The following is a 63,078-nucleotide window of genomic DNA, read 5'->3' as shown; positions in this document are numbered from 1 at the left end:
GGAGTCGGGATTTGAACCCGCGACCTGGCGCTTAGCAACGTAACACCATTGCCACTAAGCCACAGTGCTTTAATATGTCGCCCGTGTATGACTGTGCCATTTGAAACCTCGCCCGCATGGAACGCTTTCGAGCATGCGTATTGGCAGGAATTTGTCTTTTGAACGCCAGTAAATAGCCAACCAATTATTTTACTTAACCAGAACACTGTCCATAGTGTTTTTCCTCCTCATCCTCGCCCCTCCGTCCACACACACGCATTTTCGCTTTCTTTGAACTCGGTTGCTTTCACAGTTGTCCTAGAGCAGCGGAATGAATTATTTGTTCGTAAAACACATTGATAAAGTTCTGAACCGCTTGCATGCGTAAATTGCTGCAAATTACGTAATTTGTTCCCTCACTTTGATCATTACCTGCACATTACCTATAAAGCGCCTCTCATATTCGGGACATGTAAGCGGGACGCCTGGTTCAGTTCACCGACAACGTTGAAGAAACCAACCACGAACGTCTTATAAAGCATGGAAATAAGAAAAAAAAACGATCGAGAGCTCTTAACTGTAGACCACTAACGTTAAAATCTTGTCACATAATGCCCCCTCCCCTTTCCACGAAATATAAACATGCAGTAACCTTCAGCAACGTCGGGAAATCGGGAAAACAGTGGCCATGTCACACGCGTTCTTTTAATTTCGCACCGAGATATTCCATAGCGTTACACCAATTATCGCTAAATTCGACCTCGGAGGCATTCATAGACGCATTCATAACGCTTAGGGCTTTTCTTACATCGTAAGCTATTGCCAAAGCTCTACTTACACATCCAATTTGAACTTTATCTACACATCACCGATTACCTTGTCTGTACTGTCACCAAACATAAAGCAGCGGCCTCGTTTAGTTAATTGAGGACGCCAGATTAACCCTCTATATCACGCTTAAAAGGAGGGTTCAATAAGTGCTCGTTACTCTTCTTCTAAAGAAACCAGAAACGTTGAAATTCCGCGACAGATTGCGCTTAGGATAGAGCTCCTTCCCCTTCTAAGTAGATATAGTTTCTGAAACGCAGAGTTATCTTGGGACATTGGGATACGAAGCTGATAACGGTAGCATGACACTTAGGAAAACTTGCTTAATATATATATATATATATATATATATATATATATATATATATATATATATATATATATATATATTAAGCAATATTTTTTTCACAGATACTGTATTTGATCAACACGCATTCAAAAGCTCACAACATTTGGCGTAGAACTCCCTTCAAGTTCGCACAATTTGACCTCGGTTGTAGTTGTTGTGACAGAGCAGCGGTCTACGTTTTACGCCGCTACTAAACTCCGTTTCATACGTCAGGTGCAACGCTGTGGAAGCTACGCAACAAGTCCGGTCACCGAAATGTATCACTCCGCGCGTTTCCCTGTATGCTTCGCTATAGGCGCTAGCGGTGTTTGCTCGCGCGAGCATGCACGTGAGGCTGCCGTGACGGGCGGCAACAAAAAAATAACGAAAAGCAAATTGATTTAAAACAACGTGTTAGCCGCCGTATGGGTACATGAATTGTTTCTAAGGGTAAATTCCTTTTTCTTTACTCAGAACGGAGCTTATATAAAAAATGTTTCACTAAGATCGGGTGAAGAAACACCGAACTATTTCTAAGTGCGAACGCAGCCGCTGAAAAAAACTATCTCTAGCCTCCACGGCGTTGCACCTGATGTATCAAACGGAGTGTAAGACACACTGAGACGCACCGGTACTTGCGTAGGGTGATGTATCGCTAAAGGTGCATTTAACCCACGCATTTGAAACGTTGCCTAGACGTTAATCTTAACGTGCCCCTTATTTTCTCCAAATATAAACAAGGTGCCCTGTTTAATTATTCACCGAGAACACTGACAAAACAATCTACGAGGCTCGTATGACGCTCGAAAACGGGGAAAGAAACAAGAGTTCATTAGTTATTTGCAACGGTTATGTCGAAAGCAGTAATATGGAAGTTTCGTAATCGATAACATCTATGCTCTTACCTGTTTTAGCAGAACTTGATGCTCGCATCTTGTGCACTTGCTTTACTAGTCTGGGAAACATTTCATAACCGCGCCAGTATGACACTCTGAAACTCTCGAAGTTTTTACAAAGCCTGTAATTAACCTACAACGGTTCAAGCGCATACGGCTCGTCCCTCAGAACATGCTTGCTACTTCAACGAAATGTAAACACCGCGTCTCCCGCTTATATTACCAAGGAAACTGGGGGTAAAGCAAGTGAACGCCTCGTGTGACGCGAAAAAATTGCACGGGAGAAGGTTATAGGGTTCGGTAATTACTTCCAAAGCACAGAAGCAACCTACACCGTTCAAATTTTTCTTTGCAAGTCAGCCGATAAGTGTCCCCATTTCGTAAAAACATGAAATTTCTTATGTGCTCGCTCCTTCCAGGGAACATGTACTGCAGCGTAATTAACGCTCCTGCACAAACAGCCTAAACTTTAAACGGACAGACACCGCCGGAACTCTAAGAGGCTTCATTCGATTTTTGACGGTCATAAGACACTGAGACTACAACACGACGTCGACTATCTCTGAACACTGATTCAAAAGTTTTGTTATTTCATAATACAATGACGACCCGCCGTGGTTGCTCAGTGGCTATGGTGTTAGGCTGCTGAGCACGAGGTCGCGGGATCGTATCCCGGCCACGGCGGCCGCATTTCGATGGGGGCGAAATGCGAAAACACCCGTGTACTTAGATTTAGGTGCACGTTAAAGAACCCCAGGTGGTCGAAATTTCCGGAGTCCCCCCCTACGGCGTGCCTCATAATCAGAAAGTGGTTTTGGCACGTAAAACCCCATAATTTAGTTTTTTTTTTTTCATAATACAATGACGTCATGGCGCAATGCGTGCAATTGCTGTGCGCGGCTGATTATAATACCTTATCCGGACCCCTTCCCTCGGCCTTACGCAAAATATAGCAAAATGATTTTGTGTTTCGAAATATGGTTAGGTGGTGTCAGAAAGAAAAACTGGGCACGATGCAAGCAGCGCAAGCTAAAGCGTCTTATGGCGAGAACTGCCATGCGGCAGGCTTCTCCACAGTGCGAGCGAGTATGGCGCATCCCGCGCTTCGTCCGCTACAGCGCGTCGCAGGGAATCACCGTAGGACAATCCTCGCTGTACAAGCAGGGGATACGTTATAAAGAAAAGCGCTATACTTACGTGGCCACTGTAACTAAGGAAAACTTGGTCTCAGTTGCTGGTTGTTTTGTTGAATTTTACAGTGTTCAGGTGAAAATGGCCGCATTCCAAAGTGGGAGGGCAGGAGGGGGACAAATGGCACAGTTTGCCCCTCAACTTCTGACAGTGGGGGCAAAGGACCTCACCGCCCCCCCCCCACACATACACCGTAAGTATGCCTATGGCTGTGTGTGGCTCAAGAGTGCAGCCATATGGCGCAACTGAGTGCCTCGAACTTCCGCCATTACCCAATTTGGCAACATGTTAGAATTCGACGATATCTACAATGGCCTCCCAGGGCAGCACTTTTGTAGTGATGCCATTCCACTCGATTCCGTTCAGTGGAGATACCAAGTGTCTCTCTGTGTGTGCCTGTGGGGGGGGGGGGGGATGCACCGACGGAGAATAATTAGATCCTCCCCCTCTTTTCTTTTTTTCAGGAGGACAAACCAGAAAAGAACGTTTTCTTTTGGATCATGTCACCCTACGGACGCAAGGAGCAGCCATAGATTAGCACGGAGGGCACAGATTAGCGTGCGATCAGCCCGGTTACTGTTGCTCAACGCTACGCTGTCTCGTCCCTCGGCCAAACGTTCTAAGAAACCGAGGAGGAATTGCCTGCGCGTAGCAGCATACCGTTGTGGTCGAACACAAGACCCAACTTTCCCGCATCGGGGTGGCCCTTAACTATAACTAGCGAGGGGAATAACCGGTAAAAATTGCGCGCGCACAATAAGATGTGGTCCGACAAAAGCGTTTTACCAGGCGCCCCATCACGAGACAGCGTGTCGACGGAACTCTGTCGAGCGAATATTTTGGGGCATTGTTACCCATCGAACCGTCGTCGCTACATATATGGCTATCTAAGTCAGTAAGTTAGGCGGAAAGTTAGGTGGGCGGATGAGATTAAGAAGTTTGCAGGCACGGCATGGCCGCAATTAGTACATGACCGGGGTTGTTGGAGAAGTATGGCAGAGGCCTTTGCCGTGCAGTGGGCGTAACCAGGCTGATCATGATGATTATGATGATGATGAAGTCAGTAATACTGAACACATTCAAGTGCAAGGACGAAGCTGAATGAAAACACATGTACGGCACAAATCGTAATTGTTTCGATAAATGTGCAAGTTTATTTCGCATATCTTACGCGAATCGTTTGAATGCCGATTCAAGGTCGTCAACATGTACTTAACAGGGTTCAAGTTTCGAGATGCGGTTGTCTGGTTCCCAAATGTAAAAAAAAAGAGCGTCATCAATCTTGTGAAGCCATAGCTTTCCTGTCACGACTTGAGAAAGCAAAAGGATTTTCAGACAGCCTAGTTGGTCCCTGTGTGACGAGATGTAAGGGTGCAAGAATTTTAGCATACATCGTTTTTTTTTTTTTTAGAGCGCGGCTCTTAGGCGGCCATTGCTTGATTGAGCGTCGACGTCCGTCGGCGTAACCGCGGGAACGCGCTCGTGCCACTGTCCGCGCGTTCTTCTTCGTCGTCTCCCACAGCTGGCTCCAATGCGCCGCTCATTATGCTAGCGTTCCCATACTGCTCCTCCCTCTGCGAAGACACTGACGGCAATGGCCCACCGCCTGTCGGGGTGGCTATTCGGTCTCAAATTATTTGTTTCATAATTAATTACTTAATTATTAATTACTGCCCTCCACCTTGCGGGTTTCCGCAGAACTATTACGTCAAACACCTGCCTTTGCTTCCAGTTGTTGACAGATTCGACTTCGCCCTGCCATCTCCTAGCTGCCTGGTTAGCTCAGATGCTAGAACGGCTGCCCCGGAAAGGCGGTGGCCCCGGGTTCGAGTCCCGGACCAGCACGAAATTTTCGTCAACTGCTAGGCTTTTCTTTCGAGGAAGCCGTATGGGTTTCCTTTGTAGCAACTGCTACAAACGGGTGGATGTCTGATTATGCCTTTAGTATTTGCTTCAATATATCCCGAAATGAACACACGTATTCAGCTGCGCTCAAATTTTGCATTAGGGAGTATCGTAATCTTCGGACGTGTTTTTCCCCCCACCGTCACCACTAGGGAGAAAGCGCGAGTACGAACGTTTTCCGTGAATTGCTCTGCAAATTTCACATGGTCAAACTTGCCGCACACCCCTAACCTGGCCACCGCAAGGTAACTCGAGGCTGCCGTTCAATAACCTTCACCACCCTATAACACTAGCGCAGTATAGGGGGATGGAGGGCAGATATGGTAAAGGCAAAGCTGTTGAATTGTAACAGTGCTTCTGTCTGCTAGGCCGTTGTAAATTGTGATTTGGCTGGAGAAGCAAATTTTTCGGTAATATGCACATCAACATTATTGCGTATTGAGTGCGGTACAAATTGAAGCCTGTCGTCATCTTATTCCGGGTTGACAACTGCAGCGAAAAAAAACTTTATAAAGAAAGAAACAGACAAGCTCGAGAAGGATAGCGGCACGGATTTGCGCTTCCCCGTGTCACACAACCTCGTCTGCGCGTGTTTTTTTTTTTGCGCATTGTCGTTTTACGAAGCATTACGCACCAACTATAGCACAACGACGAGTTTTGTTAAGCCACAAAAGCTATTTTCGCTCTGCGAATGACGAATCCTTTACTTTTGAAGCCCTAATATTTCAATCTCTCTCGACCTAATCTTTTTTCCTCTTTAGTTTTGCAGCCAAGTTGACTGTGCGTAGCTTGCGCCTGTGGGGGACGCACTTACAAAAAATGTGAGATTGGTGCAGTTCTTCGCAGGGCCTGGGCACCTGAGATGTGAGTGGACGCCGAGATACGAATGTTGATTAACTACTTCTAACAAAACTAATTTTGAAAGCACTGCTTTTATTTGTTCGCCATCCACACGTTCCGCCAAACAGCAGAAAAATGCTTGGTGAGGGAAGCTAGCATTCATAAAAAAAAAAAATGTTCGAAGCCCGGTGTTGCCGAGGACGATGTATACGACGCAGAATGTTCTTCAGCGCTAGTGCTGTGTGAAAATTCGAGTTCATTTAGCGTTGCTGTAAAATAACGCAATGTATTCCGTGAGCTGGAAGTGCTGAAAAAAAAGTATTCACTGCAGTAAGTCTCAGGACATCCAGTTTACTTCCTTGTGCCCAGGCGCCACCAGTTTGACGCAGCAGGCAGTCCAGAGTTTTCTTGCCTTGACTGTGAGACAGTGAGGCTGACAGCCCAGCTGAAGGTGTTTTTATGCGACAATAGGTGAAACATTCATTTTGTGCTGACGCTCGCGAGGCCCGGCGGACGCCAACTGTCGGCTCACACGTCTGTCGAGGCAGCAGGGATGATGGCGGAAGGTGGTCGAGCTGCAAAGTACAAGGGAGAAAAATGAGCGGCATTTCTCACGATGCGAGTCCTAAAAAAAAGGATTACCACTGTTTGTGAAATGGTACTACGCAATCAAAGCTATAGGCTGCACCGCAAGTCATGATAAGATCGGAAACGCGTTAGAAAACATTTCAAAGATATTGCCTGAAGAAAAGGCAAAGGAAAATCACGTGCTTAGAAGACTAATATTCGCGGCCAAATTGGAGCAAGGTCGTTACTGTAATAAAAGCGGTTGGTACTCATTGTCCGAACCGAGCATTTTCCATTTTGCCTTCCTTAACTCTGTGAAAATGCCTCACGATGACTGTAAGCGGCTCGCTTTGCCTTCGGCAGCGGTTTCCAAACTCCCTCGCTTGCAGCTTTCCGAATTTAGAGAAATCGCTCTCTCATGAGCGCAAGTTGACGACCAATTCATGACTCATAGCTTACGGCCATTTCATATATCTCTTAGTACGACGTCCTCGTATCGTATCTATGCATCTTAGCTGGCGCAGCGCTGTAGCTTCGCATCTACGGCCCGTGTGACGTGACCGATATGTGTATCGCACATGACACATGGTGGTGAGGGTACACACCCTCTCCCACTTAATGTATATATACACGGCGGTTGAATAAACGGGGACGCTTTGCGCTCCCCTTGGTTGGAGCCTCTGGTCATGTCTCGACTGCGGCACCGCACGATACTGTCATCTCAAGTCTGTTATGTAGCGTACACCTTCTCTAATCTCCACTGCGTTAATTTTATCAGTTTGTGTTGTACATGAGGGAACTACGTACTTAACTAACAAAACTATCGTTTTGTCCTGTTCACGAGATATTTTTTTTTTCTCATTATGCTCGCTGCGCAATCAAATATTGTTTTCAACTGACTACCAAACGCTAGAGTGCCGTGCGTCTCCTTGTACACCGGGGAACCTTCCTTATGCCCATCATATAGGCCGTGCGGACAGCCCGAACTGTGAGCGATGTCAGGTGTGTCAAACTCTGCGACAATCATGTCAACTTGACCAGAGCTGAGGCGAAGTGCAAAGGGTGACACGCGCATTGAGCTGTGTGTCTCGCACACCGCCATCTGTGTGCCGCCCTGCGTATTGAGCCTGAGCGCTGGTCTTCCAGAATTTGAACTTTGCCTGACCAAGCGGCCCAGGTTTCTACGCCATAGCGAAACGTGCAACATCGTTTTTGCGACTGCCGTGTCAGAGCGGAACACGCTGGCGGAAATTGGAAGGCAAACATCGTCGGAAATTGCAATCTTGGCCGCTACGTGTGGCCACAGGGCGTCAACGTCTCCTGCAATGGCTGGTATACGGGATACTCGATGAACACAGGGCTAGACTAAGTAAATTACTGTGTCACATGGTCAGTGTGTACAGTGTGGTAATTTTTAGGCTTTACACAATTAAAGAAATATGATCGCCCGTTGCAGATAGCCTAATTCTAGTCCTCGAGCTGGGTTATTCAGAGAGGCTGACATCGCTTAGACGAGAAATAAATCGAAATTAGCTAATTACCTTTTTAATAACCTTCCCTGCTGTCCTCGGCGTCAATTTTTTATTATTCTTGTTTTTCTTCTTTTTTCCCTATTTTCCCGGCGCAATGCAGCGGGCCACACCGCACTCTCTCAGACCAACTTTTTTGCATTTACTCTAATAAATTATCCTCTCTGTCTCTCCCTCCCTCTCATTTTAGCACCCTTTCCCCTCACTTCCGTTTCTTTCCCTCTTCCTCCAATGTGCAGGGTAGCCAAACGGTGTCAGCCTCGTCAATTTTTCTGTCTTTTTCGCATAAGTTCTGTCATTTCCGGCTCTTGCTTTGCGCGGAGTGCTGCTGAAACAGTGTACGAAAGTGCAGAGATATAACTGTGAGGCACCTGCGCGTTTAGCGTTGCTTCGATTGTTCGTGAAAAACCAATCGAATGGAATTCAGTTTACGCGCACGGTGCAGAACTTACTTTCACAGTTCCCCTCGTACATGGTAATGTCGTCCAAAGCGAAGCCTCCGTCCGTGGCCTCCCCTTCGAAGTGTATCTGAAACAACGTAAAACGGCGCCCTGTGAATGTATTTTGCTGACCACGCGCAACAAAAGTAACTAAGTGACAGGCTAGAAAAAGGCTAATATAGATTCAATAAGACACGGCTGCGTGCCATTATTCGACATGGTGTTCGAAATTTATTCAAGACGCTTAGAAATGTCGAGAAGATTCTAATATATTGTTCAACATGGTGCCAACAAAGAGCCCCACCTAACCGTTTCCCTTCTCCTTAAACCCATGTCGAAAAAGTACCTCACTGACAGCACCCTTGCAACAACTACGACAAGACATTTATGTGTAAGCTGAAACCAGAAGTCGAAGTTAGCTTTTGACTATAAGACCCATCTAAACAATTTTGATAGTCTTGTAGAGAATAATGTACCGATGACGTCGATTGACGCTAATACTACTAAACTTGAAATGTGTAGGGGCTTGCGAGCCTGCGTAATTAGTCTTGAGAATTCTTTTATCAAAGGAAAATGCCTGCAATTAGGCAAATATGTTGAAATACGTGACGTTTCACTGATGTAACGATGGTGCGGTTTGTGCTTCAAGTAAGAAAAAATGTGTGGGAAACCACAATGCTCTTCATGTTCTACGCTAATATGCAGCCTTTTCCCGCCAAATAAATGGAAATCGATTGACAAAAATACATTCCCATGTGCTTAGTAATAAGGTTGCTTTTAAGGGTTGCTCCTATTTTAATACATGAAAACGTCGAAATCATTCTGTTGGGTATGTACTGCAGTCATATTCACTTTGTTTGTTGCACCTAAAAGAAAAAAGACGTATATAAATGCACTTCCCAGAAGTTGATGTTTGATATAGCTCATTTTTCTATCCGAAAGATGCCCAAAATCAGAAGAAAAAAAATTAAGGCATGAAGTTTGAAGCTCCGAAACTCGCCTGTAAGAAATGATATCAGTATTCTGTGGAGTAACTCAGGGGAAGCATTCGAATATATTGGTAGCCCTAAAGTGCATGGAATTCACACGTTAAACACCTTTCTATAATGCACTTCTAATTTTTCTTTATTATTCTCCAGTTTTGCTTTCGTAATTCATTTGCTTTCTTCTCACAAATGAATAGATTAGTAAATAAATAAATTAATGAAAAGTACTTCATTAAACTTCGTAAACTATGCAACAATTTTCTGTCAGTTCAGGTCAAATACGACGCACTTAATTGACTGCTTCAGGCGCTCTAACAGATAAAGCTTAAAGATTTGCGCATTGCATCTTTCATGCAGAATCACGAAGCCTTAAATATTACACCTCCTTTAGAAGTGAATAATTTCCGACAACTCACGTGAAAACATGAGGCCACACATTTAAATACTGCCTTCTATACTTTGAAGAATTCAGCTATACTTTCTTTAAATGCGACGATTTATCTATGAAGACATTTACAGAAAAAAATCTAATAGAAAGCTATGATAAATTGGAAATTGGATGAATGCGCCACCTTACAATATTAGTGACCGATCGATCTCCTTGTTGCCACAGACCTTTGTTCAAGAAAGTTGATGCCATTTGGGGAGAGATCTAACTATGTCCTCACAGACCACGCTTGCGGCGAAGTACGTTTTTAATGTCACAAGATTAGACTGCTATCTAGGACTAATAATGAGAGGAGCGGAACACGACGCGGTCAATTTTCTTTCATGGAGTAACGTAAACAAAATTTTCTTTCTTTTTTTTCTTTTCTTTCTTTTTTTTTTTTTTTTTGTCTGAACAACCTTGAGAGGTCACTTTCTACACGTACTGTCAGGATGCCACAGTGCACGTGCCCCCTTGTCATTCGATCAAACAATTTGCTTTGCGTTTTTTTTATTATTGAAATGAAAATAAAAGAAAGATATGTAGTCACCCTATATTGGTGACGGCTACTCCTTTTCTCATAGCAAACATATAAAAAATATGTGCGATTCTAAGAGCCGTCTTGGCAATGAGAACTGGTCGTAAAAGATTGCTGCTGGGTTCTTTCCTGCAAATCCGGAGGATAAGGTACTCCACGGAGGTTGAAAAATAAATTCTTTTTTAAACGTATTCGGGGTAACTATTCCGAAGAGTTCCGAGCAGGTAGGGAGGAGAGTGCTAATCGTAATACGCGTTGCACACGAAAAGCCCAAAAGTGCCGCCTGTCACGTGACTGCCCTTCATGCGACGATGAAAGACTCGCTCTTAGCCCCCCAGTTTGAGGCAATTACGGAGACGTTCCTTTTCGTAAGATAAGTTTTCTGGGAATGGTGGCCTCGCACATCCGCGACGCACACAATGCCACAAAAGCGCCGCACATGTGGCCGCTTGAGGCTGAGGGGACAACTAACGCTTCAGCGTGTGCGCGCAGGCGTGATGTGAACTTTCCTTTTCTCCGTCTACTGATCGTTTAGTTCCCTTTTCGCCCTTACCCATTGCAGGGTGGCCAAGTATGCTCAGCCTGATTAACTTCTCCGCGTTTCTTTTATTACTCAGTTCTCTCCTGCTATCTCTCTCTCTCTCTCTATCTCTCTCTCTCTTTCTCTCTCTGTAGGTTAGGGAATAGGGTAAAGCTAACACGCATCCTCTAAACTTGGATTGGCGTTCTATAGAGTATAGAGCTTCTGAGAAAAAAAAATACTAGAAGAAACTGGCGCTAGTAGTCTACCGGAGCTGCAACTTGCATGTACAGTGGGTTCAACCAGCGTCGTAATGGTGGATAGCACACGTGCATCGGTCTCAATTCGGTCCCTCTGGTTTCCAGCCCGGATGTGGGACTGCAAATTTATCATTTTCAACGAAATATCGCCCTATTAAAGCAACAATTCGGAATGACTGCGCCAGCGCACATGAGCCTCTTGCCTTCCTGCGCTTAAATATATTTTTTAAGTGAAATTTAAACACACTAAGCGTAAAAAAAAAGAATTCAGTGACAATTTAGTGTTAGATGCGAGAGAAACGCGTTACCATCACGTGGAAACTCTTTAAGGTCATGGGTCCACGATTTAGACCACGTTTGTCACATTGCAAAGCGTTGTTGACGAGTTCATTCAGCAGATACACTTTCTTCCCATTTGACGCTCCTAATGCATTGATACGCAACAGGAACGTCGGAAGCAACGAGTAGGAAAGTTATGCGAATACATGTGCCAAATGTCACTTTCGTGGTAGCTGACAGGTCTCAAGGCCACATATCCCGTTAGTAATTAATTTTTAAAGCGGAGCTGCATATGTCTGCCCTCCCATACATTTTTCAATGTCCGTGCCTCAAAACTCGCCTACCCTCTATGAGGAGGCAAAGCAAACCAGTAAGGCATGTGCTGACACCTGGCGTAAAGTGAGGAAAGCTAAGAAAACACCCAATACCACGTAACACCGCCCTCTATGAGAAGGCGAAGCAAACCAGTAAGTCATGTGCTGACACCCGGCGTAGCAAGAGGAGAGGTAGTAAACGGGCGGCGAGTAGCAGCGAAGCGCAGCAGCCCGTAAGCGGCGGAGACGATGCGGCGAAGCGACGCAGGTATCCCGCCACTAAACTGGATGAGTACAAGAGTGCGTATGCGAAATTTAAGAGGAACTTTCTGGACAGAAATTTCGGATTCCGTTGTGCTGTGTGCGACAGACTGTGCTTCGATAACGATTCGATGGTGATCGGTAACGTTCCAGATGTCGCGAAGCGTGAACGTGATACGGCTTTGACAACTACCCCAGCTCCTTACTTAGCCAGCTGCTCGGTTTGGCTGCGCCGAGGGAGTGATAATGATTGTAGCGCGCATCGATCATTTCAGTGTGACAGGTGGATTGCTAACAAGCCATCTGCTGCGTTTCCGCGCCTGCTCAAAGAACCGAATAGGCCGTTAGTATGCTGCGTGTGCTGGTATAGGGAGGTCGCGCGTAGTGCGTACTGCCGAAGAGCAAGCTGCTCACGAGGCCCACCTTCGGGACAGCAGACGTGAGAAAGCGTGAGCGAGAGCCGCGGGCTTCACGAAACAGCGAGGAGTGTGCCGAGGAGGCTGCCCGTAAGCGGCAGGCTTGAACGGAAAGTCCCTCCACATCGCTAAGCTATAGAATGCGTTCGTGCATCGATTTGACGTTGTCAAAGAATGAGTTTGCATTTGCGAGTATGCCGATCTGCGTATATCACGGCGGCCACAGAGCCATTGTGACCGTCACTGCTAGTGACAAGGAGTGATGCCAATAAAGTATTCACCACAAGTTTTCTTACCACGATGTTTACAGCCCCGCTGGTCATCCACGGGGCAAAATGGCATTGACTTTCTTTAAAAAACATTTATTGCTCCAGCCGAGGTTGAACTGACCTTGAACGGCGCCTCGGCGGCCACCTTGACCTGGCCGTATCGCCAGTCCGGCCGGCTGGTGTCCATGCGTCGCGTGGACAAGCGCCACAGCAGAGTCCGCGGGGCGGCCGCCGCGTTGCCGTTGGCGGCGCCGGCGTCGTCTCCGCCCGGTGGCGCCTCGGGCGCGTGAAATACGCTCAGCGTGGACGACTCCCCGCGGCCGAAAGGCGCGAACCAGAAGCTGAGGCAGCGCTCGCTCTGGCCCTCGAGCGCCGGGATCGGGGCGCTGCGGAGCACCGGGTTCTGCACCGAGTTCTGGTTGAAGATGTCGAAGAAGATGTAGCCGGCTGTGAAGGTGATGGAAGGAAAGCACAGTGAGAGCTGAAAGATCGAAAGATGTCACGTGTCTTCTTTTCTTTCTTTTTGATAGACAGGTGAAGAAAACACGGGCAAATGAGGACCGGCGAGAAGAACACGAACGCCTCAGGCTTCAAGCTTTTATGTTGCGTCCTTCGATTTACGCGTTGTTATAATATTTACCAAAAATAACACGAATGACCCCAATATCCGCTCTAGCTATAGAAAGTGGCCTTGTTACACGCTCTATGGTGACTCAGTACCTATAATATGGCTTTCTGCTGCGGTGCCCGTGGCCACTGGTTCGGTTTCTGACCGCGGTGCCCGCATTCTGATGGGGGCGAAATGTCAGGACGCTTCTGGTAACATTAAGAAACACCAGGTGGCCAAAATTAATTAGAAGCTCCCTCTACGGCGTCCCTCGTAGCCACGAGTGTTAGTTCGCAACATGACAAAAATATTTAATTTGTTTTGACTTAGTTTTATACTCGTTACATACACGCGTATTAGCTATAGCGTAAAACATCGCTATAGTATGCACTTCGTAGTGTTTGATTTCATTCTATATGCATTCGAGATTCTCGTCCCAGGAAGTGTAAGCAGAGCAAAAAATTACAGTGACGTTTTACTTCGTGAACGCGAGTAGCGCGCAAACGTATGGGTGTCATTCCTGTATAATTGCGATTACAATAAGATGGACACTCCAGGCGCATTTCTGGCGTTGACGTCACCATGAGGTTCCGTATAAATTTAAAGGGTCATCAAATCGTCTCCGCTCGCCGTATGGTCTACGTGCGAGGATGTGCCAGCGATCACAGCTCAATCTCGCTCACGCAAGCAACTGGGGAAAGCAGGGGGGAGGCACGCCGTCTTCCATCGCGCGCAAAGCTTTGGTGGGAGGGTAGGAAGGGGGGGGCACGTTCTCTCCGGGCGGCCCGGTGGGCCGCGCGCGCCCTGCCAGGCCACTCTATCTTGAAAGCCATCTGCCTTGCTTCAGTGTCCACACTCCGCTGTGTTTTCGCGGCTTAGTTCGCGTTGATGCGAGCTGCACCACGTAGTCGCTCTCTGCACCACGTAGGTTACCACGTAGGCACCACGTAGGTCAGTCGCTCTCTGCTGCTGCCGCGTTTCCTCATTGCAGCATTTTGACAGCCAGTGTCCGCGGTTTGCCTATGCGCGCTGACACCGTGGTTGTTAATTTAGTAAGCTAGCGAATGTTTGGAAGTTTATACGTCTGCTAAGACTGCTATGCTTACTTGGCATAGCTGCCTATTAATTTGCTATCGCAATCGATACATTCTGTTCGGTGTTGCGCTTCCGCTATTCACGCACGACATTGAGCTGGGCTCACAAACAGGCTTCACGCTGTTGAGGAGTTTCTGAGCTACGGTGTCAGTGCCTTGCCTGATAAATCCGCACTGTCGCAAGCTGCCTAGCCCGTTTCTCGGGAGTCTCCTTGGCACGTGAAGTCCACGCCTTTTGCCAGACTTAATCAACTTGTGCCCGGCGCTTGGTGACGACTTCGGTGTCGGTCGACTCTTGCACCTCCCCCCCCCCCCCCCCTGCCACCGCTTGCTTTGCTACTCCGTCCTTCTCACTCGGCGCTAGGCCACACGATCACGAGGCAAGCCCAGTAGCTCCATAGCGTTCACACAGCCCGTAGCAACTGTCAGAGGAGGCCAACCCAGCGCGCCTCCGCCTACCTTCCTCCTCCGCGACGCTTCGCCTCGTTTCTCCATCCCCTCCTTCGCTTAACGTTATATACACTTTCCTGTACGTGTCATTACTTTGCCGCGAGCCCCGCGCGCTGCTTCGTACTTTCCCCGGCGCACGATTCTCTTCATCTCCAGGCGCCTTCCTCCTTCACTTCCTTCGCGGCTTTCAACATCGCCGATTTCACTAGCAGGCCAGTTACGCTGGCGCGTAACATGTACACGCACTGATCTGAAACCCTCGGACATGAATAAAGTTTACTAAGGTCCTTGCTGTACTTAAAAATAAAAGATCATCAGCTTTGTGTCGAATAACGTGGACCAGTCCAGTAGATAGTGGAATAGTAAATTGGGCCGATCCAGGAGGCGCCGCGACGAAGAGCGAGCCGATCCCAAAGACAGTGTAATTTGCGTTCGCCTGGATCAAGTGCCGCGTCTTGCTGATGTGCCGGGGCAGGCAAGTCATCGCTAATTATTAGCGATGACTTGCCTGCGATTAGAAGGTTAAATAGTAGCAACTCTAGGAAACATAATTTTGATTTGGGACCTTGGTATTTCTTTAACAAAAATTTTCGAAAATCGATAAGTTAGAAGCAAAAGAAGCAAAAGAAGCTTACAAACCCTTCGCGAAAATTGCACCAAGGACAGATATCGCAGTTCTGGAAACTGCATCTGTTAGAACATCCCAAGCGAGAAAGTGTAATGCATGAATTTACAAACGAAGGGAAACTGTTAAAATCTTTGCGAGGGTTTCGCAAACGACCTGCCCACAAATCAGTGGTACATATTATAATGCATTAATATTGTTCGCTACAGATGTATTATTAGGCTTAGTTTACAGAGTTGCGACATCGTACTTTTTTTATTCTGAGTTACAAGTTGCAAACTGTTCACATGTCTAGTTTTTATAAAGTCGCACTTTCCAAGGGCATCTGCAAAGATATTGCATAGGTTAAATATACACTTGGCAGACTTACTATAAAAAAACTTATTTTTTGGTTCCTGCGTGTTAATCGCAATGAACGCAGCCTGACGGTGAATCAAGAAAGCTTGGTAGCAGCACGGCTACGACACTCCTTCTTTTAATATGACATTCTCATAAATACCGATTCATTCAGCTACGAGAACGTAAAGTGAAGCATGATCGACCTGAGAGATCTCTGAGGCCACGGGTGAAGCGGGGAACTCACTCGGTGCCCGGTAGGTGTGGTCCTGCAGGTTGGCCGGTCGGCTCACCACCGAAGCGAGCCTCCAAGTGAGTGAGTCCCTAGGCACCGATCCGACACGACCCACCAGGTTGGTCGTCGGCGCCGTTTCCGTGTAGTTCATCCAGCCACACATGTCGCGTTCGAACGAACACTCGCCTGCGTACAGCATCGGCGTTACACGATGGCCGGATGCATGCGTGACTGGCGGTTGTCATGCGAGGCTGCTAATCTATATAGCATGACCTCCGAGATTACCGTAACACGCGCTGAAACGCGCGCGGGGTTATCTCGGAGGCCGTGTCTGTAGCTTGAAGCTGGCGCGTGGTTGAAAGAGACCCCTCGCCTGTTGTACAGCCTTACAAGAAATTGAAAAAAAAAAGAAACAGGTGGCCTTTCACGGCTGAATAGGCATCGGCGGAAATCTTAGCAACTGCAGATCGCGTGTCGCAGGAGTATGCAGACACAGGTAGCTGCGGTCAGTTCGGACATACTCCACTGCGGGGGGAGGGGGGGGGCGTGTTGTCAGCGACTTTTGTTTTTGGTCATTCCAAGAGGAGAGCTTTGCTCTTTGGATGCTTGCATGGATGCTTAAAGACTAAGATACCTCATGCAAAATGTTTGACAATGTAGACACCATTAGTTTCTGCCAGGCACGTACCCAGGATTTTTTTTCGGGGGGGGGGCCACCATCACCATCATCATCATCATCATCATCATCATCATCGTCACCATCATCATCATCATCATCATCATCCTGTTTTATGTCCACTGCAGGACGAAGGCCTCTCCCTGCGATCTCCATTTAGCCCTGTCCGGCGCCAACCGATACCAACTAGCGCCCGCGAATTTCCTAATTTCATCGCTCCACTTAGTGTTTTGTCGTCCTCGATTGCGTTTTCCTTCTCTTGGTACCCATTCTGTAACCCTAATGGTCCAACGGTTATCTAACCGGCGCATTACATGACCTGCCCAGCTAAATTTTGTCCTCTTGATGTCAATTAGAATAACGTCTATACCCGTTCGCTCTCTGATCCAAACCGCTCTCTTTCTCTCTCTTAACGTTATGCCTAGCAATCTTCGTTCGATCGCTCTTTGCGCGGTCCTTAACTCATTCTCAAGTCTCTGCCCCCTATGTCAGCACTGGCAATATGCACTGATTGCACACCTTACTTTTCAATAATAATGGTAAGCTTCCAGTCAGGAGCTGGCAATGCCTGCCGTATGCGGTCCAACCTATTTTTATTCTTCTGTGAATTTCCTTCTCATGATCAGGGTTCCCTGTGAATAATTGACCTAGGTAAACGTACTCCTTCACAGTCTCTAGTGGCCGACTGGCGATCCTTGTCTTGTCTTGTCTTGTCTTGTGTCCCATGACAGTGGCACGTACCCTCTATGGGGGATTGGCCAAGAAGCAGGTGGTTTTCCGTATGGTTAGAAGTAGAGAGAAACTAGATTTGTGTAGTGAAGCGTGGGACGATAGTACTGTAATTTAGAAGTGTCATTAAATCCCGATCTCTTGTTCCTTTGCCCGGCTATTTATCATTATCGTCATCTTCTGCATAATAATATTCAACCCCACTCTTACACTCTCTCTGTTAAGGTCTCCAATCATTTGTTGTAACTCGTCTGCATTGTTGTTGAATAGAACAATGTCATCGGCAAACCGAAGGTTGCTGAGATATTTGCCGTCGATCTTTACTCCTAAGTCTTCCCAATTTAATAGCTTGAATTCTTCTAAGCACGCAGTGAATAGCTTTGGAGAAATTGTGTCTCCCTGTCTGACCCATTTCCCTATAGGTATCTCCCTGCTTTTCTTGTGTAGAATTAAGGTAGCTGTAGAATCTCTGTATATATTCTTACGCGAAGGACGAGCCAGTAAGACGAGAAACTATTTACAGATTATATTTACAACGGTTGCAGCGCTGACCGGTTAGATTCACAGCGCGAGCCCAGTTCGTTTTTCCTCCTCTTTTCTGGAGTGATGGCGCCCACGCACCTCGTTCAGACAAACAAATACCACACACATGTAGCAATATTTTTCAAGCGTTTTACGTAAGCGTTCTGTAGTCCTTGATTACGTAGTGCCTCTAGACTGCTGGTATCTCTACTGAATCAAATGCATTTTCGTAATCTATATAAGCCACATAGAGAGGCTCATTGTACTTTGCAGATTTCGCGATAACCTGATTGATGACATGGATGTGATCCATTGTAAGGTATCTCTTCCTGAAGCCAGCCTGTTCCCTTGGTTGACAAAATCCAGTGTTGCCCTTATTCTATTGGATATTATTTTGGTGAATATCTTATATAATACTGCGAGCAAGCTAATGGTCCTATAATTTTTCAATTCTTTAACATTTCCTTTTTTGTGGATTAGTATAATGTCTGCATTCTTCCAGTTTTCTGGGACCCTTGCAGCCGATATACACTTCGTATAAAGAGCCGCCAGTTTTCCAAGCATTATGTCTCCTCCATCTTTGATTAAATGGACTGTTATTCCACCTTCTCCTCCCGCTCTTCAGCGTTTCATGCCTTGCAGCGCCCTTCTGACCTCATCGCTAGTTATAGGAGAGTTTCTGTATCCTGTTGATTACTGTTTCTAAGTGAGGTATCGTGACTCCTCTGGGTGCTGTATACAGGTCAGCTAAGAATTTTTCCACTGCTTTTACTGTATCTTCGAGATTGCTTATGATATTATCCCTCTTATCTTTTAGTGCATACATCATGGTTTGTCCTATGCCAGGTTTCTTTTTTACTGATTTCAGGCTGCGTTCATTTTTTACGGCTTCTTCAGTCTTTCTTATGTTATAGTTTTGAATATCAGTTATTTTCGCCTTGTTGATCAGTTTTGACAGTTCCGCGAATTGCGTAACGCTGTGCGGCCGCCAGTCCCATACAACCGCATAGAGCGCAGGACTCTGCGATTCTAGACGTACTGCGCTCACCGAGAAAGGTTAGAAAAACACCCACATAAGCACAGCAGAGAAGTGGCTACGTGAGGCGGTTCGACCGATAACTGTAGAAGCGTCATTCAAAGCAAGTAATTATTCTCCACTTCCGGCGGTGTTTTCTCTACTTCCTTTTTAAATAAAAAGATGTTGATCCATAAATATTCTCATAAACAACGGTTAACATTTTTATCATTCGCTTTTGCTTGCAGCTTGGTTGTTGCGCTGGCTCTCTCACTTAGTGGATCGCTTAATTTCTCAACTCCTTACGATTTTTGTTTCCGGTTTCCAATTTTGCACGAAAAGTGCTATACAATTAAGGAAAAACAGACGAGGTAACTGGCGACAGTCATCTTGCTTATGGGTTTAAGGGTTATTGCAAGGTTTCATGATGGACGCTCTTTCACATCATTTTATTTCCCACCTTATCTAACCCATATCACGTGTATATAGTGCCGGGCATCTGCCAGCGTCGCGGCGAGCCGTAACTCAAGGAAATAATGAAGCAAAGGGAAAAGTTAAACGCAATTGGTGTTTTCTCCGGCCGCAACTCGTTTCATGAGAGTACAGACCAGCTGAGTAACAGCCGCATCGCTCTCCTGGGCCCAGGATCAGCCTAAACAAAGAAGGTTGAACTAACAAAAGCAACAGCTATGCGCGTGACGGTTGAATAGATGGTGACAACTGAGCGCGTCTCGAGTTAACCGCGCGGGTGCGGAATCTATGAGAAAACTGTCTTTCACATTACAAGAGATGCCGATAACTACCGCCATCTAAAAGGAGTGAAAAAGGCAGCATAAGGCTGGCCGATGAACAGCTGCCAAGTCTTAACATTAATGTGGCGGCGCTTTAGGAATGTGTGGGGAGTGGTGGCGTGGGTGGGCAGGGGGGGGGGGGGGTTATGCCACTTGATTTCGGGGGGGGCCCGGGCCCCCCCGGGCCCCCCCCCTGGGTACGTGCCTGGTTTCTGCTGCTAGGTGTGAGCAACAAACGCCAGTCAGAGATTTTAGTACAGTTCATTGTCTTTCAGTCTCAAAAATGAGGAGGCAAGCATAAAAGTCAGAAAGACTTGGGATGTATGATCAGGTGAGCGGAGGCTAAGATGCGAGAGGAACATATCATTAGGAAAAGGCAGAATATTTGCGAACAAGAGCTGCAAGAGAGATTTGACACGAAGATAACAGAATGCATAATTCATGATACTTATGGTAAGATGACGCCCGTCGGGGGAACAGATTGAATGACGAATCCTTAATGCACACACACGAGCAAAAGTATGGTATCAGCAAAATATAAATTATTAAATGAAATCTCTTCCATCAAAGCTCCGCGCAATCCTAAATTGCTTCGATATATTGCATCAATCCAAGCCGCGCACATAGGCTGTACTACTTGATTTCAGCCTGCACTACCAGGCTATTGAAAAAAAAATTAACATTTTCTTTAGGGGTCCCAGTCGGTCGGCGAACTCTTTCTTTTCTTCTTCTTTTTTTATTTTTTTGCTCGTGGCGTCTTTCTATGCAAGTGACCTATTTGGTGACTTCCTAGAGGCCCATAGAGAATTTCCCATTCTAAAGTAGGTCCAATTCAAGAAACAGTAGCATGGCTGCACGATAATATGTGCGAGCTCGCCACGAGCTGTACATATGGCCTGAAAACGTCTGCGAAAGATTTTATGCTATATCCGTAGTTTCAATGGCCGAAAGATGCATAGTGCAACGATATCTCAGGCTTGAGACAATGGAAAATGTAATCGCTTTATCCGGCGGATTAGCGAGGGCGTAATGTCATGTGTATCAATGGCCACAGCTTTTCGGGAAGACTCATTGTAAGCGGCATCACTCCGTTCAGGTGACTGAGAAAGTGACTGAGACTTCATGGGTTTTACACCAAAGCGTATCGACTCTGCAGGACCCAAGTGAGATATCGCACATGCCCGATCGCTTTCTCTTATACCAATACCAGCTGCTCTGCGAAGCGAAGAATGAAGCAGCGGTTGCAACGAGGAGGAAGCAAACATTGTAAAAGTGGCTTACCTGGAATAGCCTTGGCCTTTTCCGGAAATGCTAGACGAAAGAAACAAAGATGTTGGTTATGCAGATGGAGATGCAACGCAAATACGACAGTTAAATATATATGCAATGGAAGTCTTTCACACCCTTAGAGCAGCACACCGAGCGACTCTTACGTGGTGAACAATTCCTTGTGGTACCATCTGCGCGCCATCGAAAACGGCAAGGTCGGAGATACAATTTTTTTGAGTAAAATATTACGGCATTCCTTGCACTACGTAGCGCACTGGCGTTAGCCGGGCTAATGTGCGTTGACATTTCGTTTACTAGACCGTATCACAATTTTTCTATGTGTCACATGTGAAACAGTGAGTGACAGCCATATATGCTGGACAATATTTGTTTATTTGTCGACTAATTAGTGGTCAGGCTGCCACTCGCTGCCATCCTGGTGAGCTGATATGATAGAGTGACAGCCTCGGAAAATTGGTGAAGTGCCCAAGCCACGACGAACTTTTCTTCCTTCTAGATGACCAGTATAGATTTTCTTCGTAGCTTTGTCCTAATCTTGGGTGGATGGGAATTTTTATGTCACAAGAAACTGTAGGCCTTACGCATTTTGATGTGTGTGTGTGCTTGTGCTTGTGTGTGTGTGCTTGTATGTGTGTGTGTGTGTGTGCTTGTGCTTGTGCGTGTGCGTGTGTGTGTGCGTGTGTGTGTCAAAAATATCGTCGTTGTTCCTACATGAGAATGTTCTGCAGCTATTTAACTGCGTTTTAATTGAGAACTATCTGTAACTGTGCCATAACATGATGTCCAATTTCGCTCTTCAAGAATGCAAAACACCTAAGCACTTACGAGCTGTGAATGCGAAAGCATGAATGTCGATTTGAACGCCGCTGAGCAGCCTTTCGAGTTATGAGCTCCTCGCGGGAAAACGAGCGCATTGAGGCGCTTGGCGCGTTTTGATTTCGCCTTACCCAGGCGCATTCAGAACGTAGACGAGAGCTTGCGCGGACAAAGGAACGCGCGGATAATGCAGGCTTCGGAGAGAGAGAGGACATGACGTGGCGCCGCGGCAATGCCCTCTCCCCTCACGCAACACCTGGAGCACTACTCCAGTAGCATGGGCTCCCTTTCGCCCGCTCGGCTCCGTCGAAGCACGGTCGCGATGTGGCGTCGCGGCCAACGGGCCTGCCGTTTCACTCCTGCCGTTTCACTCCTACAGATGACAGACACCGGCTTTTTCGATCGATGAGCCATTTCACGCTTTCGCATCCAGATCGCGGCACGTGGGCTGGGGGCAAATGTCACTTTTGCGCGCAGTTGTATGTGCGCATGCGCTTACGTGTGCACGCAGCGTAACAAACATAGCAACGGTCAGTGATGGCGAGCTAAGCGACAGCAGCCGAACGCAAAACAAAAAGAGAAGCTCAGACAAAAGATAAACGTCAGTTCGCTGATGCGGCCTATTGTTCTTGCACCTCATCTGTACTCATTCATTGCTTGGTTGCACGCGGTAATATAGCCTACGTAACCGCAAGCCCATTGGCGTAAACCTTAAATTATGATGATGATGATTATGCTGCTGGTGATGATTTATTGGCAATCACCTCGAAACGAGGCGGCGACGAATAGTCCCGATAGCCTGCTTGCGCTAATGAAGTCATCTTTATATATTCATCAGTCTAGCTTCTCGTCTTTGTCTTCTCAATCTTTTCTCTATTTCCTAAAACCTCCATGCCTACCTATGTCTGAATCGGATCCTGTCCTATCAATTTCTTCTCTGCTTTTCTTTCTTCTACCAATACCACAAACGTATCTTGTTTATCTCGACTGCCGACCGGTTAATGCTTCTATGCGCTTTACCTCCCAGCGCTTCTGGAAGGTGGACGTTTCCTACGGGTCTCGCTGATCAATAAAAAAGATTGAGGCCACTGCCCGCCGCGTAGCGTAGGCACGCAGAAACCTTCTAGTCTAACGTGCCGAATGCACCAATGCGACGCGAGCGCCCGTCGACTTCGCTGCGCTAAAAGCTCTTTCGCTGTCGTATACTTCGAGCATACACTCAACTATTGCAGTCGCCGTCGAAGAAGCTGATGTCGTCCACTGCCACGTAGCCCACCCTTCCATGGCCCCAGATGCCTTCCAGCACCACCTGCGCGTCAGTAAAAGAAGACACTGGAAGTAGAAGTACGCCCTCGGAAAAAAAGAAGTTGACAGTCATTAAACTATCTTTGCGTAGCATGTGTACTTGTCTAAGTTGTCACCGTTAATTAAAATTCCACCTTAATCCACCTTGCTCTAATTGGCACCAATCTTAATCGCACCTCATTCACTTTACTGCACATTTATCCACTTTGATGCACTTTAACCCACCTAAATCTATTTTATTCCGCCTTAATCCGCCTTAATCCACTTGAATTACCCTTCATTCAATTTTGGGAGTGGGTCATGACGTCCAGCCGATGCCGTGGCGGTTCATCGTGGGATTTCGCAGTGCCAGCCGCAGCAGGTCCAGCACCGGGAACATGACGTCATCACATGGTCACGTAAGTTTTGGTACCATCGGATGATAACGCCGGAAGGACGCCTGATTTTTCGCTTCATGGGGCATATAAGGCTTTCTTTCGCCTTAACAACTCATTTATTGCATTTCCTGGGAAGTACACCAGCAGCGGATAGACGGTACACCGGCCTGTTTAATGAATGCAGTGCACGGCTGCATATATAAATGCGTCAGAAAAATCGCAACGTTCAGGTTACACACAACCCACAGATATGATAGCTTCGACGCTATCAATTCCAATTACAATTACAATGCGACGCTATCATAGATATGATAGCGTCGGATTGTAATTTCTATGTACGAGAAAACATAATTGTGTCACGCGGAAACTCAAACGCGAACCTCTTTTCCAGCGTTCCTACCATTCACAGAGCGGTGGGCCGAGCTCGGTCCATTGCAACAACACCATCCAGATGGCCCATGAAAGAGGCCGCGTTTCTACCAGAAAGCTCGCCTTCGGGGCCCATCGTTTTCCGCCAGCGTTTCCCGCTAAGCATTACGGTTGCACAAGCTGCAGTTTCCGGGAAGTGTAAGTCGGAGATCCTCGAATGCTATCCTGTTCCGCTATAAAAGGCGAAGCTTAAAACTCCTCCAAATTGTCTTCCTCATCTTTTGCAGCGCCGACCTATAGCGTCCGCGCGCAGCGGCTTCGGTGGGCGCTACAAGTTCACTTTCAGACTTACTGTTGCGAGAGGTAAAGGGATCGCGGAAGCGTAGGAAGTGCTCTCAGCAGCTCTAATGTCTAAACTTTAAGGAGTGATAAACAGTCCGGGATGCTTAAATTTGTTCCCGCAACAAGAGCCGTAAACACATCACAATCTCCGTGATTCCCCACTTTTCTTGAAGCCCAAGGTCTCAAGCAGGGTAATTACCGTCCTCGCATAGCTCTGTACGGATGCTACTTCATGTACGACGCACGCCATCTTGTGCGGATCAAGCGATTGAGGTCTGCGTAGAGACGCTGTAATTTCACCTATCGCCCATTGCGTGTGCACACCGTGCCACCTGCCTGGTAGGCCTCGTTGATGGGGTTCCCGTCGGGCAGCTTGATGGGGCACCGGGCCACCATCCACCGGTGGCCCTGGTGGTTGTTGAGCCTCCACACGGTCTGCAGCGAGAAGAGGCCCGGCGCCGCGTCTCGCAGCACGTGCACCCGGAGGGAGCCCAGGCTGGGCCCCGCCGGGTCGATGGTACGCTCGAACATGTAGTAGGCGAACGAGATGCATCGGGGCAGCACGGAGTCCGGCCCGAGCTTGGGGCTCACCAGCCACGCCTTGGAGCCGCCCCGCTGGGGGAGGTGGCTCGAGCTGGCCAGGTTCATGTAGTATCCTGCGAGGACGGGGCCGACGGTTTGGAGGATAAAGAGAGGCACCGAAGGACATGCTCCGGCGTGTAAATTGCACCATGGAAATATAACGCACGCCATGCACGTGACAGGCCAGGTTCATGTAGTATTCTGCGAGGACGGGGCCGACGGTTTGGAGGATAAAGAGAGGCACCGAAGGACACGCTCGGGCGTGTAAATTGCACCATGGAAATATAACGCACGCCATGCACGTGACAGGCCAGGTTCATGTAGTATTCTGCGAGGACGGGGCCGACGGTTTGGAGGATAAAGAAAGGCACCGAAGGACACGCTCGGGCGTGTAAATTGCACCATGGAAATATAACGCACGCCATGCACGTGACAGGCCAGGTTCATGTAGTATTCTGCGAGGACGGGGCCGACGGTTTGGAGGATAAAGAGAGGCACCGAAGGACATGCTCCGGCGTGTAAATTGCACCATGGAAATATAACGCACGCCATGCACGTGACAGGCCAGGTTCATGTAGTATTCTGCGAGGACGGGGCCGACGGTTTGGAGCATAAAGAGAGGCACCGAAGGACATGCTCCGGCGTGTAAATTGCACCATGGAAATATAACGCACGCCATGCACGTGACAGGCCAGGTTCATGTAGTATTCTGCGAGGACGGGGCCGACGGTTTGGAGGATAAAGAGAGGCACCGAAGGACATGCTCCGGCGTGTAAATTGCACCATGGAAATATAACGCACGCCATGCACGTGACAGGCCAGGTTCATGTAGTATTCTGCGAGGACGGGGCCGACGGTTTGGAGGATAAAGAAAGGCACCGAAGGACACGCTCGGGCGTGTAAATTGCACCATGGAAATATAACGCACGCCATGCACGTGACAGGCCAGGTTCATGTAGTATTCTGCGAGGACGGGGCCGACGGTTTGGAGGATAAAGAGAGGCACCGAAGGACATGCTCCGGCGTGTAAATTGCACCATGGAAATATAACGCACGCCATGCACGTGACAGGCCAGGTTCATGTAGTATTCTGCGAGGACGGGGCCGACGGTTTGGAGGATAAAGAAAGGCACCGAAGGACACGCTCGGGCGTGTAAATTGCACCATGGAAATATAACGCACGCCATGCACGTGACAGGCCAGGTTCATGTAGTATTCTGCGAGGACGGGGCCGACGGTTTGGAGGATAAAGAAAGGCACCGAAGGACACGCTCGGGCGTGTAAATTGCACCATGGAAATATAACGCACGCCATGCACGTGACAGGCCAGGTTCATGTAGTATTCTGCGAGGACGGGGCCGACGGTTTGGAGGATAAAGAGAGGCACCGAAGGACATGCTCCGGCGTGTAAATTGCACCATGGAAATATAACGCACGCCATGCACGTGACAGGCCAGGTTCATGTAGTATTCTGCGAGGACGGGGCCGACGGTTTGGAGGATAAAGAAAGGCACCGAAGGACACGCTCGGGCGTGTAAATTGCACCATGGAAATATAACGCACGCCATGCACGTGACAGGCCAGGTTCATGTAGTATTCTGCGAGGACGGGGCCGACGGTTTGGAGGATAAAGAGAGGCACCGAAGGACATGCTCCGGCGTGTAAATTGCACCATGGAAATATAACGCACGCCATGCACGTGACAGGCCAGGTTCATGTAGTATTCTGCGAGGACGGGGCCGACGGTTTGGAGGATAAAGAGAGGCACCGAAGGACATGCTCCGGCGTGTAAATTGCACCATGGAAATATAACGCACGCCATGCACGTGACAGGCCAGGTTCATGTAGTATTCTGCGAGGACGGGGCCGACGGTTTGGAGGATAAAGAAAGGCACCGAAGGACACGCTCGGGCGTGTAAATTGCACCATGGAAATATAACGCACGCCATGCACGTGACAGGCCAGGTTCATGTAGTATTCTGCGAGGACGGGGCCGACGGTTTGGAGGATAAAGAAAGGCACCGAAGGACACGCTCGGGCGTGTAAATTGCACCATGGAAATATAACGCACGCCATGCACGTGACAGGCCAGGTTCATGTAGTATTCTGCGAGGACGGGGCCGACGGTTTGGAGGATAAAGAGAGGCACCGAAGGACATGCTCCGGCGTGTAAATTGCACCATGGAAATATAACGCACGCCATGCACGTGACAGGCCAGGTTCATGTAGTATTCTGCGAGGACGGGGCCGACGGTTTGGAGGATAAAGAAAGGCACCGAAGGACACGCTCGGGCGTGTAATTTGCACCATGGAAATATAACGCACGCCATGCACGTGACAGGCCAGGTTCATGTAGTATTCTGCGAGGACGGGGCCGACGGTTTGGAGGATAAAGAGAGGCACCGAAGGACATGCTCCGGCGTGTAAATTGCACCATGGAAATATAACGCACGCCATGCACGTGACAGGCCAGGTTCATGTAGTATTCTGCGAGGACGGGGCCGACGGTTTGGAGGATAAAGAAAGGCACCGAAGGACACGCTCGGGCGTGTAAATTGCACCATGGAAATATAACGCACGCCATGCACGTGACAGGCCAGGTTCATGTAGTATCCTGCGAGGACGGGGCCGAGGGGTTTGAAGGATACAGAAAGGCACCGAAGGACATGCTCCGGCGTGTAAATTGCACCGTGGAAATATAACGCACGCCATGCACGTGACAGGCCAGGTTCATGTAGTATCCTGCGAGGACGGGGCCGAGGGGTTTGAAGGATACAGAAAGGCACCGAAGGACATGCTCCGGCGTGTAAATTGCACCGTGGAAATATAACGCACGCCATGCACGTGACAGGCCAGGTTCATGTAGTATCCTGCGAGGACGGGGCCGAGGGGTTTGAAGGATACAGAAAGGCACCGAAGGACATGCTCCGGCGTGTAAATTGCACCGTGGAAATATAACGCACGCCATGCACGTGACAGGCCAGGTTCACGTAGTATCCTGCGAGGACGGGGCCGACGGTTTGGAGGAGGGAGGAGGGATAGAGATAAGAAGAAGGTAGGGAGGTTAACCAGAATCACGTCCGGTTGGCTACCCTACACCGGGGGAACGGGAAAGGGGGAAAACGAAGATAACAGGGAGAGAGCGGAGGGAAGGAAAGAAGGAAATTGAAGTGAGTTCGCTGACGTCTGTGGCCTTACAGAAATTGCAATTAGAGTCACAAATGGTCGCACAAGCCCGTCGTCCTTGAGAAGCACAAAAGTGCCTTCACCGCTTTTTCGCATGACGGGCGATGGGGGCGGTGTTCCAGCAGCACCTGCACAGAAGGATCTGTATCCTCAGAAGGATCTGTTTCTGTATCCTCCTGCACAGGAGGATACGGAAAGGCACCGAAGGACACGCTCCGGAGTGCAAATTGCACTGCGGAAACATAACGCACGCCATGCACGTGGCATTCAACTGTTGATGCCATGTATAACAACACAGCTAAGACGTAGCGTGCGCAACAGCGTGGTCAGACAGTATGCTGTATGGCAAATGAAATCAACTTTACTCGACATAAGCATCAGATATGTCTAACATTCGACGTGATATAGCCAGTACATGGTAGGGTACGAATGCTAGTCAATACAGCTACACACAGCATATACCGAGACGTTAGACATCTTGTTTTGATATCTTTCCTTCCTCATTCATAATTTTGGGCACAAATCCGGATACGCGTTGCAGGCCACAGAGTCAGCAGTGGCTAGTTTCTGGAAGGTGTCAAACTACTGACGATGAGGGCACGCTTGTGCAGACGAAGGCGCGTGGAAATGAATCAGCGGAACATACCAATATTAGGATTCCAGAGACATCGTATAATCTGACTGGCTGGTCATGTTTGGTTTTCTCTCTTGCGCTATACCTGCCGCGCAGCATTGAGAACTCGCAGACATTTTCTTTCTTTTTTTTTGACCAGTTATCACGGTTAAAACGCTCGCGCTTGTTGCGCCGTATGCAAATATATTAGCAATTTGACTGATGAAGTGAGAAAAGTTCAGGTTCTACTATTGGAACAAGCGAGCGCGATCCATACGGATGGTCACACTGACCGTCCGGCTTTCGCTTGGTGTGATCCGCGGGCGGCCCGTTGACCCCGTAGCTGTACTGGCGGGTCCAGTCGAGATCGTCCAACCCGTCTGCCGGGTGAGGGTTGGTCCAGCCGCACGTGTCTTCCTCGAAGTTGCAGTCACCTGCGTGTTTGGGGCGTGTTCAGCCGTACAAATGTCCGTGGAGCAGCTAATTTTCTTTTCTTGCGACGACGCATTCTGTGCTTTAACGTGCAAGCATGGTCACAAAATTACGGGATCTAAGATGCAAGAAAAAGCAGAATATGTCCCGAGCCTGGGCAAATCTGCCTGTACACTTACAATGTGGAAGTGCTAGCGAGCAACGTAGTCTTGCACTATTTTTAATGGCTTCGAGCTAGAAGCTCGGCTGACATTTGGCTCTCTCGCGGGAACCGCATCCCTGTAATCTTTTGACTTTACCTATATGAAGCATACCTTGCTTACGTTTGTACGTGTGCGCTCTGCAGGCAACGATATTCCCGCGCTTTTGCTTTTAAGCACACAAATGCACTCCGCTGCCTTTCAGAACATTTGTGTGCACAAATGTTAGCTTTTATCAAAACGCCTCGCCGTACTTTTCGACTCACTCACTTACATAACTTTTTTTGTTTAATGTTCCCCTCTACAAAGGCTGGGGAAATGACGATATCGAAGATGTGCAAAGAAATATACGTTTGACTGCAAACAAACTCTAAAATAGCGGTAGAATATTTTGTATAGAAGTTCATTGAGCTTTAGTACTTTCATGTCAGATGCTTGCGCAATGAAAAAAAAAGATGATTCTGAATAGGTGTGGCAAAAGAACGTACCTGAATTTCTGGCAGCCGTCTGCGGTGAAACTGAAAATGATTAAAGCAGAAGGTAAGTGAAAACAGGACACACAGGTAGCATAACTTTCGGGGGAAACGGGGCACTTTGACAATCAAGCATAGCCAAAATATCAGTACTCACTTGGACAGGTGCCCACCCTGAAGGATATGTTGTCGATGGCGATGTTGCCCAGGGAGTTTGCGCCTACAGTGGCCTCGAGAATCAGCTGAGGGTTAGGGTTAAAAGCGGAGTCACAAAAAGAAAGGAACACGTTAAAGATCATGGTATTCAGTTGCAAAAGACGTTGGAGCATTAATAAAAACATATATGAACGGCGTGTACCATAAGGGGAATAGATTATTAGTGTCCATATTCCTACTCCTACCTGGGTTGAGCAGGGCTTAATGTTTCACAACACTATACCTATGAGAGACTTTCTGCTTGAATGGCTACATAATAAGTTTGAACACCTGTAGTTCTTCAGGCGCCCTAGGGCAGGATACAAGGGCATTTATGTTTCATTTAAGACTTAATGGTGAAGTTGTAAACAGTTCTAACTGAAACATCAATGTCTATTGCCACAAATTCGAGCTGGCGAGAAATTCGAGAAACTCGCGCCACATATACAGGATTTTAGCTCAACGGTTTTGACTTCAGTACTGTTCAGCTGCAATTCCATAATAAGGGCATGTGCTCTAAATGAACTAGGAAGTTATTTAGTGAAACTTAGTTGCTTACATCACACTGCGACTACGAACCGCCTGATAACGTAAATTAAGCCATATGTGATAATAGCGCTAGATTCCAGATAAGATATCTAATAAATCCTATTTACACTATAAAAATATACCAACTGCAATGCCTACTAAGCATTTAGGTTAGCACTATGCTAGGACCTCTATTCCTTTGCCTCCATAGCAGCGCCCCTCTCGCGTGCATTCAGCATTTTCTTGTCACTTTTGAACATTGCGTTGCTCACCCTTTTGAAGGGCAAGTTAATCGTTTCTTTCAGGTTTACTTGAAAGAAAAAGTACCATTGGTTTGAAATCATACAACCAATATTCATTAGTTCGCGTTCTGAAGCGCAAGTTTGCCATTTCCTCTAAAGGTTTACTAGAAAGGACAAATTATATTTGTTATTGGACAAGTTATATTGGTTATATTGGTAACAAAACCGCTAAGTAAGATCGGGGAGAAGATAAGAGGGGCTATTTACTGTATCCCTTCAAAAACCGCGGTGGCTCGGCGGTATCCGAACGCTTAAGTGGGGGGCAGGTTTCAGCGAGGCGTGACATGGACGTACCGTGAAAGGTTCGGTGGTGGCCACCTGCACCTGGGCCGTGTACCAGCTGTTGCCCGCCTCGCCCGATATCTCCCAGATGGGTCGCGGGGGGGTCTCGGCGCCTTCGGCGTGCTGCAGGACCCTCAGCGTGCCGATGCCGTTGCCGAACATGTGCGTGGCGAAGCGCATGCACATGGGCAGGTTGGCGCCTTGGTGGTTGGTGGGGGTGGTTACCGCGGGACGGAGGGACAATGCGAGAGAGAAGGCATCGTCGAAACGTGTTCTGTATGCAGCCATTACAGTAATATATATGGGTGTTTCACCTTGTCCGAAAAGAACGACCCTTACTGAAATACAGGGTTGCTCTGAGGTGCTGGCGATAGAAGAAAAAGAAGAAGAAGAAAATTATGATGATTATGATGATGATGATGATGATGATGATGATGATGAGGAGGAGGAGGAGGAGGAGGAGGAGGAGGAGGAGGAGGAGGAGGAGGAGGAGGAGGAGGAGGAGGAGGAGGAGTTATTGGCATCCAATTTGAAATGGGGTGGAGCCAAATAGTCCCCTAGCTTGCACGAGCTAAACGGTTGTGCGCTATACATGTTTTTCATTCTAGCATTTTTGTATAAATCTCCTTAACCCTTTTTCTCTTCCTCGAAACTTCTCTATTTGCCTTGTACCGCTATCGGTGCCTTTAACGGATACGCTCGCATCAATCTCTTCCCTGTTTTTCCCCACACTAGCGAGGCTTGTGGCAACATCTAGTGAGGCTTTTTCCAACTACAGTACTTTAGTGCAACTAAAAGGCGTTTGCAGCGCTTTGCTGTTGCATGAGTGTGCGCGTAGAAGAAATGTCATAACTGAAGTGTGTGCTAGCCACAATGTCATTACCGACGCTTTAAACCAGCACTTAGGTAAGACTATGACAAGCCACTGCAACCATAGCTCTGTGCCCTCTGTAGCTACCAACGAGGTTGCGGCGGCCTGCCTACATCTCTAGTAACCCCGCATTACGCGAAAGGTGGCACGACCACTGAAAAAGATAGAGCCTGGAGAGTTTTATGCTTTCCGTATATACGTATATTGCAGTACGCAGAATACCGGGGTGGTAGGCATGAGCAGCGGCGATGGTGGCGCCATATCGTGAAGCTCATTTCAAAAAGATCCCGAAGAATTATTATCGCACTGACAGACTATGTGACAATGAGCAACTTCGACGAGTAGAGCCAAGCAACTCAAGAATCATCAACATCATCATCATTATCATCATCAACCTATTTTAGGTCCACTGCAGGGCTCGAGAATACCTTTTCAAAAACGCTGTGTTGGAATCCCCCAAATCGTCACAAGATGTATCTAAGAGCGCTGCTGCTGCTGCCTTCCATGTTTCCGGTTTTCCTTTCTGCTTTACGTTGACCACTATACGCAACGATCAGACTGAAACTCTCTGTTTACATGCGAGGCCGTTGATATATTATCTACAGACAGTCTGCAGAATTTTTCTTGAGAAGTAAAAAGAATGAAACGCCGGAATTTGTTTCAGCCGAGTTTCAGAACCAGACGAATGTATGTTTAAGCAAAATTCGACTTTCAGTTAGTTGGTCAAACGTACTGGAGTTGGGGCACGAAAGCAACGAAAAGGAACTGACGAGAGCGAGTAAAGAAACGCAGGACACAGAGCGCAAACTTTTACCTTTTTATTGATCTAAATCTAGCCTGGACCTTCACTTGTTCTTGCGCGCAAACTTTTCAGTACTTTTTTTCCGGAAGCAATGAAGTTTTCAACACACTTTATCAGCCTCTCGAAGGGCACAGTCCGATAAAATCAGGTCACGTGCGTGCTTGACGTTATCTGTGATGTATTTCCTCTCGTCCCTCATGACTAATACTTTTGTGCTTCGTTGCTCGAAACTGTGGTACGAAACAAAGCGCACTTGTTTGTAAGCAAAAACGTCCTCGGTCACTGTGCATATCTTCTAACTCACTTACTGGCACATTAAGACAAACCACACTAATCAGACGAGAAAAAAAGAATCAAGAACGGTTCACTGCACACCACCATACTTTCTTGCAAATTACGAGTGATCAATGTTTCATTTTTATTTTTCAAGGTTGAAAACGCCATGACAGCAATGACGACTACTTCTCGGTGAAGGCGCACTTATGACAGTCCTGGCAAGCGAATATTTCATGAAAACCTAAATGCGGGTAGCTCTCGGCGCGCTGTCGACATTTCCCGCGTTTTTTCAAACGGAAGTCGTGTAGTTCCCGCATAAATTCCTCATCGTTCGCGCCAGAATGCCACGCAAAATGTAGAACCATTATAGAGTGCTCGAAATTTTGTTCACCAGTAAAGAACCGCGTGTACCGAGTACCTTCATAGATAACGCAAGACCTATACGCTCTTTGAACGTTCCTTCAATAAATGGTACAGGACATTACTCGCGTCAGTCAATAATATCGTGTCGGCACACTAGTTTAGAAGCTTTCAGCTTAAATGCAAAGCTGCTCTTACCTGTAGCCTTCAACGTTGGGCTAATGAGCCTGGCCCGGTCCATCGGTCTTCTCGGGAATGACGAGTCGATGAAGATGTAGCCGCCTGCACGGCATCAAATAATTTTGATAACCGTACACGCGGAATGTACAGCCATTCAATGCGTTGTCTTACCTCCCTATTCAAAAATACATCCTAACTTGCAGCCCATTCGTGCCTTGATCTAAATCGCACCTGTCGTGAACGCGCTAAAGTAATTGAAATGACTGTCCTGGGCACGTTCCCGCCAGGCGCCATTTAAATAAAGTAAAGCATGGGATTCCAGTCAAGATGCATTTCTGTATACGGGGTTGGGCACCTCTTATTGGCAATAAAAAATGCTATTAACAGGAAGCTTTAGCTCGTGGCCATCTCCGATGCTGTCGATGCAAATATAGGTAAAACGCGGAAAGGCTTTTATAAGACAACCCTTGGGCCAGTCTGAAATGAAATTTGTTGCACTTGAGAGATAAAGTTACATTATAGTGATTGTCAGGTGCGAGTACTTTATTTAGAGTCTGAGGTTGTTTTTTTTAGAAATCTTGCCGAGAATGATAAGCTTAAGAAAAACAAATACGAAGTTTACGAATCCGTAAGTCAGTCCCGAAATAGAGATCTCAGTTCTATAAAGTGAATCCGTTACCGCATCTAAATCGGGAAAAAAATGGTGTGTTAGTTTACTATTCACGTGATTTAGTTAGAATGTTTACAAATGTCTTGCGAGAGTTCTACTCACATATTAATGGCACATTTAATATCCGTGTATAATACATCAATGCTTTTGATACATTGTTAGGCACAGTTGACACATTTTGTGATATCATTTTTGTTGCTGAGTTACAGAGTTGCAAACCTGCTAACATTGTATTTTAATGTGCTGCAATTATCAACAACGTTCTTTCTTTAAATAATTGACAGTCTAAATCCAGATTCTACTTCTACAATAACGAAGTTTTAACTTTTTTTTGTAACTGCAACATATTTAATCAAATCTCCTCAAACAAAAAAAGGCCTTCTCTGTTATCTTGTATTCAGATAAGCGCCGTCAAGCTAAAGCTTCCTTATAAGGCCGATATAGGCTCAACAACTTAGCGCGATAAACGAATGGCGTATAACGTGGACCACATGCTCTTATGATGTCGCGGTATTTATCCACCAAGAAATGAAAATCCCATAACTACTCATACTATTCATAACATACTATTCCCATAACAATTATATGGGGTTCAACGACCGGAAATAGCGGGGTGGGTGATAAGAGGCGCCGCAGTGGAGGACTCGAATACCTCTGCTGTGCGTAAGTAAGCTTCCTATAACAATTACGTAGTAATAGTTTCATGTGATAACCATACCAGGTCTTTTTTTTTTTACGAATCACCTGTAGCGCACATCACAAATATACTCATTGAGCTGCGTTACTCCAATAGGCAGACAGTACCTAATTACTCAAAGTTACATATTGCAATATACTAATTGAAGCCAGTGATCTTACAAGGCACATACACTTGCAACAAATTTTCGAAACTAGCGCCAGTTTTGAGATAAGCACTGCGAAACACGCGCTAAAAGCAGACTGTCGTTCCACTTACATTTTTTACCAGAACATCTATTTTTGCATTAAAGCCGAAGAATTACTGAATCTAAGCACTTCGTCGCAAACTTTGAGAAGGCATATCCCGAAACTCATCTTGGCATACGTACCAAGCGGATATGACTTTCCAAGTCAGCGGCTGCAAATCGGTAAAAAAAAATATAATTGTTCAGTTTTACCTGCCAAAACTACGATCTCATTATGAGACACGCCGCAGTTAAGGACTCCGGGAGTTTGGCCCACCTAGGGTTCTTTAACGTGCACCTAAATCTAAGTACACGGCTGTTTTCGCATTTCACCCCCGTTGGAATGCGGCCGTCGTGGCCGAGATTCGATCCCGCGACCTCGTGCTTAGCAGTCCAACACCATAGCCCCTAAGCAACCGCGGCGGGTTCTGCAAGTTGTAACTTACAATTTGTGCCTTAAGAAAATTAGAGTAGAATCTCGTTAAACGGAACCTCAAGGGACCGGAAAAGTATGCTCCGTATAACAGGGTGTTCCCTTTAATCAGAAAAATGCATACAGGTGCACCACTACGTGCCACACATTCCCTTAACACTCTTAGATATGTGAATGAAAAAGAAGTGAATGTATCAGCTAGTTTGCGCCAGTATTCTGGGCGTGGTCCACGGCTACTGCAGGATAGACTAGGCTTCTCTATAGTTTCGGTTTTGAGGAGGCGCTGGCGAAGCATCAAAACAACAGCACAGCTCTTACTGCTACAACCGTTGACCGAATAACACCCCGACCGTGCAAGGGTAGTCCGAATTATCAAAGGGTGCACTGCACTGCGTCCGAAATTTTGGTTGCCCTTATTTTGGTCATCTACGGGACATGTGGCGGGGCAGCGACGCTGCCCAGGCTTGTACCTGCTATGGATTAAAAATATATCAAATTTTGGCCTGTTTCAGTCTTTGCAAACGCTAATTAAGCATTAAGCTTTAAGCATTCAGCTTCAGGCATTAAGCTTTAGCCACAACTAATTTCCCTTACGCGTCGTTTGGCTTCGCTGTCTGGTCACTTTATATATGTTCGTGGTTAACAAAAATACAGCCCCTCAGTTTACTCCCTCCTCTTTCCTGATTACAGAGTACCTTAGGAATAAATTTGATCATTAGTTCTTTTATGTCATCTAGGGGGCTGGAGCAGAAGTGGTTGACGGTTGTCGAGTCAAATGACGTCTGGTGACACTTTTATACGTGCGTCATCGAATCTACAGCTTCCAGATGGATTCGCGACGGCTACTCAAATCACCAGACATCAAGTCTATACTAACGCTAATGGGAACTGATACAATGGATTCGCGTTCGTCAAAATAACGCCAAAAATTCTCACGTCATCTGACAACGCCAGCGCACTCTCGCGTGACAATAGATAACAAGGCCGAGCGGCGTAATTGAATGAAGCTCGCGCAGCAACATCGATCGATGAAGACGCGCAAGACGGCGGCAGTCGACCCACCGGTCATCTCGTCTTTTCCGAAGGAGCTGTAGTCCCTGGACGGTCCCGTGAGGAAGCTCTGGCTGCCCCTCCCCTGCTCCCAGTTGAAGTCGTCGTCCGTGTCCGCATTCTGCCAACCGCAGTAGCCACCTTCGAAAGTGCAGTGACCTGCGCCAAAGGACATGCATGCGATACATGGATGCAAGGATGACGCAAGAACGATGCAAGGACGGGCATGCAATGTTTATACATATCGCAGGACTCTTAAGCAAAAGCGCAATGTACGAACCCTCTTGAACGCGTTAGATATTCTTGTGGTTTGGTTAATTATCCAATTATCCAACAGGAAGTTTCGTGGTCAGTGACGTTAGAATGTGTGCAAGAAGCGTTATAGCGCTATCTTACTTTGTCGCGAATATATATATATATATATATATATATATATATATATATATATATATATATATATATATATATATATATATATATATATATATATATTGAATAAACGAAGGAGCACACTTACGAAAATTCCATTGATAATGTTTTAACGTTTCAGCCGTGGCACGGCCGAAACGTTACAACATTAAAAATGGAATTTTCGTAAGTGTGCTCCTTCGTTTATTCAAATATATATATATCCCTTCGAAGTAACACCGCAGAGTGGCTAAACATGCATCTTAGAAATACCTTTCCTGCCCGTGAAAATAACCACAAGCGACGCCGGAGATACCAGATTGGCGCCGCTAAAATGCACGGGTTGCTATTATCTGGCAAGGTTTAAAAGGTCTGGGTTTATCCGACTCCCTCTGCATTAAACGTTACTGGATAACCGATGTTCTGCTGCTGAGCATGACTGCGCGGGTTCGGTTATAGGTTATGGCTGGTCGCACTTCGGTTGCGGATAAATTGAGAAACTGAAGTGCACTTAGATTTAGGCGTTCGTTAGAGAGCCTCAAGAGGTAAAAAATCAATAATTTGGAGGCGCCCACTGCCGCTATCAAATAGCCATTTCTATCACTCACTCACTCCCTCACTCACTCACTCACTCACTCACTCACTCACTCACTCACTCACTCACTCACTCACTCACTCACTCACTCACTCACTCACTCACTCACTTCGTGCTCAGCAGTGTTACACCGAATAAATTAATTATTCACTTATCAAAATTAATTTCGCTTCGCCTATAGGCACGCAGCCAACACTGCCACGCATTGAACCTGCCATGCTCGTCGGATCGAACTGAAGTGAACTGAAGCCATGCACTGAATTTATTCTTCGAAATAATAAATCGCACATGTCCGGCCGTCGCACGCGTCGGCCTCTCGGGGCGCACGGAATTCAAGCCTTTCCGCCCGACGACGTGGCTCAAAGCGCCGCGGCCGCATCCTGTCACTTGGGAGCATTGGCTCCCGATGCATCGTGGGTCGAGGGCTGTACCCACCGAGGCAGTTGTCGCCGGCCTCCTCCATGCGGTCGAAGAGGATGTCGTCCAAGGCGATGTAGCCGCGGAACTTCCGCGCGGGGTCGCCTCTCGGCTTGGGCACCGCCTCGAACCACACCTGGGAAGGGACCCGTGCCATCCGTGTGCGTGAACCTCACAAGCATGCGCACGGTACATCAGAAAACCGTATGACTGTCGTCCCACAATCAATCAATCTGTCGCCGTCTCTGTCGGTCTGTCTCTGTCTGTCTGTCTCTGTCTGTCTGTCTGTATCTATCTATCTATCTATCTATCTATCTATCTATCTATCTATCTATCTATCTATCTATCTATCTATCTATCTATCTATCTATCTATCTATCTATCTATCTATCTATCTATCTATCTATCTATCTATCTATCTATCAACCAATCAATCAATCAATCAATTAATCAGTCTTTATTACCTATGCAATAGCAGCGATATATAAGGGAAACAAATGTAGGAGGAGTTTACAAGGCGGACATTTTATGGGCGATACATATTATGGTAACGCCGTTAAAATCGATTATAGCAAATTTTAAGAAATAACCAAGCTAATATGTTTGAAGTGACAGAAACTGCATCAGTAGTTCAGTGGCCACGGTTAGCATGAAAGCCGTGATGAAACACGCATAGTCAATAAACTTGACCGAGCGAAACATTACATGAAAAAACTTTAGCTTTCACCTAGTACATAAATTGGCTTTATAGCTTTCAACTCTGGCGTCAATTCGCGCTGCATATTTAGAAACTAGCGTTTAGTAATTGACAAATGCAAGTGCAAGTCACGCAGCGCGAACAGGGTCAGCGTAGTTTTATCAGAGCAGAAGTGTGTAACTGCCGCTGCAGTAAAAGTTTAGTCTCGAAGGAAATTGAAATCGGCCACTTTTTCTTTTTTTTACGCCTTGATGTGAAATGGCTCTAATTGGAGTCGTGCCTCATAAGCAGTTTGTCGGTTTGGCACATGAACCCTCCCCCCCCCCCTTTTTTTTTTCTGGCCGCTCCACGGGTATATGGTGCCATGCTGTCGAGTAGAATTCCATCCCTGCTGTAGCGGCCATGTTGCAATAAAGACAGAGCAATGTCCCCTTCCATTGATGGAAAGTAGATGCTTACCGCTTATATGGACTTGCCAAAGCGTTACTTGTTCTGTAGGTGTGTTTTCTTATGGCGTTACCATTAGGAGTGTCGAAATGGGGAAAAAGTTTCTGAGTGAAGTGTGGGAAGCCGGTCACGTAGTAAACGTTTGTATATATATATATATAGTGTAGTTGCACCATCAATCGCACTTTACTCCTCGAAGAGGCAGGGCTTGTGGCGAGTAAGCTCCTCAAAAACACTTTGCAATGTCGTGAACACGGTCTACATCATGAATCCAGGAACTCAAAGAGGTGCGACGTAATAGTGACACATTTCTCTCGCATTTACTGCTGACTCAAAAGTGATTGTTTTCTTTGTCCCTGTTCTCTCGTATTTGGCACCCCCTTGCAGCTTCCTCGGTACAGGGTGGTAAACCGCACGTATCTCTAGTTAACCTGCTTGTCTTCCCTTTGCAAATTTCTTTTTATTATTGTCGAAGCTATATAATACAGAATGCACCCGTCTCCTACTGCAAGCTGGCCTCCGCTAAAAAGTGCCAGATCATACCCAACAAACGATTGACAACCCAATAGGCAATACACTCTAAACATTATGCGTTAAGGCAAGCCTTCATCGCAATAAAAAGAGAAAAAGATAGAGGAACAACGGTTGCTAACGCTAGGGTAAGTTTTACCCTTAATTTGTCTTAATACACGGAAAGAAATTGTTTCCTTCGGCATGCATTCCCTGAATTTTATTAGCTTTGTTGCCTTTAAGAGAAAGGGCGAAAATCTACCAAGTGTGGGGATTTTTTCTTTTTTTTGCATTTAGGTCATAATGTTTTTTAAAAGAATTCTTGAAATGTGTAACAACCACAAGAAAAAACATACTCAAGTATCAAGTTTACAACACAGCAACTGAGAAATAAAGAAAACGATATCGAAATTCTGTGAATTGAATATATGAAGATACACAGAGAGCCATAAAAATTACTATACATGTACATGTACAAATTACGTGTACTCTACACCACAGACTTACCAGTAGGGCATTTTCTTAAAACCCTCGTAAACAATCTAACACCTTAATATAAGCTCTAAACTGATATAATATATTTGTCCGTTTCAGATGTTCTAAACGACGCAAGTTATAGAAATGCGATATGATGTTTTGGCAATGAGTTAAGAATTTGTGAACTTTGTGCTTCAGTTCTTTTGCTTTTCTACATTCTTGAAGGTTGCCGATTTCCAGCAATCGTTGCACGAAAGCAAACTGAGACTCTAATTAAGAAACGTGCTTCATACAGTCGCCACATTTAAACTTTCTTTTTTCTCTTAAACGCAACAAAGTTTATTTCAGTCGGTTTAGTAACTGTCTAAAAAGGGCATTATTGCATTTCACACGTATTTGAACAACGACCTCCGAGTTATACCTAAGGTGACACTCCCTTTAAGATGACTCTCGGGGTCACTTACACGGACCCATTTCAACCACGGTAATTATGACCCAAAGCCTTCACTCGAACGGCCCTAATCGTCATTGTTCTTGGGTAACCATAATTTCGCGCTCTTTAGCGTACAATTACTCCGCAGTAAACCAACTATCCAAGCAACAAGTAAAACTGCGCGGCCCTTATTTTCTGTACACTGCTTTGTTTAGTGACAAATGTGAAAAGTTCCGATGAAGCATGTCACGCTTTCGTCAGTAGTTACCTCAACCACGTAGCAAACTACTGCCGCTGGCAGGACGCCTCTTTCCGTAGAGTACACTGGTGGACATGTGGCAATGAGGGAAAAAGACTACGTAGCCAAAGCACGCACACGAAAGTGCGCTAGTGGATATACTCCCGCGTTCTCATAATTCCACATTAGCTAAAGCTGCAGAACAGAAAACTTGGCAGCTGCGCGGTTTCCCAGTACGAGTTCTGAGAAACCGAAAGCACTGTGTCCAACTCCACCGGACTACTTTGGCGCAGGAACAGATGTTGCAGAATGTGCGCATCTGCAGCTTTCCTTCGTTGTCTCAGAAGCATGACCGGCATGAATCCTTTGACTCGGATAGTTCTGCCAGCAGTTCAAGAAAACGGCCCCACTCATAGCTACGAATTCTTGTGCAAAATGCCCGTAGCATCGTTAATAAAGTCACAGAACTAGAATATATTCTACTGGCGCATAGTCCCCATGTAATACTACTTACAGAAACATGGCTGCGTGAGGGAATACGCAGTGATTGCATTGTTCCTTCCGGGTACAAATTCTTTAGGTGGGACAGAGATTCACGAGGCGGTGGTGCTGCCATCATAGTTAAAAATTCCGTCCATGCTTCTACGATTGAATCTAATGTTCCCGAAAGTGTATGGTGTAAGCTTACATTCGAAAACAGAACGTACTTCATTGGCGCAGTATACAGACCACCTGCGTCTTCGCCAGCGTTTCTGGAACTGCTAAGCGAATTCTTGATTGACCATGTTAACAGGAACACGAGGCTGATAATGGCTGGGGACTTTAATTTGCCGCACATTAACTGGCAAAATTTATTGCCCGGCGAGACAGAAACAGTTAGCTCGGAAAAGCTCTTGGAAATAAAATTTTGTCATGGCTTCGAACAAATTGTTCAAGAACCAACTAGAGTTACAGAAAAGTCAAAGTCATTATTGGATCTTGTTTTCCTATCGCACAACATAATAGACTATGCATTAGATATATTGGAGGGCATATCAGACCATAAAATGTTGTCTTTGGACATACAGACCAATGTGGGCAGTATAGGGAGACCGTTTCTACCGGTAAAAGTAAAAGACTTTAAAAATGCAGATGACACCGCCATCATAGATTTTTTAGAATTACAGTTTAGTTACTTCGAGCAGGCATCGAAGAGCGAGTCTGTGGAACAACTGTGGCAAAGATTTAAAAGTAGCATCATAGCTTGCGTCGAGCACTTTGTTCCAACTCGTATTAAGAAAACGCGCAAACGAAACCCCTGGATAACACGCAGCATTATCCATATGAAACGGAAAATTAAAAGACTACGAAAACAGAAAGTGAGAGCGATGGAAGTTGCAGCTATAAAAATTGAGATGAAAGAAGCTCTTGTGAAATCGAAAAAACAGTTCTTTGATCACACGCTTGCCAACTTTCTTAAAAGTTCACCACATAAATTTTGGCGTTACTTCAGTGAAAGAAAGGAAAAAGTTGAACAGATCGAACATGAAGGGAAAGTCCTGACACGAGTTGAAGACTTAGCTGATGCTTTCAATCGCTTCTTTCAATCTGTTTATACGACAGACAAAGTTGATAAGATAGGCGAATACATGAACGGCGACATGAGGACCGCAATGGAATCAGTTATTGTCAGCCGTGAAGGTGTTTTACAATTGCTTCTTGAAGTAGACGCGAAGAAGGCAAGCGGACCGGATGGTCTACCAACTGAATTTTTGAAACGATATGCCGAATGGGTTTCCTTTTACTTAGAGATAATATATGCGAAGTCAATTGAAACTCGTTCACTTCCACAAGACTGGCGCAATGCAATAGTAATCCCTGTTTTTAAAGGTGGCAACCGTATGCAAGTAAACAATTACCGACCCATATCCCTGACGTCAGTTTGCTGCAAGGCTCTAGAACACGTTATTGCAAAGCATATTATTAGTTTTCTTGACACTAACGAGTTACTTTCCACAATTCAGCATGGATTTAGGAGCGGTCTTTCTACGGTGACACAGTTAACAGAAACACTCCATGATTTCTACCTGAACATGGATGCACACCTACAAACAGACGTAATAAGCGTTGATTTTAGGAAAGCTTTCGATAAGGTTTCTCACCGTAAATTACTTTTTAAGCTCGATAAAATAGGAATAGGTAAAGAAGTAATACAATGGATAGAGGCCTATTTATCTATGCGTCAACAGTCCGTAAGGATTGAGGATTGCATTTCAAATCCATTGCGTGTGTACTCTGGGGTTCCCCAAGGTTCCGTTTTGGGACCAATACTTTTTTTGTTGTTTGTTAATGATATCGGTGCACTAGTCGAACCGCCTGTTAAAATGAAACTTTTTGCTGATGATTGTTTGATTTATTCGCCAATAGGGTGCGAAGATAACCAAATTAATCTAAATAGATGCTTACAGGCATTAGACGAGTGGTGTTTAACATGGGACATGGAAATAAACTATAGCAAAACAACATTTACGCATATTCGCTCAAGCAGGAGCAAATTTTCCTTCATATACCACATCGGAAACCATTCTCTGAATAATGCAGCTTCTTTCAAATACTTAGGAGTCAGTATTATGCACACATTACAATGGCACTCACACGTTGATAATATATGTTCTAAGGCAAACCAAAAACTATACTTTTTAAAGAAAAAAACTGGAATGCGCTACACGGGACGTGAAATTAACAGCCTACAAAACTTTTGTACGACCAGTCTTGGAGTACGCTTGTGTTGTGTGGTCCCCTCATCAGAAAGTCCTGAAAGCAAAAATAGAAAGAATACAAAGATTGGCAGTCCGTTTCATATGCGGTAAATATCGACGCATGGAATCTGTTACAGCCTTGTTAAAATCGTGTGAACTAGAGCCTCTGGAGGAACGCAGAAGTAAGCATAGGCTAAAGTTTCTTTTTAAAATCATGAGTGGGCGAACGAAAATAAACAAGGATCTATATCTACAACCCCCAGGACGGAGATGCGATCGTCTAAACAATAGCAGAGCTATTCAACCTTATTTAACACGTACTGATGCTTTTTGTTTCTCCTTTTTTCCTGACACAATTGAAATGTGGAACAGATTGCCTGATGCAGTTGTGAGCAACGAGGGCTCTGCCGAATTTGAAAATGCGTTGGATACTTTCTTTTACGAGAATGTATACTAAATTGTTGCTGCGAGCACTTTCGTTGACTTTTCTTTGTATAACTACTGTTATTTGCTTTTGTTAACTTCCAAGAGCGCCAGTGCATTTGTATGTTACATAGAAAGAAAATTATGTATCATGTATTCTTGACACATCACCCTCCCTGTAATGACCCCAACAACGGGGTTGACAGTATCAAATAAATAAATAAAATAAATAAATAAATAAACTGTCCGCGAGGACGGTTGCGCACGATTACAATGCGTTGGCGCAAGCGGACCCCTCGTGTGCCTCTCCTATGCGATGTAAAACACCAGAATAGACCGGCGAAATGAGCAAACGTGCCTGATGCACGTCCCCGTAGGTGTATGCCACCTCTCCCTTGGTCCAGCGCCCGTCGTAGTTGTCCTGGCTCTCCCACACGGTGATGTTCTCCTGCGTGGCGGCGTCCATGACCACCACCTTGAGACGGTCCACGCTGAGCCCTTCCAGAGCGTAGAAGAAACTCACGCAGAAGCCTTGAGGACCTGGGCGGAAAAGCATGCCGAACCACTCACGCTCATCTAAAATTAACAAGAGAGATTCATGGTACAGACGACGTCGTCCTAAGCATGTCGGCCATGACATAATTCTTTCTTTTTTTTTTGACACCTACAATCACTTGCGACGCATGCAGTCAGCAAAAGCATAGCCTGCGAGATTGCATTTCGCTGCGTTGAGAGAGAACCGTCGCTGGCGCGTGGATTGCCGCACCGCCTAGAGCAAACAAAGACACGCCAGACTAAGCCCTTGCACAACAGGGGCTTAGTAAAGCTTGTTTACTCGAAGCGTAGGACATACGTAGCGGTGGTAGGCGCAGCAAAGAGAAAGGAGACGAATAATAATAAAAGAAGTGACATGACATGAATATATCTGATTTCTCTCTCCTCCGCCTGTCACCATGTATATGTATTCCACGCCTCGAATAAAGAACATTTACTAAGACCTTGCCCTGTCTCACTCCCAGCGTGTGTCTCCGTTAGCGCTTCTATACCACGAATAAATACGAACTAGTCCAGCTGTCATCCAGCCTTCTGTAGAGATATACCATGGCCTCAGATATCGAGCCTGCAATCTCGGAGGACTTATTGCCACGCGTTTATTTCACAGAAAGTCGGCTTTTCGCGGGTCTGCTTTTTGCCTGTGGCGCAATCATTGCGCAGCTGTAGCATGTACCCTCTCCGATGTACACTGTGGCCCATACTGGGCCGCCTGAAATGAGAGACTCTCTCTTTTCTCTTTGTATAGCCATTGTTTTCTATGGCAGCAAGAGCCCTCGCCACTGGGCGTGCTGCTAATTTGTTGGTTGAAAACAGACGAGTTTTTGCCTGGTCTATTGCCCAGCGGGGTGAAAGGCAACGCTATCGTGTGATAATTCTTTGAATTCTTGAGTCGCCTTTCGGTAGTGTGATGCTTTGTCCTTGATGTTTGTACCGTTGCGTTAATTGGACAAGTTGCGCATCTCTTATTTGTGTGCACAGCGCACATCAGTTCCGAATTCATACATAAGTTTTGTACAAATATGTTTCTTCTTTTTTTTCTAGACAGCTCGAGCGCATGCGTCTGTGCTCGCGCGAATATTTTTCGTGTCATCATCGCAGCCTTCTTTTTCTTTCTTTCTTTTTCAGTTTCTGCAGTTAAAAACGAGCAGATTTATACACTTGTTGCTGAAGAATTCCATCTGCCAAACTAGGTGACAATTTGATGAATGCTAAAGGTAAAATTTTCTGTTAACTTCAGTGGAGAAGTAGGTGCCTTCTTTATTATTACTACGGGGTCTATGGTCCCGAAAGTGCACAGTTGACTATAAGGAACGTGGTAGGGGGAGGGGGGGGGATAATTTTGACCAACCGCTGTTACTTTAGATGCACCTAAAGCACGCTGCATGGCAGCTGTTGCATTCCGCCTCCAACAGAGTGCGGCGACCATGACCGGGCACGGGACACGGATTTTCCTGCTCGACAGCGCAGTGCTAGCCCCACTTGGTCAACGCGACGCGTACCATCGAAGAATGCTTTGGGACGGCAACCTAATGAGCCACTATAGAACAACACTGGATACGATGAAAGGAAAAAGTATTCTTGAAGGAAAAGCTTTATTTTCACTCATTTAGCGGCAGAATAATGATTAGAAAGAAAAAAAATATAGGGGCTCAAGTCCTAAGTCTCGAAGTTCGCGCTATAACCTCCGTGACATAACCTGAGTGACGTCACAAATAAAATATTAGTAACAATAATTAAAGAACAGAAACAATTGCGTTTGTGCCATCTTCGCGGAGGGAAAATTGTTCTCCAAACTCTTTATATATAGTGACTTCATTGGAAATTAATGCAGTGTCTCGCAGACTACGGACATCTTCCTACAACGAAGTGGCGCTGTGGTAATCCCTGTCGTCAGGGGGAACTTCCGTGGAAACTTGCGTGTTTTTCTCGGCCTCACCGAGCTTAGAACGACAGAAACCTGAGCTAGTTGGTAAGGATTCATTATGCAAAAAAGAAGTGAGGCGTGCAGAGAGGACACAAGAGTAGAGAAGTGGACAACACCGAGCTGCTTCTCGTGGCACGATATTGGCCGTTTCGCAATTGCAATAGCGTACTTCACCAGAGCAAAAACCTTGTGAGGGGCTATACACTTGGTTCATCTTTGTCATAGAAAATTACCTCGCGAAAACAAAACAGAAAGAAAGATATAAGAATAGTAGGGCGATGTGGTACATCATCATCATCATCGATGTGGTACAAGCAGACACATAGAGAGCGCGCGAGTGAAATTGGCTAATACAGCTGAACATAACTATTGCGTGTCAATTTACTTGCCTCGCTCGAGGCATTACGCCCGAGCTACTTGCTGCGCCGGGCAAGATGAGTCATGAGCTCCGGCCAGCCTCAATTTGTGTAGCCCTTTTCCTAGGTCAGACCTATCTCCGACGCTGCACCACAGCTTCGGTGATCTGACGAAAACTGGGGCATCTGGCAACAGATGGCCGATGACCACGCAAAGAGGACGAGTAGCAAGGAAGAAAGAGAGAGAGAGGGAGAGAGAGAAATAAAAAGGAGCGGCGAGGCCAGTACTATAACGGACAACGATTACACCAAGCAAAGGCAAGCAAAGACAGGGGAACGGAACCTACCAATGTGCGCGCGCAGTCATTCACAAAAAAAAAAAGCGGGAAGTGGACCGGGCAGCTTCCGGTGGTGCGTCAGCTGGTATCATAACGAGCCGCTCGGCGCTTACACGATTACGGAGCCTCCCGCCGCTGCAATGACGGTGGCGCTGTTGTCACGGTTCGCTGCACCTGTGTCGGAAAGGCCTTTCCCCTTCACTGCCCCGTGTGCTACGGTCAGTCTGTCTACGTACGCTGCATTTGCTGTTTCACGTTTGCTCCGGTTCTAACTTCTCACGCTGTTTGCTGTGCGTTCGTTGCATTTACGCCTGGTCTCCTGTGCGAAAGACCAGAACACACCATTCTGTGTGCAGTCGTTCGAACTTGTCACTCCGTTCTCCCGGATCTTCCTCTGGCGATTCACTCTTGTGCAAATGGAACTAAAGGAACATGAAGTCCCGATAATGTGGTCGCTTAGTCTTTCGAGATAATCAAAGCTTCACTTTAAGTGAGAACAGAAGGTGGTCGTTTTGAAAAGGCATTAACGTGAATTTCGCGCAGGCCTGACGCCAGTGTGTGTGAAATTACGATACAAATCGGCATGACAGTCAGGTATCACGCAAAATTTACAACCATTAACTTGTCCTTAACCGCAAGCAGTAAAGAAACAATTAGCATGCGCATTTAAGACGAAGGAAAAGTATACTTAACTGATTGAGTGGAATTTGAAACGAATCATATTGACCTTCGTTGTTTATTCACATATAGAAATAGTCTGTTCGTCCTAATTCACTCACAACATTGCTGTTTCTCACAATTTGCGTTGGCGTGCTTTCCCGTGTTTCGGAGTCTATTTTTCTATCTTTTCTCGGTTCTAGTATTTCGTCGCTTACACGGCTTCGGATGGATGTGGGTTCGGTGTCGTCGATTCTGATACCTTGCACTAACATCCGTGTGTGCGTGTCCCTGCGGCCTTCGGCGTTTTGAGCCACCTATCACTGCCGTTAGGTGGCTATAGCGCCTCATGCCTGATCACTAAGTCGCGGGTGCGACTCCACGACGCAGCGGTCGCTTTTCCATACAGGCGAAATGCAGAAACGCTTCCGTTTCTAGGTTTGTGGCACCATTTTCGGAACTCCACGTAGCCAAAGCTAATCCGAAGCCCTCAATTGTGGCGTCACTCAAAGCTCCAGCGTTGCTTTGGGGCGTTAGACTGCAGGCATCACTCGCTCGCTCGCTCGCTCGCTCGCTCACTCACTCACTCACTCACTCACTCACTCACTCACTCACTCACTCACTCACTCACTCACTCACTCACTCACTCACTCACTCACTCACTCACTCACTCACTCACTCTATCACTCAATAAATAAATAAATAAATAAATCGAAATTCGAAATCAATCAATCGAAATAAACCGCAAGTTGCTTCCAAGATAGGGTGCGCGCGCCCCTGCTCAGCGACCGCAGCTTGAGTAAACGAGGAGAAGAGCCACCCCTCTCTCCCTGCCTCCTTGAACGGGCACATCACCCCAATCCTCTCTTTGCGCGCGTGAAACAAAAACGGTCCGCACCCTTCCTGTCTTCCTCCTTTACGAGTGCAACACACCGCCGCATCAAGCCACCATCACTTTCGGCTCACCCTCGCAAACTTTCGCTCGCACCTAAAACCTACGGCACACGGCCGCGATGTTATCGCACTTGGGCCTTGTGCGCGACATCACGGTGACGGCGACGGCGGAAATTCTCTCGGGCCGGGTGTCCACGCAATCGCTGTCGCGATGAAAGGAATGTACGCGCAGTGTCAATGCTGGTGCTCCTCCTTTTGGTCGCAACATTATATGTAAACAATTAGAAACAATTGACCATGTTTTTTTGCATTGTTGGGCAGGCGTTTTCTTTTGGAACGTTCTTCAAAGAACACTACAGAAAGAATTGCCTTTAAGCCCATTAGGTATTAGATTTTTGACGGTGGAAAATGACGACGGCATGCCATTGGACTTAATTATGCTAATGGGCCTCCACTGTTTATGGAGGGCTCGAATGGCCGGTTTCTTTTGTGAGCCTGACAGCCGGCCTGCGCGGCTGCTCCTCCGGGAAGCTATTTCCAAGCTCATTGATGTAATTAAAGAACAAGAATGTCCTCCGGATTGGCTGGCGAGGATTGAGCCCCTCGCCACATTAAAGGAATTTTAAACTTGACATGGCCAGCCACAATGCGACTGACCGCACAATGTGCATGCGCACAAAGTTGTGTGTGTGTGTTAGTGTATATTTATGCATCGCTTACCTTATTTCAAGAAATGATGCCCTTTGTGTTAGCTTGGTGAAACTTCCGGCAATAAAGAAAAAAAAAAGTCGCAACAGACTCACCCGTGGGCGTGATGTTCCTGGTGGCGAGCACCACGGACTCGTACAGGTACTGGCGCACCTCCGGCGTCCGCGTGGTGATCGCAGCGGCCGCCGTGGGCGCCGGCGTGTGCGCGCCTACGTCAGCGGCGGCCATTGCAGCGTCGGCGCCGCCGGCCGACGCGGCGTCTCCGGTACTGACGATGCTGGGACCGGGTCGCTCGTGGTACGACGTCTCGAAGAAGATGTACCCGCCTGCATGCGGTGGCGGTTCAAGCAACGCTGTGCGGTATCGGCGTACACGTGACATAAGGAGGTGTATTCTCAACAAAACAGCGTTCGAGAAGGTGGTCAGCTTGCAGACCGGTTCGGCCAGTGTAACGTCACGCACTAATGACAGAAAGGCCTGGAAGGACTGTATTTTGAGTGAGATTGAAGCCTTAGTCAGCGGCGTTTCCTTTCCGTGGTGCCTACGATACGCTAGGCTGGCCAAACTAGTCGATGTGCACGACACGAATGACAGAAAGGCCTGGAAGGAAAGTGTATTTTGAGTGAGATTGAGGCCTTAGCGGTGTTTCCTTTCCGTGGTGCTTACGATACGCTATGCTGGCCAAACTAGTCCACGTGCACGAAGTATCTCAGCAATATACCGGGTCAATTTTTATTCCCCGGGGCATTAATGCTGGGTTCATGGAGCTATTCGCTGCTATTTTTCTAAATTGAGTTATATTCCAGAGTTCTACGCGACGAAATCATGATCTGATTATGAGGCACGTCGTATAGCGGGCGACTCGGGATCAATTGTGAGTGCCTAGGATTTCTTAACTTGCACTTACACTCCTTTCTTACACCGAAGTTCACGAGTCTCTTGCATTTCGCCTCCATTGAAATACGGCCGGCGTGGCCACAAACGAACATGCGATTTCGAACTCAGCAGCGCAACACCATACCCACATGGGCTATCGCAGCGGGTCGTGATATTTTTTTTAACAAGCTTTTGAGCATACAATTCATTCGTAGGGATGGAGCCAAAGAAACATGCTTTAAATCATGCAGCTTCAAAGCGGGGTCTTGATTACTAATCCAAAGCTTATTTCATCAAACGTAAAAGTATTCCGGCAATCGGTGCGAAGGACACAAAGATATGGCTACGTCTCAAAAGAAAAGTTTCATGAACTGGAAAAGCGAAAAAGGAAAATGGCTGCGTTTAGCGCAACGCAGGAAGCTATAGAAAAAATAATAATAAAAAAAGTTCCAGCTCTCAAACTCAGTCACTTGCTGCACTATCTAAATTTTTGTCAGCTTTCACGGCCGGCTTGCCGTAAGGCAACATTGGTCAGAAATGTCTTGAAGCACGCGCGCACGCTGCACTGAAAAATAATTGTGCTCAACAGCAGTCGGCTTCCTAGAACTTGTTGCAGTTCAGGGTCTTATCTATTCTGCGACCGCGTTGTTGGTTTTGGACGCGGTTTAAAGATCATCGCCTAGGGGAAAGTGCTACGATAGCGTAAATACCAATACGTGTGTACAGACGCGAAGCACTACATTGTTCGAATCCATATATACTAGCAATGACTTCTCGGCGTTATCTTGTCTGCTAGAGACCTGAGCATGAACCGTTACTCTTACTGATTTACTGTTACATTTACCGTCACTAATGTCGCGCTAGTGGTTTCACTGATTTATCCGTTTGTGCAGACAGAATTGCTCGAGTATATTGATCGAATTTACATTCAGTGATCTTGCTCTCACCTGTATTTTGCATTTATGAAAGCTGCAACCTACGTTGCCTCTCTCTCTTTCTCGCTCCCTCTCCCATCCGCACTACTCTGTTGCTTTGTTTGATAATCACCTCAATCTCCGTTGTAAATGTCAGTCTGTTGATCGCTTTAGTAATTTGTAACCTGGTCCAGCTGTTAGATCTTCCTACTGTATAAATTATCCCACCATCAATGTAATACTATCTGGGTCATTAGATAAATACATAAATAAATAAGTAAATAAATAAATAAATAAAACTTGATCATGTCAACCTCTTTTCTAAAGCAAGACGTGTTTCCACCGGATGTTTTGAGCACTCTTTTTTTATACTAGTTTCACATGGTTTCTCCTAAGTTTGCTTGGTGTTTTTAGCACTGTCTCAAAGTTCCTACATCGGTGACGTGTTTTCGCGTACCTTCTCCGGTGTTCAGCGTGTGGTCGGTCCTCGGCCCTCCGAGCCACAGCGCCGTGTCTCCCTTGCCGGGCTTCCAGGCCATCTTGGGCGTCGCGTTGAAGTAGTTGGTCCAGTCGCACATGCCCAGCTCCTCGGCCTGCCCGAAGTCGCACGGCTCGGGCTTGGCGATAAACTCTGCGTGCCAGCAGGTGGCGCGGCATGCGTCAGGCGCGGGTAATATTCATCGAGAAAGGAAACGATCAGGAGAGGTCATCGCGCAACACGATGGAAGCCGAACGTATCGGCCCAACACCTCAACGTCTCATGAGAGCGCGCGGTAGGTTTTACCGTTCCGTCTTTGTAGGCAGAGCTACGGCAGAGTGGCCGAATACGTGGGTCTCGATTGAAAACTACCTGGCACTAAACGTAATGGGCCCAATACGCTGTTTACCAGAGGTCCCATGTTGGGCCTATAAACTGCGAGGATAAAGCCAAGTGAATGGCTTCACGAAGATTTCGCTTGTAAAGACTTACATAGGGATATCTCTTCGGTTATTTCCTTGCTAGATCGGCAAACCGTATCGAAAGTGGTGACCCCTGTTGACTGATGACGAAAGTGAGTTTGGCGCAGACATGAAAAAGTGCCTGAAAATCAGTCATATCGAACACCACTTGCGACCGCCGCGTACAAAATGTTGCATGAGTTGATCTGTGGGCATGCCAAACTTATGAAAGAAATTAAAAGGCACAATATTGCGACCAAGAGACTTACTTTCCGCTTCCTCCTCCTCCTCTTCATCTTGACGCTTTTCCCTTTGCTGAAAAGGGAGGAAGAAAACTGAGTTTTGGTTTTGATTTCCTTTCCAAAATGGCGCATACGCACTATGAGGGATTCGCCTGAAATACGATGGAATTACGAAAATAAATTGGGTAGTGTCACAACAGCCAAGAAAATAACTATTAGCAATGATTGTAGGAAATCGGAAACAGCATTACTGAGCATTCAGCAAAGAACGTGCCCTGGATACAAATTTCTGTATAGTAAGTGAACAGTAAAGCTAGCAAGAATGGAGGCTCCTATATAGAAAGAATGTCAGAAAGGAAAAAAAATCAACAAACTTAGTCCAAGTCAGCGAAACGGCGTTTATCAAATATTTTTTTCTTGCAACGAGAAACAGCTTCAGAATAAGAAAGAATTCTTAAACGTCGCCGACATATGATGTATGTCCGAAGATTAACGGGACTGGGCATTTTGTTTGTGTGACCTATGGGCAAAATTATGAATAAGTTCACTGCGTAATGAAGTAATGCGATGTCTTAGCGGTATGTAAAATCCATGTTTAGTTTTCGAGAATATTTCCTAAACGTGCTTATGTTTACCCATTTCTCTTTGCCCGCGTCATTCAGCTGTGAGAACTAAAGAATGCGCCACGAAGATGCAGCAACGAATCAACCTGAAATTTCTGGTCCGTTTCAGGAAAACTGCTTCAATGCACTTGAAATGCTTTGCCAAGTATATGGTAATAACTCCATGCCACATATACCGTTGTCTGAGTGGTTCAAGATATTCATGGAGGGGCATGAATAAATGGCAGCTGGCTCCAGGAATGAGGGGCCTTCAACAAGCAGGACTGACAGTAACGTCCAACGGGTAAGGTATGCGTACTGATTGTGGGCTTAGTTCTTCGAATGATCGCCGGCCACCATCGCGATATGCAAAACGAGATTTCTGGAAGATTATCACCAAAAACTTTCGGCATGCAAGAACTCCGCAAGAAAGATTGTTGCCACGGCTGCTTAATTCAAACAGGAAGGCCCTCAGCATCCAGGCGCGTGCCTGAACATCACGACACGTATTCGAACTGGACCAGACTAGCTTCCATCGTAGAGCCATCGCTGGCGATGAGACATGGAGCCATGCTGGTCCCTTTTTTTTTCCATGCGATGAGAAGCATCGTCCCCAGGGAGCTCTTTCCACAGCTAGGGCCAAACGATATATCATCAAGGTTACAAAGGGATCCTGTGGCGGCTGCTTAGCTTAAAGGGCCGGAAGAGACGCGAGTTGTGGCAAGACAAATCGAGGCCGCCGCATCGCAACAGAGCGCCAAGTGCCAACGCCCTCAGTAGCCGACAGTTCATGGCCGAGAGGAACATTGCCGTCCTGGTACAACCACCCTATTGCCCCGATCTTGCCCGATGTGAGATTAATTTTGTTTACGCTTCAAGCTGAAGACGACTGTTGCGGTGAGCCGTTTCGCAAGCGTGGAGACCCGTATATAAGTGCTCTAACGACAAAGCTGCGCAACATCCCAAAACAATCCCTTCAGCAGTGAACAGAGGCATGACAGAGGAAAAGCAAGAAGAAAGGTGTGTTACACTGGAGATTAATCTGAAGGTTACAGCATGTAGAAACCCGCCGTGGTTGCTCAGTGGCTATGGTGTTGGGCTGCTGAGCACGAGGTCGCGGGATCGAATCCCGGCCACGGCGGCCGCATTTCGATGGGGGCGAAATGCGAAAACACCCGTGTGCTTAGATTTAGGTGCACGTTAAAGAACCCCAGGTGGTCAAAATTTCCGGAGTCCTCCACTACGGCGTGCCTCATAATCAGAAAGTGGTTTTGGCACGTAAAACCCCAAATATTATTATTATTATTATTACAGCATGTAGATTGCCGTTTGACACAAAAAAAAACAAATTCTAATAGTTGTCCGTCCCGTTATCTTTCACACAGACCTCGTACACGAGTGAGAACCGTCAAGCTCGGACAGGAACGACATAATCACCATAACTGCGTCCCAGGCGCGGTGCTACGACAGCATGCATCGCGTTTGGTCAAGAACGCTGCCACCCATATACACTGAAGCGTGCGGCACTACACTGTCGCGAAAGTGAAAGTATCTCCGAGAGTGATTACCCGAGAATGCCGCTTTTGCTGTGGCAACCACACCTAGCCTGGCCGGCCCTTCACAACAGTCACCCAGTAACACCATCGTGTGCTGGTGCGCAGTGCTATAAATCCCAGACGCAATATTTTGCTACACTGAATTGCGACACGGCTTTGGATTGGGTTACACGGGGTATTCATGTTTAAGTTTTAAGGAATTTTTAAAAATAACCCGTGACAGATGACATAATTATGGTCCTATAGGTGAAAATTAGTGTCGCAGAATACTTGCACGAGAAATCAAAAGACATCATCAACTAAATGACTAAAATTCACTAAATAACTTCGTAATGAGTTACATTACGGCACATATGGAAGTTTAGGAACGTAGCTGGTGAGTTTGCAAGGCACTTGGAAAGGACTTTGAGGATGACATGGGTTTCTAGATATGCGCCATCAAGCTAGCGGTAAAACGCACTGTTGTTCCACTTACTTTATTAACAGAACGCCCTTCTATGCGTTGATGCACATAAGTAACTGGAACACCCATGTAATTTGTCGCACAGTTTGGCAATGAATACCTCGAAACAGGTGTCATCCTGAGAATTCACTCTAAGTGGATATGCCTAGCAATCTCAGCGGCAACGATTACTAGCAATACTTAGCAATACGTGCCGTAAAAATTAATAGGAGGTTATTTAGTGAATTTTTTTAGTTGAATATATGTTTCCATTTCACGCGCAAGTACTGTCGGCGTCTCGTTGAATAATCCACCTCAAGGACTAGGATTATGCTATCTGCCACAGGTATTCTTTTTTTTCATTCGTAAAACCTCGAAAATGATCCCCCAATATACAGTTATTCGTTCGATTCCAGAATAATACTTCCAGCGTTAAGGAAAATCTATCAAGAACTCGGCGAAACATCAGTTGTCAGCGTTCCCAACGGGGAAAAGAAGAAAAGAAAGAAAGGCCCCAGATCCCCGCGAATTCTGCAACATCTGCGTAAACGGAACAGTGTGCTACCTCTTTAGTGATTGAAGGCTTGGTGCGGGCACGTGCTTTCATTACAACAAACCATTATTTTAGTTATTTTGTGTTTATTTTTTTGTTTCTGTGTGTTCGTGCTTGCGTGTGCGGGCGTTCTCAAGTATTTGCGACATCCAATACAACAGCATCAGTCAGAGTACGACACTCTCACATTTATGATTATTTTCTCAGTAGCTTCTATACATGAATACTTTCTCGCACGAAGAACAAAACGATAAAAATGAAATGTACGCCATAACGGGCCACTGGATCAGAACAAATACCTTCAACAGAAGGGCTAAAGTATATAAAAAAACATATCGCACTCTATGGGCGCGTCAGCAGGCAAGCTGTTGCAGCTCACGCAAAAAGAAGAACCCGTCTGTATATCTGTGCCGGCCACACTGCTGACTATTATTATTTGATTTGCACACGCCATAAAAACAATCACAGAGAATAGTAAGAGATCTAGCTGGCATACTGCCACCAGCAGGGTCGCAACACCTCCCACTTGACCGGTGTTGAATATCCCCTACGCAACGCAGTTCGGTGCAGTCAGCGTGTGTTTTCATTCTCCCTCTGTAGTCAATGGTCAGGGAAGTTCATAGGGCGATCGAACTTCTGGCGGGAGAGCCTGACCGTTCGCTTACGAAAGTCAGATCACCATCTAAAGTTTAAAAGCGCCGTAATAAATCAGCACGTTCACAAAGTAAAGCTCTTGCTGCTTTACTTTGTGCTTTACAAGCTCTTAGGACGGAGCAGGTGCTCCATGTCCTCCTGTAGCTTGCATTCGTTGCACATCGATGAACCGACCTTTACGGATCTTAAGTAAAAAAAATGAATAAATAACTACTGGCGTAGGCTATACGAAGCCTTATCCGATGAATGACTTCTCTCAATCTGCTTGCCCATTCTTCGAGGGACGACGTAGGTCCAGATGAGTGCAAGTACAGGCCTGCTGCCGGGATTATATTCTGAAGATCCAACGCAGAATAGACAAGGACTGAGAAAAATACTGAGAAATACGAAAAAAGAAGTTCACACAGATATGAATGATGAGGACGCACACAGGCGCTGATGCATGCACGTCCTCGCCATTCACGTTTGCGGGAACGTCTTTATTATTTTTTTCAATAGGCTGCTTCATCAAATTCAGAGAAATTACAAACACAGATTACTTGAAGAAAAAGATGTAAAACCTTCCATTTCATTCGTTATGTGTGGCGTCCGTGTGAGCCTAGCATCGCTTAACCTCTACGCGAGCTCGGCTAGTTATCTGGCCAGAAATTAAATGCTGCAATATTGGAGAAAAGACGGAGTCTTTAGAACTATTTGTAGCTGCGCCGTTAAAGTACTCGCCCGATGACAACAAGCCAAATGCAAGATTGTTTACAGCCTCGGCGTTCAGCTTGTCATATTTTATTCAACGACACTGTGTCGCAAATGCTTGCTGCTTGCAAAACAAATACCAACACGAACAGCTGCGAACGAATCGGAGCTGTGAACCACACTTGCGCAGGCGATATCATAGGAAGCCAACAAACAATGACACTAATGAGAACACCTAGGGGAAAAAACTTGTAGCTACTTCTTTAATTAAATAAATGAAAAATTAATGGAAATGAAAGGGGTTGAAAAGGCAACTTGCCCCAACTGGGAAGTGATCCCAGCGGTGGCGCTGGCTAACACTACCAGGGTTAGTGCTACACTCTTAGACAAAAGTACCCTTTGGGGTGTATATCTGCCACACAACGATAATCGCCATCTGCCTTGCTTGCGTTTCCTTTCTTGAAAACTCCGCACCCGCTACTTTCCTGTGGGGAATGCTATGCCATGGTGATAACGCGCATGCCGTTCGTTACTGGGAAGTACCAGGCTCGCAGCGTTAAAGAAAGGAAATGCGGACAAGAGAGATGACGTTTATCGTTGTGTGGCAAGATACGACCCAAAGGGTGTAATTTTGTTTTAGAGTGTAGTAGTAAAAAACATAAATACCTAAGAAAATGGATGGGAAAACGGTGCCGTGGTACCTCAATTGGTAGAGCATCGCACGCGTAATGCGATGACGTCGGATCGCTCCCCACCTGCGGCAAGTTGTTTTTTTTCATCCACTTTCATTTACATATTATTTTATCATTTCTTTCATTCAATTAGTAACTGCAAGTAAATTCCTCCATGTTTTCCTTGGTGTCATTGTTTGTTAGCTTCTTACGATATGATTAATAAAAATTGGGCCCCCTCGGTTAAGCCCTTTCTTCTCGTTTCGCAGGCGATGTAACTCCAAGGGATCATCCACCGATACGATAAGTATTCTGGGGTGCAAAACCTGCCGCCTAAACCAACTGACGGATGCATTTCATACGCTGGTCAAATACCGAAAATGTAACCGAGTAAGAAGCATCGAGAATTTTGCTGGAAAATACGCCCTACAATAAACTTCCGGGAAATAATGTTCTTCGAAGAACACGAACTACACAAACAACACGTAATCATTAAAATAAAGGTATTCCACCTATCTAGCTGTCAGTGCGACGGGCAGCGCGAAAAAACAAGTTTACTTATTTTTACGGTTTTGTGAAAGAAGAAAAAGAAAACTAGATCATTCAGGAACGCAATATTTTCTGGAAATGCTTTAAATGTTAGGGTCGATATGTAGGCAAATTAGAGATGAGGGGGTAATTAAAGCCGAATAAAATTCGCTAGACAATTTTTTTTTCCCTGACTTAGGGGCGTTATGTGAGATGCTCACAATACTTCACCGCTGTCCTGGGAGGTCTAAAGACGGCAACGATCTCAAATTAAGAGGAATGAGATGCCATGCTATAGACTGACGTGTACCGAAAGTTTGAAGTTAACTTAAGGTTAAGAAGAAGTTCAACACGGGCTTTCAATATAGTTAATGGATACTCATTTTCTTGGTATGTTCACGCGTGCGCTGTGCAAGGCATGTGCTTCCGTGGAGAACTATATGAGGTACATTGCCTATATTCCGTAAAAGCAGAAAGCATGTTGTGGGTGACGTATGATAAATGATCTAACCTTGTAGGTGACAACAGCCTTTTTAGTAAATTACTTATTCAAGTACTCTGTGTGTGTATCACTGCCGTTATCCGCAATGTTTCTCAGAGTCCATCTAGTACATCACACCGAGTTGGAATTTGGTGGAAACGGCAAGCGTGTGAGGTGTAATGTGTGACCAAACTTTAACGTTTACGGTCTAATTAGAAGTTGTTGCAAATAATTACTGAGCCCTGACCTTTTCCTTATTTACTTGCGTTATATGAGAGGTCCGTAGTTTGTTTTGCCACAGTCCCCAGTGAACTAAACAAGGCACTGAGTTTACATTATGAGGAGGCACGTAAGGAGCAATGCGTTGGGAAAAGTGCAAGTGTGTTGGTTAATGATTATTAATGCATTTATTAGTACCGAATTAATAAAGATATCATTTGATATTTCGTCCGAAAGGTGGCATTTGTGATTCTCTGTTGAAGTCCTCGTTACGTTTGTAATGAAATTGTCATGGATCGATAGCTTTGAGGGGCGTAGCATTATAATCTGCAGTATGACATACTAGCTCCGTTCGTCTCTTTACATTTATATGACAAGCTTTCTTTTCGTTCTTTTTTTTTTTAACCGAGGATGGCTCGGTTAATTCGTAATACCACGCTACGTTGCGTGGCTGTCATAACGGTAATATCCGGCGCTGCGTGCTATTCAGTGTCCTTATGACGAATTGTGCTCAATGCTAGCGCAAGCTTTATTGGCAGCTTGGTAATTTCAAAAACAAAAGTTATAGAATGTGCTTGTGCACGAAAAACAGATCCTAATTCTACCGCATTATTGGAGATGAATCACACGCTATAAATGATCATATTTTGATTACTGTCACTATAGCCGTCCGAATGCCAAAAACGCTGAAGAAATACAATCCATCAGATCTTGATTGCTGTCAGAGATGTCGTGGTTAAACCTAGTACGTTGGTTCCATTAAACACTGAATCACTACGTCGTTGATCCTCTGCTTATCTGCCTTAGCGTAAAGGCAGTGATTTCAACACAACGTGTTACGTATAACGTGTTACACGTAATCATTCTTGTTTCATTACAAGCTTTCACGTAGCGTTGGAGAGATGGACCGTGCTATACAGACAGTGCTTGTACGCGGTCACGATCACTATAGTGCACCACATCATCACGCGTTCACTGTTTTGTTCCTGACGGTAAGGTATATGGGGAATAAACAAAAAGCAAATGAAAGCTTTCAACTCCGCATCATGCAGGTACTCGCAAAACAAACTGCGTAGTCCATGATAGGTGCACACATTCGTTATGTCGAAGAACCGACGTACGCAGGCACCGTGCGATTGAAAACGAGCACTCACCAAGAAGTCTCTTTCCAGCTTCGTGTCCGCAAGTGGCGTATCCGGAGCCGCAGTTGTTGACTCCTCCGTAGTGGCTACGGACAGAACCACAGACTCGTCCCTCTCGACTAATGACGTGAACGTCGGGGCCACGTCCAGCAGAAACGGCAAATGCGTGGTCGTCGTGGCATTGGTGACGTTTTTCGAACCACCGTCACCGTGGTCTGTGTGTGGTTCGCCGTGTCTCGCAGTTCTGTTAGGCAGCACGACCGAGTCGGTCGACACCGTGCTCCAGACCATGGATCCCGTCTTTTGTGTGACGTCATCCCCGGGCATCTCGAATCCGCAGTCTGTTTCTTCGGCCGCAATGACAACGACGCAGTAACAGACGCTGATCCAGCGAACTATGGACGACATCTCCGAGTTCGGCCGTAGCCTTGCTAAGCCTTGTTCGATAGTGCGACGGAAGACAGACGACGACCTTTCAGCGTCTTCTGTCCGTTTCACAATGAGACCTCTTCCGTTGGAAATACATTGGTACCGTCCTGCGATCCATGTACTAGCTAGCCTTAGCAAGAAGCAGACGAACGCACGGTCCGTCCTCGTGACATGTAGAGCAGACGACGCGACCTGACATCCCGGCTGCAGAAGGACTGTCTAATTTGCGGCTGGAAACCCAATGAAAAGGACAAAAGACCGGACGCTGCGCGCGAGACAAAAGCAACCTGCAGAAAATGGGACCGCGACGAAAACGCACCCGTTTCGTTGTTCTAGTTGCTCGCGCGTTGGTTTTGTTGTCGTCAAAGGGACGGTCGCGGTTGCCTCTGCTTTGGGTAGCTCGCGCTTATCAAAAATCAAGAGGCCGGTGAAAGCGGCGCGGCAAGCAGACGACAATGATGCGCTTTTGCTGTGGTTTGGTGACAGAAGCAGCCAATGGCGTCGCTTCTTCCTGGAAACGTGGCTGCGCACTCAGTCCTGACAAGGCCTTCTCTAGCGAGCAGAGAAAAAGAAAATGCTACCAGAAAATGGTAGTTGGCACGAGCTGCGTAAAAAAATTTAATTGGCTGTAGAGGATCACCGGTAGATTGTTTTTGTGTCTGGCAAGCTCTAGCGAAATCCCTAAGAGCAGAGGAGCCCTAATACATAGAAATAAAAAAGTCAACCAGTAGGATTGTACTTTACACTCCCGAAGAATATTACATAATAAAATTATTAAAAATAAATTTCCTTCTGGGACATGTGAAGATTGAAACGTTATTATAGTTTGCCCGGCGCTATATCACTACATATACGTAATGATGATTTCATCTCTAAAATACTCCTACAATTCAGAGGACTAGATACATGGCTTTAGAAATGCCACAAATGCGGTGTTAGTGCAGTGTACTTGCAAAGTTGGAGAAGTATGGGAGAGGCCTCTGCCCTGCAGTGTGCATAACTAGGCTGATCATGATGATGATGATGATGATTAATATTATCACTTGCAAATGCCCTTGGACTTCCTTCTCCTCATCATTACTGCTGAACACAAGTTTGCTTGCCATCACTCCTTCGCTACTACAAAAATAGCACGCCAGAACTACCAGCTCCCGCCTGCCTCTCCGACTTTTTGTGAATAAATTTTATTCTCTCTTTCCTTAAATGTCTATGTTGTTGTTTTTCAGATTACACTGAAATAACACTTGTGAAAAAGAGTGTACTACGTCAATTACAAATTTCTGTAGGTTATGCTTATCTAACGCACACATTCGAATAAATGTGAAGCGGTGAATGGAATGCTCTAAAGTTGCCCATTTATTTCCTGCACTTTTAACGTAAAAAACGTTAAATTAAATTATGGGGTTTTGCGGGCCAAAACCACTTTCTGATTATGAGGCACGCCGTAGTGGAGGACTCCGGAAATTTCGACCACCTGGGGTTCTTTAACGTGCACCTAAATCTAAATACACGGTTTTTTTTCGCATTTCGCCCCCACCGAAATGCGGCCGCCGTGGCCGGGATTCGATCCCACGACCTGGTGCTCCGCAGCCTAGCACCATAGCCACTGAGCAACCACGGCGGGTTTTAGCGTACAGGAATCTGGCGCACGCGCATGCGCTCCCGCGCACACGTGGTATAGGTCACGTGACACGCGCGGCGACCATCTCAAAGAGCTAGTTGGCTTTGGCACGACAGAAGTACGCGCGCCATTTTGGCGATGCTGAATACCTGCGTATGGTTACCCGATTTTTACGCGTTTTGCGTTAGATGCGCTGTGTCGCTGTAGGTGCACTGTAGGCAACGCACGACTAGCACTCAGTGGACCCGTCTCACGTTTAACAACACATTCCTCCATTCGGTCCTCCTTCGCACGCTGCCATTCCCACGGCGGCAAAGGCCTCCCTACGTGTTTAGGGCTCGGGCACCGGGCTCTGGCTTCTATCTTCTCAAGCTCATGCAGGTGCCATGAACGCAGACGACGGCCGTAGTCTGATTAGATTTACATGCACTTATTCGACGGAGAAAGATTCTGAATCTCTATTGTCTACTTTACTAATTCTAATCTCTACTGAAAAGAAGACATCGGAGCCTATTAGGACTATCAATAAAGTTCCCTGTCTGTCTCACTGTTGTCCATCATGTAGGAAAATATGCTGAGATGCTACACGAATTAAATAAACAATAAAGCAATGCAAAGCGAAGGAGAAATTCACTCTTTCTTGTTTTTTTTTCTTTTCACATGCAGAAATAACCAGAAAAAAAGAAAGGGAAATGAAAGATTAGAAAAAGAGAACTTACCACAGCTGGGAGCCTAACCCACATCTTCCGTACTATACGAATGGCGATGCTTTACGAGTCAGCTACCATAGTGGTCATCCTACCATCCACTTTCTTGGGTATTTGGGTACAAAACATAGCCCTGGCAGCGTTACAGTCAGCGCCAATCAGTACATGGCGGCGGGTATTGAACATTCTTCCAACCGCAGGCATTAATATAGGCAGTGCACACCGGCTCAGCTTAGAGCGCTGGCTTAGTAGCTTACGATGCTTTCCTTTTTTTATTTACTTGGTGT

The 63,078-nt window shown here is 46.2% G+C and overlaps 1 protein-coding gene across 1 annotated transcript; it reads right to left on the bottom strand.

Annotated features, from left to right (window-relative positions):
• Positions 1-6,043: 6,043 nt before the first annotated feature.
• LOC135919791 (MAM and LDL-receptor class A domain-containing protein 1-like) lies at positions 6,044-60,898 on the bottom strand. Its single transcript, XM_065453720.2, has 19 exons — positions 60,047-60,898; positions 52,524-52,569; positions 51,773-51,946; positions 49,621-49,851; positions 44,452-44,633; positions 38,149-38,266; positions 36,723-36,869; positions 33,653-33,736; positions 31,158-31,345; positions 29,996-30,080; positions 29,854-29,883; positions 29,027-29,167; positions 24,689-25,008; positions 23,184-23,268; positions 21,135-21,164; positions 16,133-16,306; positions 12,895-13,220; positions 8,516-8,591; positions 6,044-6,542 (listed from the first exon to the last, which is right to left on the bottom strand). Exons 1-19 carry the CDS (start codon positions 60,440-60,442, stop codon positions 6,496-6,498), a joined length of 2,880 nt encoding a protein of 959 aa, XP_065309792.2. The 5' UTR covers positions 60,443-60,898; the 3' UTR covers positions 6,044-6,495.
• Between the last annotated feature and the right edge of the window lie 2,180 nt (positions 60,899-63,078).

The sequence above is a fragment of the Dermacentor albipictus genome, chromosome 9 (assembly GCF_038994185.2).
Source record: "Dermacentor albipictus isolate Rhodes 1998 colony chromosome 9, USDA_Dalb.pri_finalv2, whole genome shotgun sequence".
NCBI classification, from domain to species: Eukaryota; Metazoa; Arthropoda; class Arachnida; order Ixodida; family Ixodidae; genus Dermacentor; species Dermacentor albipictus.
This window is presented reverse-complemented; position numbering and strand designations above follow the sequence as displayed.

Excerpts from the sequence above, each read along its gene's own strand:
- LOC135919791 (XM_065453720.2), bottom strand. The coding sequence starts at position 60,442 with ATGTCGTCCATAGTTCGCTGGATCAGCGTCTGTTACTGCGTCGTTGTC. Across the intron at positions 52,570-60,046 it reads AGCTGGAAAGAGACTTCTTG|CAAAGGGAAAAGCGTCAAGA; the intron begins GTGAGTGCTCGT and ends CTCCCTTTTCAG. Across the intron at positions 33,737-36,722 it reads CGGAAAAGACGAGATGACCG|GCGGCTACATCTTCATCGAC; the intron begins GTGGGTCGACTG and ends GATGCCGTGCAG.